The 72089-nt window shown below is 35.3% G+C and overlaps 1 long non-coding RNA gene across 1 annotated transcript; it reads right to left on the bottom strand.

Moving 5' to 3' along the window:
• Nucleotides 1-43349: 43349 nt before the first annotated feature.
• LOC116559803 lies at nt 43350-67081 on the bottom strand. Its single transcript, XR_004272643.1, has 3 exons — nt 67034-67081; nt 54549-54556; nt 43350-43403 (listed from the first exon to the last, which is right to left on the bottom strand). It is a non-coding gene; the product is annotated as an uncharacterized LOC116559803 (long non-coding RNA).
• Nucleotides 67082-72089: the final 5008 nt, after the last annotated feature.

The following is a 72089-nucleotide window of genomic DNA, read 5'->3' as shown; positions in this document are numbered from 1 at the left end:
CTGGGTGGATACGTGGACACATGCCAACACAGATGGCACAACACTGTCTGACGTTTGTTTGAAGTAGCCCATGCCATGCTGGTGAACTTGATGCCTGTCTACTCCTACTTCTTGCCTTGCTTTCCTCTAGATTTCACAGCTTTAATTTCCCTTGGGCTAACTTCTGACTCCTCTTGGTCAAATCTCACTTCTGACATCTCTGTGATTTTCCTGTATCCATGCCTCTTTGATTACGGATAAAAATTGTCCTGTTAGAATACAAGCCACACTCTGCTGGACATTGTCTTTGTTCACCTCTGTGTAATGAACAGAAGATCTCAGTTGACCATGGAAAAGTCACTTTATTTTCTAAGACTTGGTTTCCTTATCAGAATGCCAGCTTTGTGATACAGACAGGGGACAGGGAAATACTGGGTAAAGGAGGGCAGTTTCCTGGCATGTCCCTCAAGCCTGGAGACTTGCAGCCCTAAGAGGAAACAGACATTTTTGTGTGTGTGTGTGCCCAAAATATTGCCTTTTGGCCCCCTTACCCCCTATCCTATACCCATATAAACTCCAAACTCCAGGCTCCAGAGGCAGACAAACAGTTGAGGAGAGGAGGAGACGAGATGAAGAGACAAGCAGACTTCAGAGCCACCCCCACCATTCAATAAAACCCCATATCTGTAACCCCAGTCAGGGGCTTATAGATAAAACTCCCATCTCCCTGGGACAGAGCACCTGGGGGAAGGAGCAGCTGTGGGTGCAGCTTCAGCAGGTTTAAATATTCCTGCCTGCTGGCTCTGAAGACAGCAGCAGATCTCACAGCACAGCACTGGAGCTCTGCTAAGGGACAGACTGCCCCCTCAAGTGGGTCCCTGACCCCCATGTATCCTGACTGGGTGAAACCTCCCAGCAAGGGTTGACAGACTCCTCATAATGAAGAGCTCCAGCAGGCATCTGGCAGGTGCCCCTCTGTGACAAAGCTTCCAAAGGAAGAAGCAGGCAGCAACCTTTACTGTTCTGCTGCCTCCACTGGTGACACCCTGGCAAACAAGGTCTGCAGTAGACCTCCAGCAAACTCCAGCAGACCTTCAGAAGAGAAGGCTGTTAGAAGGAAAACTAAAAAGCAGAAAGCAATAGCATCAACATTAACAAAAAGAACACCCACACAAAAACCCCATCCAAAGGTCTCCAACATCAAAGACCAAAGGTAGATAAACCCATGAAGATGAGGAAACACCAGTGCAAAAAGGCTGAAAATTCCCCAAACCAGAATGCCTCTTCTCCTCCAAAGGATCACAATTCCTTGCCAGCAAGGGAACAAAGCTACATGGAGAATAAGTTTGACAAATTGACAGAAGCAGGCTTTAGAAGGTGAGTAATAACAAGCTTCTCTGAGCTAAAGGAGCATGTTCTAACCAAATGCACGGAAGCTAAGAACCTTGATAAAAGGATACAGGACCTGCTAACTAGAATAGCCAGTCTAGACAAGGACATAAATGACCTGATGGAGCTGAAAAACAAAGCACAAGAACTTTGTGAAGCATACACAAGTATCAATAGCTGAATCAATCAAGCAGAAAAAAGGATATCAGAGAATAAAGATCAACTTAATAAAATAAAGTGTGAAGACAAGATTTGAGAAAAAAGAACGAAAAGGAACCAACAAAGCCTTCAGGAAATATGGGACTATATAAAAAGACCAAACCTATGTTTGATTGAACCTGAACATGACAGGGAGAATGGAACCAAGTTGGAAAACACTTTTCAGGATATTATCCCGGAGAACTTCCGCAGCCTAGCAAGACAGGCCAACATTCAAATTCAGGAAATACAGAGAACACCACAAAGATACTTCTCAAGAAGAGCAACCCCAAGGCACATAATCATCAGATTCACCAAGATTGAAATGAAGGAAAAAATGTTAAGGTCAGCCAGAGAGAAAGGTTGGGTTACCCACAAAGGGAAGCCTATCAGACTAACATTAGATCTTTCTGCAGAAACCCTACAGGCCAGAAGAGAGCAAAGGCCGACATTCAACATTCTTAAAGAAAACAATTTTCATCCCAGAATTTCATATTCAACCAAACTAAGTTTCATAAGCAAAGGAGAAATAAAATCCTTTATAGACAAGCAAATGCTGAGGGAATGTATCACCACCAGACCTGCCTTACAAGAGCTACTGAGGAAGAACTAAATATGGAAAGGAAATACCAGTGCCAGCTGCTGCAAAAACATACCAAAATGTAAAGACCATCAAAACGATGAAGAAAGTATATCAACTAATGGGTAAAATAACCAGCTGGCATCATAATGACAGGATCAAATTCACACATAACAGTATTAAACTTAAATGTAAAGGGGTTAAATGCCCCACTTAAAAGACACAGACTGGCAAATTGGATACAGAATCAAGACCCATCAGTGTGCTATATTCAGGAGACCTATCTCATGTGCAAAGACACACATAGGCTCAAAATAAAGGAATGGAGGAAGATTTACCAAGAAAATAGAAAGAAAGAAAAAAAAAACCTCAGGGGTTGCAATTCTAGTCTCAGATAAAACAGACCTTAAACCAATAAAGATCAAAAAACACAAATAATGGCATTACATAATGGAAAAGGAATCGATACAACAAAAAGACCTAACCTAAATATATATGCACCAAATACAGGAGCACCCAGATTCCTAAAGCAAGTTCTCAGAGACCTACAAAAGACTTAGAGTCCCCACAATAATAGTAGGAGACTCTAACACCCCACTGTCAATATTAGACAGATCAATGAGACATAAAATTAACAAGGATATGCAAGACTTGAACTCACCTCTGGACCAAGTGGACTTAATAGATATTTACAGAACTCTCCACCCCAAATCAATAGGATATACCTTTCTCTCAGCACCACATCACACTTATTCTAAAATTGACCACATAATTGAAAGTAAAAAACTCCTCAGCTACTGCAAAATAATGGAAATCATAACAGTCTCTGAGACCACAGTGCAATCAAATTAGAACTCAGGATTGAGAGACACACTCAAAACCACAAAACAACATGGAAACTGAACTACCTACTCCTGAATGACTACTGGGTAAATAACAAAATTAAGACAGAAATAAATAACTTCTTTGAAATCAATGAGAACAAAGGCACAATGTACCAGAATTTCTGAGACACATTTAAAGCAGTGTGTAGAGGAAAACTTATAGCACTAAATGCCCCCAGGAGAAAGCAGGAAAGATCTAAAATAGACAGCCTAACATCACAATTAAAAGAACTAGAGGAGCAAGATCAAACAAATTCAAAAGCTAGCAGAAGACAAGAAATAACTAAGATCAGAGAACTGAAGGAGATAGAAACACAAAAAACCCTTCAAATAATCAACAAATCCAGGATCTGGTTTTTGGAAAAGATTAAAAAAATAGATAGACTGCTACCCAGACTACTACAGAAGAAAAGAAAAATCAAATGGACACAGTAAAAAAAGATAAAGGGGATATCACCATGGATCCCACAGAAATACAAACTACCATCAGAGAAGGCTATAAACACCTCTACACAAATCAACAAGAAAATCTAGAAAAAATGAATGAATTCCTGGACACATACACCCTCCCAAGACTAAACAAGAAAGATGTCAAATCCCTGAATAGACCAATTAAAAGTTCTGAAATTGAGGCAGTAATAGCCTACCAACCAAAACGAAAAAAGCCCAGGACCAGGCAGATTCACAGCCAAATTCTACCAGACACACGAAGAAGATATGGTACCACTCCTTCTGAAGCTATTCCATCCAATAGAAAAAGAGAGGATTCTCCCTAACTCATTTTATGAGTCCGACATCATCCTGATACCAAAACCCGGCAAAGACACAACAAAGAAAGAAAATGTCAGGCTAATATTCCTGAAAAACACTGATTCAAAAATTCTCAATAAACTAATGGCAAACCAAATCCGGCAGTAAATCAAAAAGCTTATCTGCCAGGATCAAGTTGGCTTCATTTTGGGGATGCAAGGCTGGTTTAATACATGCAGGTCAAGGTAATCCATCACATAAATAGAACCAATGACGAAAACCACATGATTATAGATGCAGAAAATGCCTTTGATAAAATTCAACACCGCTTCATGCTAAAAACACCCAATAAACTAGGTATTATTAGAACATATCTCAAAGTAATAAGAGCTATTTATGACAAACCCGCAGCCAGGATCACACTCAATGGGCAAAATCTGGAAGCATTCCCTTTGAAAACCAGCACAAGCAAGGGTGCCCTCTCTCACCACTCCTATTCAACATAGTATTGGAAGTTCTGGCCAGGTCAATCAGGCAAGAGAAAGAAATAAAGAGTATTCAAATAGGAAGAGAGGAAGTCAAATTGTCCCTGTTTGCAGATGACATGATTGTGTATTTAGAAAAGCCCATCATCTCAGCCCAAAATCTCCTTAAGCTGATAAGCAACTTCATCAAAGTCTCAGGATACAAAATCAATGTGCAAAAATCACAAGCATTCCTATACAACAATAACAGACAAAGAGCCAAAGCATGAGTGAACTCCCATTCACAGTTGCTACAAAGAGAGTGAAATACCCAGGAATACAACTTACAAGGGATGTGAAGGACCTCTTCAAGGAGAAATACAAATCACTGCTCAGAGAAGTAAGAGAGGACACAAACAAATGAACAAATGGAAAAACATTCCATGCTCATAGACAGAAAGAGTCAATATTATAAAAATGGCCATACTGCCCAAAGTAATATGTAGATTCAATGCTATCTCCATCAAGCCGACTTTCTTCACAGAATTATAGAAAACTACTTTAAATTTCATAAGAAATCAAAAAAGAGCCCATATAGCTAAAACAATCTTAAGCAAAAACACAAAAAACAAACAAAAGAGAAAACCAACTAAAGCTGGAGGCATCATGCTACCTGACTTCAAACTATACTACAAGGCTACAGTAACCAAAACAGCTTGGTACTGGTACCAAAACAGAGATATAGACCAATGGGACAGAAAAAAAGGCCTCAGAAATGACACAACACTTCTACAATCATCTAATCTTTGACAAAACTGACAAAAACAAGCAATGGGGAAAGGATTCCCTATTTAATAAATGGTGCTGGGAAAACTGACTAGCCATATGCAGAAAACAAAAACAGGACCCCTTCCTTACGCCTTATACAAAAATTAACTTAAGATGGATTAAAGACTTAAACATAAGACCTAAAGCCATAAAAATCCTTGAAGGAAACCTACACAATACCATTCAGGACATAGGCATGGGCAAAGAAAGACTTCATGACTAAAACACCAAAAGCAATAGCAACAGAAGCCAAAATTGACACATGGGATCTAATTAAACTAAAGAGCTTCAGCATAGCAAAAGAAACTATCATCAGAGTAAACAGGTTACCTACAAAATGAAAAAAAAAAAAATGTCTGCAGTCTATCCATCTGACGAGGGGCTAATATACAGAATCTACAAGGAGCTTAAACACATTTACAAGAAAAAAACAACCCCATTGAAAAGTGGGCAAAGGATATGAATATTTTTCAAAAGAAGACATTTATACAGCCAACAAACACATGAAAAAAAGCTCATCATCACTGGTCATTAGAGAAATGCCAATCAAAACCACAATGAGATACTGTCTTACACCAGTTAGAATGGTGATCATTAAAAAGTCAGGAAACAACAGATGTTGGTGAGGATGTGGAGAAATAGGAACACTGTTAGACAGTTGGTGGGAGTGTAAATTAGTTCAATCATTGTGGAAGACAGTGTGGTGATTCCTCAAGGATCTAGAACCAAAAATACCATTTGACCCAGCAATGTCATTACTGCATATACACGCAAAAGATTGTAAATCATTCTACTATAAAGACACATGCACACATGTTTATTGTGGTGCTATTCAGAATAGCAAAGACTTGGAACCAACCCAAATGCCCATCAATGATAGACTAAGAAAATGTGGCAAATATATACCATGGAATACTATGCAGCTATAAAAAAGAAAAATGAGTTCATGTCCATTGCTGGGACCTGGATGAATCTGGAAACCATCATTCTCAGAAAACTAACATAGTAACGGAAAATGAAACACCACATATTTGCACTCATAAGTGGGAGTTAAACAATGAGAACATATGAGCACAGGGAGAGGAACATCACACACCAGGGCCTGTTGGTGGGTGGAGGGCAACAGAAGGGATAGCATTAGAAGAAATACCTCATGCAGATGAAGGGTTGATGGGTGTAGCAAACCATGGCACGTGTATACCTATGTAACAAACCTGCACACTCTGCACACGTATTCCAGAACTAAAAGTATAATTTTTTAAAATTAAAAAAAAATCTCCACATTCATCCATCAAAGCTGTGTGTGACCCAGTTCTTCCAGGATGTTGGGAAAGAGCTCAAGATACAGAAAGCTGTCACACTGACCCTCTGCCCTTGTGAAAAGGCAGAAGGTCAATTGAGCTGGTTAACACTTAAGCCATCTGTGGACATCAAGGCTAAAAGAGTATTGTTACACTGGGGCTGCAGGCACCCACCCCTAGACACTACTGCAGGCCCAAAGCCCAAAGCACTCACCCCAGCCTATCAGGGTTTTGAGCACTGGCAGCACACAACAGGACAGCCACACCCCTGTCACAATTCCTGCAAGGGGTCCAGTGAACTCTCCCATTTTCTTTTCAATGAGCCTTATCCTAAATACCATATTCAATGAGGCTAACTGCCCTTTCCCCCATCTCCATACACACATTCCCAATTCCCTCTACCTTGTTTTATATATGTGTGTGTGTGTGTGTGTGTGTGTGTGTGTGTGTGTATGCGTATCTATCTATATATGTATATAGTCTCTAACACTTACAATACTCAATTTATTTAGATATTATCACGTAGTAAATAATTTTACTTTGTCCAAAGAAAGCTCTGGCCATTGCCTTCAGCCACTGGCAGGTTATCTCTAAACCCTTTGGAGTATTCTGCCTAATAAAAATGTCTTTGTTTACTTGGGAGATTGGGACATCCCCTAAATCTAACAGTGTGATTTATGGTGGGAGCTTTGAATTGCACAAAGTCAGTCCAACCTCCATAGGAACTGGAGACTGAGGTGGGTAGCTGACCATGTATATGGGTTAGGGCCTCAGTAAAGATTTAACACTAAGTCTCAAGTGCTTGTTATTATACATTGCTGTCTGGAGGAGACATCTCTGTCCATGACTCTACCAGGAGAAGATAAATGGAAGCTCCACATTTACAGTGCTCCTGGACTCTGCCTCGTGCATATTTTCTTGGCTTATTTTAGCTGTATATTTTCACTCTAATAAACTATACATGAGTATAAGAGCTTCTAGTGAGTTCTGTGAATCCTAGTGAATTATCAACAAATGTAACCAAACAAATGTAACTACTCAGAAAGGCCATCTAAGATTTGGCTGCAAAAAGGCAGATGTTTTGGACTTTTACTGGTTCTAAATTGTCTTTCTTTGTGTGGGGATTGAGCTAAGCAGCTCTATGGAATTTCAAAAGAGGAAACCATCATTCTCAGAAAACTAACACAGGAACAGAAAATGAAACACCACATATCTACACGTATAAGTGGGAGTTGAAATAGAAATCAGATTTTTTAAGGCTTCTAATCTCATTCATATTACATCAATAGTGTAAAGGCTGAGAGAGCACCAAGAATGTATAGAGTCTCATTCTACTACATATAGGTTACTCTACCTAATAAAATGTCATAATGTATGTGCTTATATGTGACTCCTGACCTCACCACTGCTAAGTCAGTTAATCTGTTTTCAGCTACATTAAAACAATTTCCAGACATCTACACTCTCATTTATAATTCGAATCAGTTATTTCAATACTATATGGAGATAGAAGTAGTCTAATTTGGTTACCATTGCTATTTATATATGATTTGGTTCAGAACTAAGCACACTGCATTTCTTTGGCCTAAGTCATGCCTATTCTGCCTCATGCTTTCCACTTACTTGTCAATAAATAATATTAATTTAAATCTGTCACTGGGGCTAAAATAATAAATAGATACACATTTTTTGAAAGTCAACCTTTCATCTCATTCCTGTCAAAATTCGTTTGATTTTACTTTCTAATATTCTTTCTGTGGGTCTGCTCGATATTCAATTCACACTGCCACTGTTTTGTGAAGATCATTTGGTTCACATCTGCCTGGATTATTACCATGGAATTACATAATTATGATACTGATGTTCTGAGTCAGGCCACTGGATGCAGCTAATTTGGCATCTGAGAAGCTTTGATGTTACCACTCAGATATGGAAGTTTGGATATAAAACATTTTGGGTCTTCTCAGTACGCACAGTTTGCCAACAAGAAGAAATCTAGAGAGGCAATGGCTAGGAACACAGACGGTGTGCAGCATTCTGGGAGAAGCATAGCATTTACAGTCACAGCAGACCAGTGAAATAAATAGTTGTCTCCATACTCCTGAGCCCAGCTGAAAGGCAACAAAGTGGAGAGTGGCAATGAACCAGAAAATGAAGAAGGAACACGTTAACATAGCAGAGAGGGAAGTCATCCATTTTTTCCACGTGCTAAGATCTGCAACCCATATTACCTGACAATAAACTCAGTGAGGCTTTGGAGATGGGCTCGGACATGAATTGCCAGATAATTCTCTGTTAAGTATAGATTTAGTAATAAAAATATATATTTGCATTATATACATATATATATGACAATGTCATATATATGACAGTGACAAAACTCCATATATATTACATATAGAATGCAAATATATAAGTTTTCACTCCCAAAAGAGTTCTGGTTGGAAGTAAAAAATTTCCAGAAGATAGAATGAAAAATATACATGGAAAGATTATGAATTCATACAACCTTGGGTGTCAAACGATGGAGCCTTGCAAAAAGCCCAGGGCTAAATATATTAGAGTAAAAATTCCAACTTTGTTTAAAGCCTGTTCTCTAGTTTTCCCATCAAAAAGGAACTATTGGACAAGAGTGAAAAGTAAAGACTACATAGAATTTGGTTGAGAAATTTAGATAAAATGAAAGTGACTTTTAGAAATAAGACTTGATGTCAATGATTGGGATTTATCCATATAAAGACATGAGAGTTATTTTCCCTACCCATAAAAGAGAGGGAGTGTCTCTGGGTAGCCCTGGGTAATCAGCAGCCAAGAAAACCTTAGTAGTCATGCTAAGACAGAATGGTGGCCACCTGAAGCAGTCTCTGAGGGTGTATAGGGAGTGAAGGAGAAAGTTTGCCAAGATCACAGTTCACATCATGATGGGATCTGGATGTTTCAGCTCTATCTTCCTCTGTCTGCCACGTGGCCACTTCTACTCTAGAACCTTTTTGCTTCCTTGATCAGTACCCAGAAAACAAAGCACATGTCCTCTCTGAACTCTAATCACCAAGTCTGTCTGGCATTTATGTTAATCTCAATGTTCAGATGGGGCCTAAGTAAACACGTGAGTGCAAGACTCCCTTCTCAAGAACATCTTTCACTTCTTCATTGTATATTCCACCCCTAACTCTCCAACTCCCCATAGTCCAGGGAATCTATTTTAGATAGAGGGGAAGGAAACCCTGCCCTGAGTTTTAACATGTTTTTATAGCTTTGAGTTCCTATGTGTCCTGTGATTTTAAAACCTAAAAGCCTTACCCCTCTTTTCAGTTATAAATATCTTTCCCTAAGACATGAATGTGGCAAGTTCTGGCTCCAGACCAAGTGGAAAATAGGTCAAGTTTACAGGAAATACAAAACAAAATGCCACTAGTTACCATTTCAAAGTGTTACCTCTTCACAATGTAATGGACTCTTTATGTCACATGGAAATTAAAGGGCCTCTCCTACTATGATAACACAAGAAAACTGGAGAAAACTCAGTTGCCAATGAGAACAAATCATATGCGCAGAATAGAGAAACAAAGGCCTATATGATCGCACACCAAATTATTTCATTCATTCATTTATTCATTCAACAGATACTTATCGAGCACCTGAACACCACTATGTATAAGGTTATAGATACTGGTAATAAAGCTATAGAAAAAAAAATAATAATCCCTGCCCTAATAGACTGAACATTTCAGTAGGAAGAAAGAGACAAAAATTAAGCTAGAACAGTGGTTTGTAGTTCTTTTTAAAGAGGTCCTTCACATCCCTTGTAAGTTGTATTCCTAGGTATTTTATTCTCTTTGTAGCAATTTTGATTGGGAGTTCACTCATAATTTAGCTCTCCACTTGACTATTAGTGGTGTATAGGAATGCTTGTGATTTTTGAACATTGATTTTGTATCCTGAGTCTTTGCTGAAGTTGCTTATCAGCTTAAAGAGTTTTTCGTCTGAGATGGTAGGGTTTTCTACATACAAAATCATGTCATCTGCAGAGACAATGTGACTTCCCCTCTTCCTATTTGAATACTCTTTATTTCTCTTGCCTGATTGACCTGGCCAGAACTTCCAATACTATGTTGAATTGGAGTGGTGAGAGAAGGCATCCTTGTCTTGTGCTGGTTTTCAAAGGGAATGCTTCCAGACTTTGCCCATTGAGTATGATACTGGCTGTGGGTTTGTCATAAATAGCTCTTATTGTTTTGAGATACGTTCCATCAATACCTAGTGTATTGAGTGTTTTTAGCATGAAGCAGTGTTGAATTTTATTCAGGCTTTTCTACACCTACAGAGACAATCATGTAGTTTTCATCATTGGTTCTGTTTATGTGATGGTTTATGTTTATTGACATGTGTATTTTGAACCAGCCTTGCATTCCAGGGATGAAACTGACTTGATCATGGTGGATAAACTTTTTGATGTATTGCTGGATTTGGTTTTCCCAGTATTTTATTGAGAATTTTTGAATCAATGTTTATCAGAGATACTGGCCTGAAATTTTCTTTCTTTGTTGTGTCTCTGCCAGGTTTTGATATCAGGATCATACTAATCTCATAAAATGAGTCATCGAGGATTCTCTCTTCTTCTATTGTTTGGAATAGTTTCAGAAAGAATGGTACCAGCTCCTCTTTGTACCTCTGATAGGATTCAGCTGTGCATCCAACTGGTCCTGAGCATTTTTTGGTTGGTTACCTATTAATTACTGCCTCAATAGGACACAAACAAATAGAAAAACATTCCATGCTCATGAATAGGAAGAATCAATGTCATGAAAATGGCCATACTTCCCAAAGTAACTTATAGATTCAATACTATTCCCATGAAGATACCATTTACTTTCTTCACAGAATTAGAAAAACTAATTTAAATTTAATATGGAACAAAAGAGGAGCCTGTATAGCCAAGCAATCCTAAGAAAAAAGAACAAAGCTGGAGGCATCACGCTACCTGACTTCAAACCATACTACAAGGCTACAGTAACCAAAACAGCATGGTACTGGTACCAAAAGAGACATGTAGACTAATGGAACAGAACAGAGGCCTCAGAAATAATTCCATATATCTACAACCATGTGATCTTTGACAAAACTGACAAAAACAAGCAGCAAGGAAAGGATTCCCTGTTTCATAAATGGTGTTGGGAAAACTGGCTAGCCATAGGCAGAAAACTGGAACTGGACCCCTTCCTTACACCTTATACAAAAATTAACTCAAGATGGATTAAAGACTTAAATGTAAGACCTAAAACCATAGAAACCCTAGATGAAATCCTAGGCCATACCATTCAGGACATAGGCATGGACAAAAACTTCATGACTAAAACACCAAAAGCAATTACAACAAAAGCCAAAATTGACAAATGGGACCTAATTAAACTAAAGAGTTTCTGCACAGCAAAATAAACTATCATCAAAGTGAACAGGCAACCTACAGAATGGGAGAAAAATTTTGCAATTTATCCATCTGATGAAGAGCTAATATCCAGGATCTACAAGAAACTTAAAGAAATTTACATGAAAAAAACAACCCCATTGAAAACTGGGCAAAGGATATGAACAGACAGTTCTGTAAAGAAGACATTTATGTGGCCAAAAAACATGAAAAAAAGCTCATCATCACTTGTCATTAGAGAAATGCAAATCAAAACCAAAATTGGTGTACCATCTCACACCAGTTAGAATGGTGATCATTAAAAAGTCAGAAAATAACAGTTGCTGGAGAGGATGTGGAGAAATAGGAATGCTTTTACACTGTTGGTGGAAGGGTAAACTAATTCAACCATTGTGGAAGATAGTGTGGCAATCCCTCATATAGAAATACCATTTGACTCATCAATCCCATTACTGGGTATATACCCCCCAAATTATAAATCATTCTATTATAAAGACACATGCACACATGTTTATCGCAGAACTATTCACAATAGCAAAGAGTTGGAACCAACCCAAATGCCCCTCAGTGATAGACTGGATAAAGAAAATGTGGCACATATACACTTTGGAATACTATGCAGACATAAAAAGGATGAGTTCATGTCCTTTGCAGAGTCATGGATGAAGCTGGAAGCCATCATTATCAGAAAACTAACACAGGAACAGAAAACCAAACACTGCATGTTCTCACTCATTAGTGGGAGTTGAACAATGAGAACACATGGACACAGGGAGAGAAACATCACACACTGGGGCCAGTCGGGGGCTTGGGGGCTAGGGGAAGGACAGCATTAGGAGAAATACCTAATGTAGATGATGGGTTGATGGGTGCAGCAAACCACCATGGCACATGGATACCTACATAACAAAGCTGCATGTTCTGTACATGTATCCCAGAACTTAAAGTATAAAAGAAAAATTAAGCTAGATAAGTAAGTGGAAAATAGTATGATAACGTTAAACGTGATGAAGAAAAGTAAAGCAAGGAAGGGAAGGAAAAAATGTATGAAGTATTACAGCTTTAAATAGCCAGAAAAAGACCTCACTTAAAATAGAGATGGTCAAATAAAGACATGAAAGAAGTAAGGGAGAATGTAACGTGTCTTATCTTTAAAATAGTGATGATATTTATGGGTCACAATTATTGATCATTTACTATTCAATTATTCATTGTGCTAAAATGTTTCCACTTTTTATCTCATTTACTATTGATAACATCTTCATGACCCAAATATCATTATTCATTCTATTTACAGATGAGAAAAAAAAATGAGAATGAATTTCTAACTTCACATAGCTTCTTAATTGCAGAGTTTAAATTTGAACACCATGCTATCTGATATACAGCCTCTGAACTTGACTGCCATACTCTGTATGTAAGCAGCAATTATGCCCCCAAAGAGTCTAGAAAGATGTTCAGTCAATTTTGACAGGCCCCTATATTATTCACTAACTTGCTTGAACTCATAGAGCTGTGTTAAATATGACTTCATTGCTCTCCCAGTTCACCTTTTAGTTTTAAAAAGCTTACCTAAGATCACTATCCCCACATTCTTTTAAGTTTGGCCTTCTTCTGTTCTTTCTATTCTTGTCACACCCTGGCCAGGGCCTTAATTTTAACCTGCTACCACCTATTGTTTAAGGGCCAGAGGACTTCATATCCCCCTTCATATTATTAAAATGAACAATAGGAAAATTTTATGCCCAATGTTCTCATTTGTTTTTAATGGAGCATTGTTTTTCTGCTTATAGTAATCCCTGTTTCAACACAACCTCAATGTATGATTAAATGAATACTCCTTCCCTTTAAGAGTTGAGTATAGAAAAGACCAAGAGAAGAAAGGGGTCAAAGAATCAATTTGTCTATATAGAGTAGGCAGATGGTAATGTGACACCAAACTGGAAGGAAGCAATGTTGCCTGTAAGAATCAATTCTTAAAGAGTACGTACTTTGACCATGTTACAGATACCTAACATATATATTTATAGCTCAACTGAATGGGCTCACAGTAGGAACAACCAGATTGTAGTACCCATCTCAGAATGCTGTTCTAACCAAGCCCACTCTTGTCTGAGACCACTACATATTTTATTTTCTTATGTATTATCTTTGATCCTCAGATTCAGTGAATATGATGTAACTAGTATGTTAAACAGCCAGAACTCAGCAGGGCACAAATTTGGGCCCATTTTATTTTTTCTCCATTCACTGGTTTTTAAGTTCTATTTCTTTTTATATACAAAAAGCCCAGAGATACCCCCGCAATTGTATTTCCTAAGGAGATATCTAGCCAAAGAATTATTTATCAGTTTTTCCTGTTTGTAGTCACCATGAATTGCTGAGTTATTTTCTTGAAATTTAAAATTTTCTTCTTTGATTTATGAGTTTTGCTACTTATATTAGGTCTTTAAAACATATGGAGACTATTTCACATATACTGTCCTAAATTTAGGGGCTTCAACCACAATTCTGAGACAATAGTAAAAATTTCATACAAAACTCCATAACAGAAATATTAAAAATTGTTTCAGTTTCAGTTAGTGACAGAGTAGTTTACATCAGAAAACCCTTATACTAATAATTATTTTAAGTGCTAGAGAAAATATTATAAAACTGCTATTTGAAAGTTCTGGAGACTAGATAGTAACTAGAGAGGTTACTACACTTGAAGAGAGAGAACTATACAGGATGAGGACCAAGGGGATTCTTTCCTCTTGACGGGGAAAGAATCTGGGGTTTCTCAGATTTGCTAAGGGTGAGGACACAGTAGTTTTATTAGGATAAGTAGTCAGAGATTGGAGTTGAATTATTTTGTAACATTAGAAAATAGAGACATAAATTCTGTAAAGAAGAAATAAATACACAAGGATAAAGACCCAAAATCTGGCTATAAACTCTGCTAAAATACTTAGTTGACTCTTCAACTACAGTGTCCTGAAAGAAATTCTGAGAAGTCCAGGGAAAACAATAGATGAAAGTTTATAAGAGCTGATTAATGATCTTATAAGATACCTGCCACTAGGTTGTAGAGTTGGAAACTCAACCAGTCAGAGTTGTAGAAGCTTGATAAACACCTTGAGTTATACACTGAAATCCTATGAAGACTACAACTTAGGAGTAAAGATTACGCCCCAGAACTAAGGGATATATGCCAATACTATGAGAAAAAACTGAAATTGATTCATCCACCAAAGCTTATAACCAAGCATCCCTTTGATCAGCGATCTACTAGTAATTTAACTGCCTCCCAAAACAAAATGCAACACTCCTCAGAAAAAGACAAAAGAAAAATAGCAGTTCTCTCTAATGTATAATATATTTTCTACAATGTCTATTAATCAAATATCATGAAACAGGCAAACAGTCAGGACAATAGTACCAACAGTTAAAATAAGAAATACCTACTAGAAACTGATGCAGAGATTACCCATATTTTGAAATTAATAGGCAAGAATGTTAAAATAACTATGACATATGCTAAAGAAAGCATGGGAAAATTTAGATATAGTGAGTAAAGAAGTTAGAAATTTTAGGAGTGATATTTAAAATATAAGAAAAAGAACATTCATTGGAAATCTTTGAAATTAAAAATATAACTTTTGAAATTTATTATATGAAATAACAAATTGGACACAAAAATTAAAAAGAACAAATGAGCGTAAAGACAGACTGTAGAAGTTATACAAACCAAATCCCAGAGAAGACAAAAGGATTGAAAAGAAATAAATAGGCTTCAAAGACTTGGGCATAGTATCTAGTTGTCTATCACATGTGTAACTGAAGTCTCAGATTGAAGGTAAATAGAGAATGAAGCAGAAAAATAAATTTGATTCTAATATGTTTTTCATATGTGATCAAAACAACAGCTTGCAAATTTAGGGGAGCTTAGTTAACCCCCCACTAAAGAAAACCACAAAGAAATTCACAATTAAGCTCTTCAAAGTCTAACAGCTGAAACCAAAGAAAAAGAGAAAAACATAAGAGCCCTGAAAAAGAGAAACATAATATTCAAGGAAAATAGAATGATGACTGACAGCCGTAGAAACAATAGTAGTCAGAGAACAGTGGAATACATTTTCAAAGTGCTGAAAAAAAAAATAAACTGTCAGCAAGAATTCTATGTCCAATGAAACTCTCTTTACAAAAGGAAAACAAAGTCACTTCTCAGATAACATAAACCTAAGATAACTCATAGGTAGACCTGTTATAAAAGATGCTAAAGACAGGTTTTATGATGAAGGGTAATAGCATCAGATGGAAATTTAACAAGAAGGAAGAAAAAGCGCAGGAAATGGCAAATATATGGGTAAATTTAAAAGACTACTTCTTTCTTATGTTTTTAAGGATAATTGACTGTTAAACAAAAATAATATATTGTAGCTTTCATACCATATGTATAAGTAAAGTGCATAAGTATACGACAATATCGAAGACAGGTAGAAGTAGAACTATTCTATTGTAATAGTCTTACATTTTATATGAAGTGGTAAAATATTAATTCAAATTAGACTGTAAAAAAAGATGAATTACAATCACTACAACAATCATAAAAGAGAATACAGAGGAATAGCTTTAAAAAGCTATTAGAAACAAGAGAATATAATAGTAAAATATGTGTGTGTGGGTAGATAGACGGATAGATATGCAAAAGGAAAAAGAACAAAAGAAACAATGAAACAAGGAATAAAGGCACAAATAGAAAACGAATAGTCAGATGAAGAATTAAGCCAATGATGTAAATTATGAATTTATTTATGTTTATTTCTGTGATTAGAATAAACATTTCAAATAAAAGGCAGAATTGTTTAAAAAATAATCAATATCCAACTAAATGCAGTTTCAATTGATGCATTTTAAATATAAACACATAAATAGATTGAAGGAAATGTGTGGAAAAAATATACCATGCCAACAATAAACATAAATAAGCTTGTGAGACTTTATTAATGTCACAAAAGGTTACTTGAGGGCAAAGTATTGCCACCAATGAAAAGTATTATTTTATAATATTAACTTGTAATTCATCCAGAAGATAACAAAAATACTAAACGATATTCACCTAATAACAGAACTTCAAAATACATTAAACTGACAGAATCTAAAGGAGAAACAGACAAACCCCCTAATCATTGTTTGAAATTTGTATACTCTTCCATCAATGATTGATAGAACAAGTGGGAAAAAATAGGATATCAAAAGATTTGAACAACTCAATCAATAAACGAACTAAATAACATTATGGAACACTGATACAAAAATTGTATAATTCACATTTTTTACAAGTACACACATAATATCCACCAAGATAGAATAAGTTTGACAGAATAGTTGTTATGCAGAGGATCTTCTCTTACCATAATGAAATTAAATTATAAATCAATAAGATATGACCACAGATCACGAGGTCAAGAGATTGAGACCATCCTGGTCAACATGGTGAAACCCTGTCTCTACTAAAAATACCAAAATTAGCTGGGCATGGTGGTGCGTGCCCGTAGTCCCAGCTACTTGGGAGGCTGAGGCAGGAGAACTGCTTGAACCCAGGAGGTGGAGGTTGCAGTGAGCCGAGATCGCGCCACTGCACTCCAGCCTGGTGACAGAGAGAAATTGTCTCAAAAAAAAATAAGCAAAAGATTTGAGCAGAGCAAAGTGCTGGAAGCCTCGACCTCCCAAAGTGCTGGGATTACTGGTGTGAGCCACCACACCCGCCACCCATTTTTAATTTTTTGGTCTCATTATTGAATCATACAAGTTTATTTTCTATTCTAGATACAATTTCTTTGTAAGAATATATGTATAGCTAATAATTTTTCCTTTACATATCTTGCCTTTTCATTTTTTAAGAGTTTTCTTCAAAGAACATAAGTTTTTTATTTTATTAAGGTGTAATTTATCTTTTTGATGTTGTTTTCTTGTAGCTAATGCTTGTTGGTTTATATGTAGAAAATCTATGTTTACTCCAACGTTGCAAAAAATTCTCTTACATTTTCTTCTTTATTACATTTAGGTCTTGATCCATTCAAGTTGTTTGTATTTGATGTGAGGTAAGTGTTAATGTTACCTATTTTTATTTGGGGTAGCATAAAAATATACAGCTGTTTTAGTACTATTTGTTATGAAGAATATCCTTTTTCTATTGAAATACCTTTATATCCTTGTCAAAAATTGATGGATCATATCTGTACCATTCTATTTCTGGATTCTCTGTTTTGTTTCACTGATATATATGGGTGTGCTTTCACCAGTACTGAACTACCTTGACTACTATAGCTTTATATAATAGTAATGTTGAAATCAGGTAGCATAAATCTTTCTACTTTGTTATTTAAAGCCCTTTGATTAACCTAAGTCATTTGCATTCCCATACAAATCTTACAATTAGCTTATGAAATTCTATCTAAAAATATTCTACTGAGATTTTGATTGGGGATTGCATTTAATCTATAGACTAATTTGGGGAGAATTGACATCTTAACAATATTGAGCTTTACAGTTCATTAAATTGTAAATCTCTCCATTTTTAACCCCTTCTTTAATTCTTCTCACTAATTTTCTATAGATTTTTTAATAAAAATCTCATATATCTTTTGTTAAATTGATTCGTAAATAGTTCATATAATTTCATTGTTATTGTGAATAGAGTTTAACAAATTTCTATTTCTTATGTCTTTGCTTACAGCATGTAAAAATGCAATGGATTTTTGTATCCTGGGACATTGCCCATTGTTTTTTGTATCCTGTGACATTGTTAATTTTACATGTTCATATAGTTGTTTCGTAGATAACAGGTACTTTACATAGCTGTCAATTCGCCTTTAAATAAAAATAGCTTTTTCTCCTTCCTTTCTCAATTTTAATGATTTTATTGCTTACCATGTTACAATGATTATGATCATTAGCACAATAGTGAATTGTAGTGGTAAGAATCAGCATCCCTGTCTTATTATTCCCCATCTTTGAAAGAAAGCATTCAACATTTCTCCATTAAGTGCAATGATAGCAATAGGTTTTAGTAGATGTCTTTCTACTTTGCATAGTTGGTTTTTTGTTTGTTTTTATCATATACGGATGTTGAATTCTGCCAAATAGTTTGTGCATTTTCCTCATACAGTATATAAAACTTTTCATATAAATGTTTTAACAACTTTTCAATTTCTATTAAAAATTCTGTTGAATTTTTGTGATTTCATTGAATGAATAGATCTGTTACCAAAACTCCAGGGGTTCTTTTTAGGTCCTGTTGCTCACCACAGTGAAAGCCAAACACTAAGACAATGAGCATTGCCAGAGAAGAAGTTGTATTTATCAAATCTTCAGGTGTATTTATTAAAATTGAATAAAATACACCTGAAAAAGGCTCTTTATTCAGGTGATGTCAGCTGGGTAGACAGGAGATCTCTCTCAACTGATTAAAACTGGAGGTTCATATAGTGGGGAAGGAATATAGCTACATGCAGGAAAACAGTATTTAGGGAGGAGTAAAGAAGCAATCATAAAATCATGATGGATGAGGGCTCTGACATCTCACTGTCTAGATTCAGTGATCTGACGAGTTTCAGTTCCTTGAATGAGAGTCTGTTTCCTGAGTAGGGAACTCACGTAAGACAAAACATGTGTTTCAAGAACAGAGAAGGTCAATTTCTATGTTTATTTAAAAAAAAAAAAACAAAACCCATAACCATTAGTTCTGTGGTACACTTGGGCTGTTTTTAGATCAATTAGTAGAGAACTGACATTTTAACAATATTGTTTTCCATTTTACAAAATGGAAGACATTTTATAAAATATATTACATCTTTCCATTATGCAGGGAGGGTCTTTCTTCATTCCTTTCTTCTATTTATGTATGTTTACATTTGTTAAACTTATCAAATCGTCTAATTAAAACTATTAAATTTATTATATGTAAATTTTATCTCTATTTATTTTTTTAAATCCCCCTTTTATTTCTGGTTAGGAAATAGAAGCTCAGAGAGAATGATTAACTCAATACCTAACTCAAAAGATTTTTGAAAGTATCTAAGACAAACTAAAATAGGAATTTCAATCATCTAGTTCCAATTAATAAGAGCATTTTTCTACTACTGTCTCTTAGTTATTCCTGAATGTGATATTTAATGATATAATTAGCAAACTGTCAGGTGAACATCAGATTTTCCAGAAATAAACACAAACACATGGGGATGATGATACCTCAGGAATTTGTACAAGATATTTAAAAATCACTTTCCAAATTTGTATTTTCTTTATGACAATTTTAAAAAATGCTTTTAGAAATACATTAGTCAACACAACGCAGTTGGTAACCTATTCATATATTTTTAAAGTATCATCTTAATTTTATAATACTAAGAGTACATGATAGAAATGATAGTAAAATAACCAATTTGACAACTAAACTCTGATCCATGTGTACCATCATATTTTGCAGAATATTATCTCTTAGATCTGTAAATATTTGTTGAATAAAATACATCTGATAGAAGTGGCAACTTAATTTTCTTTTATTATAAATTTTATGTAGCATCAGGAGTTATGAACTAAGTTGTAGGAATCAGAATGCTGCATCTAAAATATTGCATCTGACTGTGCTTTCTACAGTGTATGTAGACCAGATTCATTCATTATTGAAGCAAAGTTGATTGATAAAGCTTTCCACTTACCATATGTGACTGAAATATAACGTATTTGAAGAACAAAGATGTTCATACAAGATACTTTAAAAATTATTCAGAGCAATAGGATCTTATATCAGTCATTTCTACCTTATCGTCAAGGTGAATCAGTAAATTCATTCTAGGGTTACTTCTAATGAAACAAGAGGCTTTACACTTAACCTTTACCATTTCACAGTTTACTTTTCTAACCAATGTATTATGGAAAGGGTAAATAGATTACATGTTATCTTATATTCTGTTTGAAATTAGCTTTTTGAACACTTTATGAAAGTCGTTTGTCTACCCTCTCAGGCCATGGTTTCTGTCATCTTTTTCTGTGTTTGGCAGACCTCTTGACGCTGAGCTCAATTAGTTATCTGCATCGGATTGTTCAAGTTTTTTTTTTTTATTAAAAACCCACACAGAAAAGACAAGGCAAGTAACCATCAGTCATTTTGACAACAGAAACTCCAAATATGGCCTTCTGTTTTTTAATGTTAAACACTTTCTGTCAATAACAAAATTCATTTCATGAGAGTTACACAGGGAGTTTTTACCCAGAACATTTTCAGTAATTATTTTCAATTTTCTCAATGTAATTCCATTGCTCTGCAGATCAGCAAGGCTCACTTTAATTATACAGTTTTTAAGGTCATCAGATACAATTTTGGTTTTTGAGTCCTTGCAACTATTATCTTACTGATATTTTAAATGTTGAACATACTTTGTGCTTTACATTGTACCAATCTTAGAATATAAATTAATATTTTAGTCTCAGCTTCTCTTATGCTGACTTTTCATAAGTTGCTTCTCTTTCTCTACTGCCACAGTACTGATCAGAGACCCAAAGGGCAGCAAATGTATTTTAACCCAATTCCAGATATCCCAACCACCATAAAAACTGTATCCAAAGAAATAAAATGTATTTAAAGAAAACAACATTTAAAATCCTCTCTTGAAGTTGTGGCCTAGCACTTATGTTAAAACAGGATTCTTTTTTTCTTTTCCTAATCTCACTTTAAAATGTTATCCTTTTCAAATTTGATTTATGTTACTGCTGGATGAAGGAGCTCTTTTAAATAATTGCCAAGAGAACAAAATAGGAATCAAAGTGTCAAATTCCCTAACATTATTTTGTAGGTAGCCTTAAATACTTCTTTAATGCCTGCAAGAAATCAAATATTGGTAATCTGTCTCTGTTCATTTCTCTCTTCCTAGATAGCTAATGACATGCATTATACTTCCCTGACTGTGTTCCTTTCATTTTATGTAAAGCCTTTAATCCTTCTCTTTTTAGATAAAATGCCATAACCATAGTGTAGTAGGTTAAGATTGATTGACAAGTGCATATAATTATGGCTTCAATAGTGGAGTATGTTTTACAGTTGAAAAAAATGCTCAACCTTGAAAATAAAGAAGTTGTGCCCTTTCTCTGGGATAAAAGAATCATATCAAATTCGTTCATTTCTTTGGTGGAATGAAATAAAAAATTTCCTGTAACAAAGAACACCACCCAAAAGGCTGCTGGAGGATGTCTTTCTTGACCAGATAATGCTTTGCCAATAAGAAAATCTAAAGAGATAAAAGTGGAATTTTAGGAGCTTGTCCCCTTTTACTTCATTTCCCATTCATAGTTCACACATAGTTGGAAACAAAAAAAAAAGATAATAATAGAGAAATACAACATTCAAAGATACAAATGTACTAAATGTATAAAAATTAATGTTCATTAAGTAAAAGCAAGGATTATACTAGATTAAACTAGATACTTGTAGTTTACTTTCAGCCTTACAACAAAACCTAAATAAATTCATGTCATATTTCTGTAGTCTTAGTATTCTCTTTCAATCTTGGTACAAAAATATTTATAGATTTAGGATTTTGTGTTAAAATGAGACTGAATACACCAGTTGGGAACCTTAGATCTGGGCAGTCAGTGGTAAGAGAGAGCCTTCACCCATCCCATGATGGGTTTGCTAATAGTGTGTAGATTTGTGAGCATGGGTGGTATTTGTTCACCCATTTATTGAAGCATTATTTGAACACCCACTATGGGCCAGGTATCATTCCAGGTTCTGGGAATATACCAGTGAATCAAACTGTCCCTGTCCTGTAGAATTTACATTCTAGTGAAAAAGACATCTAAGTATAATTTATATTGTAGTGAAAAAGATATCTAAGACACTAATAAATGCATGATATGCCAATTGGTGATAAGAGCTTTGCTATGGAGAAAAATGAAAATAAGTATAAAGATGACTGGTATTGTGAAAAATGTGTGCTATACTATATGAAGTGGCCAGGGAAGAAGTCAATAAAAAGATGACATTTGAGCAGATACCTAAGGGCAGTAAGAGAGTATAATGTGGATATTCAAGAGATAAGCATTCAAATTGGAGAAAACGCAAAGGACCTGAAGCTGAGTATATTGGACGGGCAAAGAACGAAGACAGGGGCAATAAAGTAGAAGATAAATGCAAAGGAGTGATAAACATGATGTACTGTGGGGCTTGGTGAGTGAGCAGAGAAATGGTTAATATAAGGAAATGTGACCCTGAAAAAGTGATAAAGTTGATGAATTCTAGACCCAACACATTAAAAAATGTTCAGAATCAAGATCTGGAGGCACAGTAGCTTTAGAGTAGGCGCTGGGGGTCAGAAAGTCAAGCAAGTGAAATTATGGGTGGGATACAATTAATGGTAATGAAAAGGTCTAGGATATGACCATGGGTGACTGAGGCAGGTCAGATGACAAGATTTTAAGAAAAGAAGGTTATGGAATTAAAATGCTGAAATATTGAATGGATTCCCTGTAAACTATTTATTGATGATTATAATAGGATTAGTATTGAAAAGAATGATGGGATTAGTTACTTAAACATCAGGGAATGAGGAGTTGACCCCATAGACTTATAGATGACCAAGAAGGGTAGAGGGTAGTGTGATCTGATGGTGTATGTTTCAAAACTAGGGAGCTGTAGAAAGAAGGGAGAACGATACTCTGAATAGCACAGAGGAGGGAAGAGAGCACTGAGCCCAGCTGAAAGCATGTGAAGTTTCAGGTGTTCCTGAAAGAAAGAATACAACTTGGAAGAACTGCAGAGGAAGGGGTGTTGTCAGAGGAGAGCAAAGTTTTAAAAAGTTTCACTCAAATGAAGAAGGTGATTATAACACTCAATGTTTGTGCTTATGGAAGGTTTTTTTGGATGGCAGCTCGTGAGTTTAAGAAGGTATAGACACAGGTATTAGGAATTTGGGAATGAATGAAACAAGAGTTTGATTAAGTGATAGACAGATGATGGGACTACAAGTGAGGAATGACATCATAACGAGAGGTGGGCTTCTTACTGAGATTAACATTAGAGGGGATGTGGAGCAGGGTAGACAGTCCAAATAGTCATCTTGGCAAATTGAAGTAAAGAGGCTGGGCATGTGGGAGAAGGTTGGGTATCATTACGAAGAACATCACAGTTCTGGATGGCCTTTTAATTCCTCTTATGGCAAAGAAGATGCATGAGGATCCTTTGCTAGGTTAAAAATGCCCCAAAACAAGACGAAATATGTTTTATTTTATCCTCATATTAGCATGCAGTTTAGGATCTTACACATCATGTACACAATAGATGTCTGATGAATTGTAAAGTTTCAAATCACATATATGAATTACCAAAAATGAAATCGCAAGCTCTGACTTTGTTAAGGTAAAATCTCCAAATGCTAGGCTGTTTAGAAGACAGAATAGTCTTTTCCTGCTATACAGCGGATTCTAGGGGTAGAGAAAAGCTTGCGTAGGTCAAGAAACCTCTAATGTTGGCATTTCACAATGCTCCCAGGCAAAGGACTGAGAGAATTTGGGAGTAAACAAGTCTGGTGGTCTTGCAGAATATTTTCTGGCCTATTAATCTTTCATTGTTGTTTTTTAATTCAAAGGCATAAGCAAATTACATGCATATTAAAAGTAATACTCTGCTTAAAATGAGAGGCTACCAAACCCCACATTCTCAGTGCTTCTCCTTCTGGTTGATCTAGATCACACTTGTCCTACCCACAGCCTGCAGGCCACATGCAGCCTAGGATGGTTTTAAATGTGGCCCAACACATATTCATAAGCTTTCTTAAAACATTATGAGGTTTTTGTTTTTTTTACATTTTTTAATTTTTAGCTCATCAGCTATCCTTTGTGTCAGGGTATTTTACGCGTGGCCAAAGGCAATTCTTCTTCTTCCAATGTGGCCCACGGAAGCCAAAAGATTGGACACCCCTGCTCTAGATTATCTCCTCAAGACACAGTTTGAAACCACAGTTCTGCTCCATAGAGAGATTAATTTATGAAGTTATGTTTCTATTTTCTTATGTAGAAAAAAAAAAAGCAAAAAACCTTTTCTTGTACTCATATATTCAGTGGCTGAAGCCTGAAAATTAAACTGACAAAAGACAGATCAACAGAAGTAAAGGCATACAGCTTTTAGTGATGTTAATATTTTTACATGTGCAGGGGCTTCACAGAAAAGAAGTGAAAATGCAGAGAAGTGGTTAGACTCAGAAGCTTATTATACCGTTTAAACAAAGGCAGGAAAACGTGGAGAAATGACTAGACAAAAGAAAAGGCAGTTGGGCTTCTAGGAACAATAAATTTGGAAAGGTAAATACGTGAAAAACTAATAGAAGATACAGGTTATTTTAGTAAGGTTTGCTTGTGCAAACTCATCTTCACACCAACTTTGTCTTATTTATGGCCATAAAATTCTACTAGAGAGGAGATTTACAGTAGTCCACAATTTTTAGAAGCTTCTTTTAATCAGATAAGGAACTGTATCTGTTGATACTCAATTGCCTTCGACTCTAAATAATTCTTACGTTTAAAGCAGAATTTTGGGTGGTAGCATATTCTGATCCTCTTCACTTCTGAGAAAATGCCTTCATTTTGTAAAAGTCTTTTCCAATTAATAATAAAATCTTGATTTCCTGAACCACAGTGGTTCTGGGACTGTCCTAGAGCTTAGTGGATTAAATTAAATTTGCTTATCACAAGGACTCCTCTTTAACTCTTTGTATTCAGCTAATAGAACCTCACGTGTCTTCTTTTTGCTGGGCTAAGCACTTCTGTTTCCTGGATAATGTAATTTTAGGTAGTAAAGAAGAATATTTTAAGCACACAGCCACTGTTATCTGGGATACCATGTTTTTATCCATCATTTCTAAAAATCCATGAAAATATAATTCAGCCACATCCTGCCCTAAGAATTCTTTAAAGAATTGGAATGCCTTTTATTCAATAAAGAAAGAGGAGAGAATGGCCGTGGAGAGATGACCAATAAATATATTTTGTAGCCACTAATACTCTAAAGATAAACTTATCAAAATACTTAGCTGTCATTTCAGAAACTGGAAAACAATATCCAAAAGCAATTGGACACTGCTAGGTTATTTTGAGAGGAGCAGGAGTGCGATCCAAAATCCCAGACATTTGCCCAATGAGGTCAAGACTTGGCAAAGCATTTCCAGAAGAGACAGCAGGAAGCTGGTTGTAAAAGGCAAGTCAGAGTCAAGGAAGCTATGGCATAGAATATTTGTGTAGAGAAAAAACTTGGGTAGCAGGGAAGAGAGAGCAGAAATAGTTAAAGACAAGAGAAAATAAATGCTAAATCTGGCTGCAAGAAATGTATCAGCCATAACAGCAGTGGAAAGAAAGATAACTCAGCACTATTTTTTTGATTATTATTAGCTGCCAGTGGATAATGTTGATGAATCAAATGACTGCTAGAACAAAATTTGGCAACACCCCCTTGATTCAGGCTAATGAGTCAGCAGTTATACCCACAATTGCTTGTTTAACAATGTTACAAATGTCAATAGAGTGAATAAGACATACAATCACTTAGTATTATTATGAAAACAGTTTTGATCTTTCAGTTTCCTTGGAAGGGTATTGAAGACTCCAAATCATTTATAGACTTCACTTTAAGAAGTGCTACATATATTCTATTTTATGATTTTTGTGGTAATCACCTTTTCAATCTTCATTCAAAGATGAGATTTCTCCCACTTCCCCAACTATGGCCTGACACAGAGAAAATGGCAAGGCAAGAGGCTATGTTTTCTTCTGTCTAGTTCACTATCTATCCCACTGAATAATAAATGTTTCTGATGCCTCTGGGTTTGGGAAGCTGGTTTTGTGCTTGCGGAGCCTGTCACAGGTTTAAGGCTTTCCTAGGTGATTTCAAGGATTCTTCAGGGACATCACTTCTTATGTCCAGCCACTGTTTCCCTGAAGTTTCCTTAATGAGTTAGATGTGTCTCTGCTCTTGCAGGTCACTTCTTCCTTCTGTAATCTCTAAGATCCCAGTTAGCTCCATTTTTATCTCTGACCAGGATTATTTATCCCAGAAATTGGTTACATTCTATACTATTCCCTATCCTAAAAGATTTGTCCTCATTTCTGAAAATTTTCTCAAATATTGGCATCCAAATGAAAGAGTTCTGAGTTACATAGTATAATTGTTCATCAAAACAAATATCCATAATACCAACCAATCATAAACTAAGAACAACATTGTGCTGAGCAAGAGATATTATATGTAACTGCTGTAAACAAATGTATTCTCCTAGTAACTGTTTTTATATGCAACCTCCAACCTGACCTACAATATTGTCAATTATCTTGACCGTCTTTATAATCAATATGATTCATTATGATGAAACTAAACACAAAGTAATTAATACCTTTTGTTAAAGTGGCCAAAATAAAGTATTTCATCATCTATGTTTCACTATATTATAATAAAACCAGACTATTTACATTTACATATATATATAACACATATACACATATTATTTCATAAAATTCTATTTATATATATTATTTCACATAATTACATATTTTATGGTTGAAATACAAAAGGTTTAGCCTATTTTTCATAACATTTTCTCAGGAAAATAAAATTCTTTACATATTAAACTTGTACCAGAATCAGAAATATTTCAGCAAGATAAAGATAGTGATTATAACTTAAAATGTATCCACTAATAATGTATAGTCATTGAAATTTAGCAACAATGTAAAAAATCCTTATCTTTTATAATATTTCAATAAAACCTCCGTAAAGTTTTCTAAGTAATTTTACTTTAATTAGTATAAATAACCCTTCTAACACATTTAATTTAAATGCCTATTTAAGACTTAATTGAAAATGCTGCTCTCTAAACTGTGTAGTCTGACCATACAAATGCTCTTAATAGCAAAGATGCTTTGTACTTTGAAATCCTCAGGGAAAAAATAGATAAAAAGAAAAATGGATCAGCACATCCTTAGTAGCTAAACCATTATTTACTTACTAGGTTGAGTACACGAGAGGGATATTGTCAGACTGCTCACTTCTGCGATAAAATTAAATCACGTCATCATTTTTCACACCCAACAAAAGAAATGTGAAATATATAGAGAACTGTACTTCCTTTTAAAGAAAAAAAAAATCATCTTCTCAGCTCAATAGCCTACCTTAATCTGGTGATTAAATTCCAAGGATGAGTGATCCTGAGCTGTCATAAAAATACAAAGTGTATCTATATATTGGATTTTATTAATCTCCTGATTTTGACTGCCTTGGTTTTACTCTTCGAATAAGCTAGAAAAGTCCATTTATACTTACATTCTAAAGCATAATTATTATGATTAAAAAGTTGCAGTAACTTATGAGCTGTAAAACTAGTAAATTATATCCAGTCTGTAAGTAGAACTAATTATAAAGCTGTTGCTTGATTAGAGTGTTTATAATAAAGAGTATTAAAGGGATTAGTCCAAAGCTTTACATCCTGCAGCACAGAATTAATATGCAGGATTTAAACACTCAAATTAATTCAGGTGCAGCAAACAATTATACGAAATAGGAACACTCGACCCAGCTAATGACCACACTAGTCCACCAAGCTAATTTATAATCATGTACTTATTGACCTCTCTGCATGTTCACAAAGGACTGTTCTCATGCTAATTCCTGCCTGCAAGCCACTGTCATAGCCCTGTGTCTAGTCATCACAGTGATTAGTACCAGATGGGAAGAACAGACTCTGCTTCCCTAATATCATTGCTAGTTTTGTTGCAATGAGACGTCTCATCTTGCAAGAAGTTACATGTAAATGATAAACTATATCATCAGCACCATTAAGAAGAAACATTTAGCAAGAGATTACTATGCAATTTTCTAGTGTCTCCACCAAGCAGTCTAGTTATGCTCCAAACCTGACCTTTGTGTTTATCAACTAATTGAAATAAACATGGGGAAGGAGAGAGAGATTAGGTCAAAATAAATTAAACTGGACTAGTAAGTTAGTCCAGTTTAATATTTCTGTATCTGACAAGCTAGTCAGACCGCACTCCAGTCCATGCTTACCCTTCTGCAAGATTTGTTTTTAGATCAATGAACCCAATCTGGGTTCCCTGAAATTTATTCATTCAAATTTTTTATCAAACATTTCTTAAGCTCCTGCCTTGTACATGATGAAATACTTTTTTAAAAAAATTAAAATGCAACAATTTCTCCAATGAACCAAGAAGCATACACTTTATAGGAAAGAAAAGATAATTATACTATTAGCTATGCATAGATTTGAAAGAGTATGGGCATAGGAGAGGCACAAATAATTATATGAGTCCATATGCAGGAAGATGATACCACAAGTAGTGCAAGTGTGCTATGTAAAGTGTTAGATCTCAAGCCCAAAGTCATAGGCTGGAGTTAGTCTTGCTTGTCTTACTAGATATGTGACTTCAGACGATTGCTTTAATGTACTTGGGCATCACTGTTGAAAAATTTTATTTCATGCATATTTAACAAAATTGTCGAATTGGGATGGAATCTAATTTCTCATATGCATATAAAAGATCACTTTTTTATGTTACTAGCTATCTTACCAAAGATATGGCTGGTAAGGTAATCCACCAAGACCAAATACGACTTGTCTGATTTCTTAAATTTATTCATTCACTTATGGCTGCTTTGTCCTGAAATTCTTCTGTCCTGAGAGGGCAACACAGCAACAAGAATGATATATTTATCATCTCTTGATGGAGATTTTTCACTAGGCTGTCTTTATCTTCAAGGAAGTGTAAAAACCCAGAGGCTGTTTCTGATGAGCCATAATCAATCTGTATAATGGGCAGTATGAAACTAACAATGTGTAGGCTTTGAGGATGCAGCCCCATAGGGAAAGTTGGAGTATATCTGGAAATATACCAAGGGGAAGCAATATAAATAAGTGATTCTCAGTCCAAGAGTCAGATGCCTGCCTCTGAAAGTTGTCTTTTAACCAATTTGTGGCTACTGCAATACCAAGACCCCAGCAATTGTCCAGGAGTGCTAATGAAGCATGATGTTTCCCTGACCCCTTTGTGGGCGGGAACTGGAATGCATAAGAACTGGAACTAGCCAGCTGCTTTGATGACAACAGGACCGAGCCTTCTCAAACCTGCTGTGTTGCACCCCTCAGAGGAGGGGGAGTACAGATGAGCAGGTACAGGAGCCAAGGTGTGTGCTTTTGAGTGCAAGTAAGAGCAAACTGTATCGGCCCTACAGCAGCATCTAGGGGAGGGTGATTATGACCTCTGGAGCTCCAAAGGAAGTGTTACAGTACTCTTTTAGCTCTGTAGTCTGTGGATGACTTAAGTGTTAACAGCTCAGTGGAGGGTCAGTGTGACAGTCTTTTGCACCCACACTCATCGCACCCGAGTTCTTATCCAGTGTCCAGGAGGAATGTGAGTCCATATATAGGAAGATGAGACCACAAGTAGTGCAAGTATGCTATACAAAGCATTAGTCCAGCTGTACCAGCCAGGCTCCTTTCTGAAGCTACACTGTTAAGCCATTCCTCTAAAGTCAAGCCACTTCTCTCCAATGTCCAACCATAGTCTCTGATGGACGGCTGCTTCTCCTCTCTCTGTCAGCTGAGCCTGGGATTTTATGGGCATAGGATGGGGGATGGGGCAAGCCATGGGTAGTTTTGACAAGGGCAACACTTGAGTGGGAAAACAGCAATGTCAGTTCTCACCTTAAGCCACGGTATTAGGCTTTTTGGCTTGAAGTTGTGGCTCTCACTGGGGACCTGCCCTCTTCTGCCCAGAATTTCCCTGAGTCTCTCCCAGTCACTACTGCATCATAAAACTGACTCCAACTCCCCAAGAGACTACTCCCTATAACAAGAGTAAGACAGAAGCAAATTGAAAATGATATGAATGAGGCTTAGGCTTTTGGACTTCTTACCTGGCCAGGCTTCTCCAGGAAGATAAGGAGTCTGATCTTCCCACTCCCCTTTCCTCCACACTTTCTGTAGTGTGGGGCAGCCTTTGCAGTGACCTCTGAAAGTACTTGGAGTATGGCTAAGGATAAGCTAAATAGGAACACATCTAATTTATTCCCACCTAGAATTAAGAGCTCTAATAGAAATACCTAAAATCATACTTAATACATAATGTGTCTAATAATCACATTGCTGAATGAGTGAATGAATTTGCCTTGGGTCTTTTTTATCTCATCCTCACTTCGTCTGACTGCTCAGCAGACTGGAGGCAAAGTATATTTAGAAAGCAATAGATTTAGTAGATTTCTCTTTAATGTTTGAATATCTTACCTTGAAAACTATTTCAGAAGATGTTGAGAAATCCTACATACCTGATAAGGAAGTTTTGCTTCTATCTTTATTTTATTAGCAAATAAAGGGCTTATTATTTTAACTTTTTTGAGGCTATGGTTCTCCTCAGACCCACAGGAACTGGGTAATTTGGCATCTAGCCTAACGGCTAAAGGTTATCTGAGTCAATCGTACAAATAAGTCACACCAGAGTCACAAAAAAACTAAGCTGTATGGTGTATAACCTGCTGCTGTATAGATTACTCAATTTTAAAGTAATAGGGTAACAAACATTTTCATTGTTATATACAAGATATTTTGAGGAGCAAGAGACGAGGATGGTGGATTTGTACTGACAGGAAAAATGGGGAAGGGGGTTCTCCCATCATAAAACTCTATGCTTCTCAAAGTAGAAGGTTTTCTGATTCTCAGAAATCCTAAAACTTGGCATGAAGTCTTGGGCATAGTAAGCTACTAGATAATTACGTGTTTCTGACAAAACTGATAAAGATAATCAGTTGGAGAAGAGATAATACAATTTCAGGAGATGTTTGAATTGTACAAGAGCCTGAGGTCAGAGATATACTCTTGGAAGAAACCTACATAGGAGTGAAGCAGCAGAATAGGGCTGGGGGAAAGGAAGGCAAAGCTGTGGTTTCAAGGAAAGTCTAACATCACCTTACGTCTATGGGGAGCTTTGGTGTATAAATCTTAGCACTGAGATTGTTCCACTGGAAGCAATGGGGTGGGCTTTTATCCACCGTAACAATCAAGCATTATCTAGGGCCTACTCTTGGGGAAGGAGGCATGCATAACCCTTCAGTCATCTCCAGGTGGCTCTGTCAGTCGAGAATACTTGTAGAAGAGGTGTATGGTGTGAGCCATCATCAGCCAACACTCACAGCAGCTGAGATATGGGTGTCCCAGCCTAGTAAAGAGCCCCAACGGCAACTACTACAAAAGTACACCAGATATTCCAGGTGCTAGCTTGGAAGGCGTGTCAGAAAATGATAAAGTTGCTGGACCATGGGAGAAACATTTTACTTCATTAGCGTAATTTAAAAATATAGAAAAAAATGAAGATTTTCTTGAAAATAAAGGTTTCCTAACTACATTTGCTAACTCTGTGGCAGGCAGCAGGCTACAAAATGTGTGTGTGTGTGTGCGTGTGTGTGTATCTATATATATAGTTTTCTCTAACCCTAACAAAAATTCAATGGAGATATCATTATCTTCATTTTACAGATGAAGAAACAGATTCAGAAAAATCACATATCTATTAAGTGGTAGTTATGACAGTCAAATTTGGGACTATCTGACTCCATAATCCATTCCTTTGGAACATTAAGCCATTTTAAAAGACTGTTTTATAAATATTATGATGTCAGTAAAATTCTGGTATGTTCTCTGAGTTGATGTGAAATATTTTCTTTGTAAACATATTTCTTTTTCATGCTTAAAGAAAAAAGGAACCCACAAAGGACTCTAAGATTAAGTCTAATATAAAGTCCACTGAAATCATAAGTTTCTTTTAGGATGTAAAAGCCATAAAACAGAGTTGTTTCCTGGAAAAGAGAGAATTGTTAATGAGTGAATTAGACTCTATAAGAAGCTTTCCTCTCAATGTGCACTGTAGGGTCCTTATATATTCCTCAAAAAAAGTATTCTTGTATGAAATAATTTTGGGAAAACTACGTATTTGATCTGCATCCTGCAGAGCCACAAAATACGTTACCATATTAAAGGCTCCAAGTAATCCTGAATCAAGAATTCTGCTGAACTTTTTAACCTTTGTAAAGTGATTTAGCCACACAATTCCTTTTAGAAAAATTTATAAAACATTTATTAGCATTTCCCAAGATACTAGAAGTCTGTGGACTTTGTTTTAGGGAGCATTGGTGTACTGTGTATGAATGAATCTCAAGGTCCTCTTCCTTATGAAGAGGAAGATATAATAAAATATATGAGGAGACTAGAATCTGGAAGCATTAGCAGAAAGAACAAAGGGATTTGGCAGTAACCATTTTCCATTCTAATGGCGGCACAGGACAGAGGGAAAGACAATGACAGTTGATAAAAAGCTCAGCTCTAAAGTCAAGCCACTTCTCTCCAATGCTCAACCATAGTCCCTGATGCCCAGCTGCTTCTCCTCTCTCTGTCAGCTGAGCCTGGGATTTTATGGGCATAGGATGGGGGGTGGGGCAAGCCATGGGTAGTGATATGTCTATGGTGTAGGAAGAATCCGTACCATATACATATTGGGTATAAATCAAATACTTATTTCACAAATGATCCAATGGAGAAAATCAGGAGAAAGTATATTTGAATTATGCAGAAACAGAATCATGGTAGACAAATTTAATTATCATGACATTAAAAAATAGAACAGGGTCAAAATATAGAACATGGTCAAAATCTTTGAGTAAATTATAATTCCACCACTCATAAAACATCACCATCTCTCCATTCTGTTTCTTTCCATGCATGTGAAACAGGACTTATTCTACTGTTAGGGAATGTTTGCCAAACAAATAAAGGTTTTTTATAAATATTAAGTATCTTATGTAAAGAAGAAGGTTGTAAACAATTTTTGGGATTAGTAGAAAATGGTACTTTTTCTCCTTATGACTTTTCTTCTTTATGCTAATGAGCACAGATGAGAAATCGTCAATATATTATGAGATTAACTTTAGATAAGTATCATACCAGCTCAAACTAGATGGAATTTTTAAGGTAAAAATATAATCAATTTGTGTATTGATTTAACTGCTTCTCCTCTGTGGAGTGAATTCTCTGAACATTTGTGTCTCAATTATTGAATGTGTTTTGCATTGAATGCTCTTAGCTGAGCAGGATTCTGCCTGTAAACATCTCTGAGTCAGGCATACTCCAACAAAAGATTAAATCAGTAAATGGGATAAGCAAGGTCATATATCAAGTAGATATACATCTCAGTGAAAATTAATGAACTTGAAGGTGGAAGTGCAGGATAGAACATTTGGATGAAACAAGTAGCAAACTCCTTCCACATTCTTATGAAACTAGTCAAATGTGTACCTGCACTTTAAAAATACAAACAGTGACTCCAAATTAGCCAGACAAAGGAAAAAGATATGTCTTCCAGAATAGCCCCAGAGCCACAATTCAGTAATTACAAGAGATTTGTTTCCAAAGCTGAACTCAAACAAGGACTCTGTGCAACAATACCGATTTCTTTAGGTTGGGCTGATTTCTATTTGCTTGCTCCTATCAGAATTTTCGCCAGCCACGGATTGTAACTATGGCATCATCCTGACTGATATATGAGGGTGTATATATGGGCATGTTTGAGAGTTAGGCAGTAAAGACTTGAATTGACTTGCATAATCTTGAAGAGATTTATAAATTATTATGAAGGATTCATGGATTTATAAAAATTTGGTCAGTACAGGAATGCAGAACTTCTAATTAGGGAACTGAAGACCACAGTTCATCACATGTCACATTCTAAGCAAAGGAATTAATGAAGACCATGTTAGTTTTATTTATTTTGTGTGTTACCTCAACAATTTTTAGATTATGTTGGCCATTGCTTTTGATAATTTTATTCTGTATCTTTAAAATATTATACTATCAGAATATCTGTTATGTTTATTACATAATTGTTCATTTCTGGTTGCCTTAATATTTATGTAGAACAATATTATGGGAATACAAATGTTGTTTCATATTAATTTTATTCTATTTTTAGAATGTGTGTGTTTCTGTGTACATATGTATGTATGTGTATATATATGTAGAATAGATGTTACATAACATAATGCAGTTGACTTGCAGCCAAACTACCCAAAAGGAGATGTATAGATAAATATTTAAATGTTGATAAAATAAACTGAAGAAATAAAAGTATATGGATCACTTTAAGCAAATAAAATGTCACTTGAAAAGACTCCGGAAGAAAAGGAAGGCAGCAAACTTTTACTTCTGTAATGTTTCAATCAACCTTCAGCCGATGCTATGGCTTTTGTGTTGATAGCCCAGAACATCAAATCTCAATATTTTTCTTATATGCGGAACTTGCTGTTGGAAATAATGTGCTTCTGGGGGGCCTATCTTAAAGGGCTGTTAGGTAAAATCATAGCTATACATGATAGATTATGGCTGATAAAATGAATATTGCATAGTGTTTTATTTCAGACATCTGTTAACATTTTCCCATAAACTATAGAGTTTTTTTTTAAAATATCAAAACAAAAAAAAATTGAAGCCTTCCTATGGTAGTTTAGATTTCAAAAAATTTTATTTAACCAGTAACTACACAGAACAGATGCATTTATGAAGCTTAGCTAAAAATGATGCTGTTGTGTGAGTTAATCTATCAGTGAAATGACTAATGTATAAGCAAATTACTGAATTAAATTGTATTTGCACCATACAAATTCTGACTGTTTATATGCCTTGCTTTTATGTGTTAAAGCATGGCAAAACATATAGCATTGGTGATTAAAATTAAAGCAAGTACTGCTCTCTTTCACTTGTCACTGAATACAGACTTTTGAAATGAAAACTGTAATAGCATGAAATTTGTCTAGGAAAAGGAGAAAGAAGAATAATGAGAGATAAAGAAAATAATGACACAGAAGAAAGAAAATAAATAATAAAAAAAGAATTTAAAGAAAAGAGATAAAACAGGGCATAGATTTATTTTCATTCAGAAATTGTATCCAAGAATCACTCACTAATGTTTTTTAAACATTTACTCCAAGTTCCAGCAGAAAAGCATTCTGTGTAGAGATGAGCATCTTTGTGTAGGCTAAGTACACTGCTTCAGTGACCCATTGCCCAGCTTCAGGCTATTGGAGGTATCAGAAACAAGAAGCACTCACCTACGCAGTCAGACCAGTCAACCCCAAATCAATAGAGTAATAAGAGCCAAAGCCCTATTTCACCACGCACTGGGATATCAGTTTTGCTCAGCTTAGTTAAAAATAATGCTCTTGCATGAGTTAATACATCAGTGAAGCTTAGCTAGAAATGATGCTATTGCATGCATTAATATATCAATATTATAAATAAAGACTCCAGAAGAAAAGGCAGCAAACTTTTACTTCTACGTTATAGAAATAAATGTATACTTACTACTGTAAATTTCCTACATGAATTAGGAAAATTTGAATTCTTTAGTCACTTAATATGATCATCTTGATGAACTCTCATCCTCTGGATAGAAGAAGAGCATTTTCATCTAAATTTGTAATTTGAACATTATAATGTTAACCCTTACCTAATATAATTTATTCCTCATAATTTTATATATTAGAAATAATCTTTTGTGATTTTCGTCAACCTCACATTTCCTTTCTAAATACTGCATGGCTTCGCAGAAGTGGGTGTGTCTCACTGCACCTTCATGGCATTGGCAATGAGGAGATCCTTGTGCACACAGTATTCTTGTAGCGTGTTGAAGTTCCTATGATCTCAGTGAAAATGATCCTTGTCTACCTAGTTGCTGCTTGTCCTGCAGGCATTTAAACCTGGTGTAATTCCTAAAGGCCTTTCCTTTCCCTCACTTTCTCTAATCCCTAACTCCTCCCTTCTTTCTCTTTTCTCCGTTCCCCTCCTTCTCCTCCCCTTCCTCCTTCTCCTGTCTCCCTGTCTCTCGGGCCAAATGCTGCTCTTAGGTTGTCTTGGTATCACCTTGGCTCTTCCAGGCGCAATGTCTTTCACTAAACTCGTGGTTTTCGAATCCACTCCCAGCTTTGCTGTCACATCAGCTCTCCCTTCACCAATAGTCTCCAAAGTCAGGCCATTGACTTCCAGGTTAGTTACAACCCCTTACAGACTTAATAGGAACTCCTGAATCCTCCCTGTGATGCAGGGGATTCAAGGACTACTCAGAACATTAAACCTTGGCTCTCCTTCTGCCATACCATTTGATGCCACAGACAACATTTGATGGGGTCACTATCTTAATAGGCAAAGGTGAGAGATGGTTTGGGAGACAGTTCCCTCTATATTCCCAGACATGAATTAGACAAAAGCCTCATTTTCCAGGCATTCCTCCACCAACATTTATATCTCAGATGGGGGAGACTGGTACTCATGCACTTTTATCTTCTGCCTTTGTCTCCCAGTATTTCCCAAGTATCCCCACATCAAAACATGGGATCTATGTCATCTTCTTCCAGTCTGGTAGGGATGTATACAAATAAAATTTATGATTGGCCTGGCATGGTTACTTACATACTAACGGAGGAGACATAAAAGTCTAAATGGAACAAAAGCAATTCTCTGAAAAGTCTGGCTTACTAGACTATTACTATCTTGCTGTAAATTCTACTTTGAATGTCTGAAGCAAATTATTTTCTTTCTGCCCTTCACCTGTAACAATCCTAACCCAACAGTTGCAGCTGCCTCCTTACTGCAATACTGAATGATAATTCTGGTTGACAGGGAGAACATCATGTGCACAAGAACAAAATGCAAAGCAAATTTTATTCATGTCTTTGAAACCATTCTCCCTGTTGAGTCTTCTATTCCTCTGGTAGAGAAAGGAGAAAAAAATGGTGGAAAGAAACCCCCGTGGAGCTCTCCCCATCTGTTCTCTTTTCTGGTGCCCTCTCACTGTTTCTCCAAGCATCTCCTCACAGCATGTTAGAGTGAAAAGCAGCTACCCCGCTGTGAAGTGATCACTGGATACCAACCATAATACAATGGTGACAGAGGTGATCTTGGTGGAAATATCCCTGCACAGAAGCTCTGACCTTGGTTCATTTTGTGTGCTCTTAAATTTTTGGTCTGATCTCGATTTCAAGTGTGAGTTTAGAAAAAGGAGAATAAAGGCAAGAAAACCACAAGCTGAAACTCCCACACTCAGCTAACTACTGTGATCACAAAAATGCCCACTAGGAGGGAGACAGTGACCTCCAGTGCTATTGATCCTTGTTTCTTTTCTGAGGATACATTTGTGGACAAACAGCTTCCAAATAACTATTGTCAAAAGTTACTTATGACAATTTGGGCCACATACGCTTCTCTAACTTTCCATGCTTCACAGGTTTGCTTACTTCATTGCTATTAATTAACGAGAAAGTGGGAGTGTGATGGATGAGAGAGAGAAAAATGTTCTCTTTGTCATTGGATAATTCCAGAATGCTCACTTTTTAGAATTTCTGTCTTGAAATCACCCTGAATCTATGGAGAGGTCTCCTTTTGGCAGTTTGTGCTACCCAAATATCCAAGGGTCTATCAGGTGTGAATGGAACAGAGATGAACAAATCAAGGTCTTTTGCTTTAAGGATCATGTAACCTGCGGGATTACACTGTCAGGTATAGAATTATCTAAACACAAAGCAATGCCATCCATGGGAGAGGTACACAAAAACATCATGAAAGCAGAAAAGAAGGTGAGATTAATTTCAAATGGAGAAGTTGGTGTGTTTCATGAAGAAAATCACCTCCAGCTGAGCTTTGAAGGGGTGAATAATTTTAATAAGCAGCAAGAATGGAAAGGATATTAGATAGAAATATGTGAACAAATCTGTACTTGGATATTTTGAGGTCAGAATGTTTTAATGACATGAGGAGTAACTCAGTGCAGTGAGCTGTGGGAGGCAGAGGAGTCCAGGGAAATAGCTTGGGTCAGATCACCTTGAATATCTGACAGTTTGAATTTTATTCTGCAAGCCACTGGGAGTTTAGAAGGGTTTGGAGCAGGATGATGGCTTGATCTCAAAGCTGGGATATAAATACATATCAATGCAACTTTTAGGAAATTAGAAAAATAACATTTTATGACTAAGACTTAATAAAATATATTCTCTTTCTCTTTGCATGTGGATTACAATTAAAGTTTATATCTTTTCTGACTGAGTTGGAAGTGATTTCTTTAAAAATAAGTAAACAATTCTCAGAGGGTATCACAGATACTTTTTATAGGATAGTCTTCGAAATAAGTGTGTTTAATTTCTAATCTATTCTTGAAATGTTACCCAATTAAAAACAAAAACAAAAACTACACACAAGAGTGTTTTATGGTAAGAGTTTTCTGTGCTAAAAATTTGTTTGGCATTTTGGAAGAAGGCTAAGGGATCTCATTTATCAAGTATGTCTTTCCTGAATTTATCATTCTTATGGAAATTCCTAAGTGAAGGATGGGAATTGGGAATTGGTGGTTAGGGGAAACTGATAGACAAAAATTAAGACATTTTGCTAAATATTAGAACCAACAGAATGCGGATATTTCATTAAAATAAAATGATTCCATTGCCACATCTTACATAGAAAGTTGGCAAGAGCTGATTCATGATTCTTTTCTATGTAAAAAAACAGAACATGCACACCTGGGCAAACACCAAAGCTGGAAGTGGTGAAGGCAGCTCAGGATGGGATCTAGAGATGGTATAACTAAGGGCTTTGAGATATGCAACTCCCCCATTCAAAAGGAACTGAGTAGGATCAGTTCATGGCAGGAACTCACTGATGTCTCTGTGTGCTGAATTTCTCACACTAGAGTGGATATCTCTCAAACTTTATGTGAACTAATAGCCATTCTTTTCCCTGAGATTGGCTAATTTACTTCTTACTTGATATACAATTTCTTTTTAGAGCTGTACTGATTGCTAATGATGGAACAGGAAAGAGACTTACAAACTCATGCATATGGAAAACATTAAGTGCAGATGGGAAATATTAAGTTGGGAAATCCATTATCCTAGAATCTTTTTTTTTGCCTATCATTAGAATGTTTATTGAAGTAAACAACATGTTCTAAAGTAAATGTGGTATAAATTACTACCTCCAGGATTAAATTAGACAATATTTATTTGGGGTCAGACTTGGACTTGAATCTTGGGAAGTTTTAAATTTAATTCAAACAAGTTCATTTGACTGCTAAATTGGGATACAAACATTTTTAATGACCTTTTAAAATTATTTTGTACAGTTTGGTAGTAAATGCAGCTGAAGAATATTTAAAAATAAAAGATATTTTCCCCCTAAGACAAACTCTATGGCTTATAAGAACAATAACAACTGTGCTCATTAAATTGTGTGGCTTATGAACAAGAGACAGTTCAAAGTAAGAAAATAATTCTCCATATGCAGTACGATACAATAAACCTAGAAATGTAAGTCGCTCTTGAAATATATTATTTTAGACTACCAGTTTAAATAAGATGAGGAAAATAAAAGGAAAAGGAATCTAGCCTAAGTAAATATTCTCTCTGATGTCTTTCTATGCCTCCTCTTCAGATTTTCTTGTCTCCATTAATTTTCCATCTGCACTGGGTATTAAGGACACCTTTTATTGATATGGTTTTAAACAACTGTTAGGTCCTATATTTTTACTTGTTATACTTGCTTTGATAACTGTAATTCTGGTCAATACTCTCTAAAGTAGAAACACTTATTGGTCAGTGGCATTTTAACTACCATGATGATTTAAGCCCCATAGCCAGCACAGGTCTTGTGCCGCACTCACTATCAGGGGCTGTTTGGAACCTCCCTGCTGAGTAATATTAGACAAATCCTGACTTGCTGATCTAGATAAGCGTCCAAGAATGTTTTCTCTGTAGTCAGAAGTCATATTAAACTTGGAGAAGAGAGTGCTATTTTTTTTACGTCACTTATTTCACAATGACATTATTGTTTCATTTCCAATAGAATGCAACATCCACAACAGCTTATCTGTCTTGTCTGCCTTTCTATCCCCAGTATCTAAAAAAACTGCCCACCACAGCAGACACTTATTAATATTTGTTGAATGAAAGAATGGATGAATGAACAAGAAGCAGAACAAATAAGATATTTCTGGATATTCTCAATCAATATAGGAGAATGAAAATAGCAAAACACAATTATGTTTTAGGTGAATTACTCAAATGATCAATTCTCTGTGACCATATCTTTTTTATTTTGATGATTATAATTTTTAAGCACTTGTTTTTTTATTTCTGCCTCTTCTGAATTTTCTATTTTGCTTGATGTTTTTATTGCTTTTTGATATTGTTACTATTTCATTTTACCTTCAATTACTCTGAGTTAACATATGTTAGTTAACTCTTGGCCTAATTATTATCAATAGCTTTATCTGGAGTGAATGTATGCCCCAGTTGTATCTTCTTTCTTTTTTCTTAGCATTACATGATTTAATGGATGTTAGGATTTTGATTTACAGATTCATTTTGAGAGGGAAGTTTTGTTTTTATTTTATTTTATTTTATTTTTTTATTGTTGGGTCTTGGGTGAGTTTTTTTTTCAATCTTTTAAAATTTATTGAGGCTTGTTTTATGGCATAGTATATTGTCTAGAGAATGTTTTACATGCACTTGAGACAATACACATTGTGCTATTTTTGGAATGGTTCACTGTATGGACGTCAAATAGGTCAAGTTAGTTATAGTGTTATTCAAGCCTTCGATAGCTTTGCTGATTTTCTGTCTAGTAGCTCTTTCCATTGCTGAGAATGGGTACTGAAATCTCTATTAATGTTGAATAGTCTATTTCTTCTTTCTATTGTATCACTTTTTGCTTTACGTATTGTGGGCTCTGCTGCTAGGTGTGTATCATTTATAATTATTATATCTTCCTTATAAATTGACCCTTTTGTCATTATGAAATGACTTTCAAATGATGTTTCTCATCTCAAAACCCATTTTGTCTGATATTATATAATCAACCTAGCACCTTTATTGTTACTGTTTGCATGGTGTATTTTTTCATCCTTTTACTTTCAATCTATTTAAATGTAAAGTGATTATTAATGTGATTGGATTTATGTTTGGCATTTTGCCATTTGTTTTCTATCTGTCTCATCTTTTTATTTATTTGTTCCTCCTTTTGTGTTAAATAGATATTTTTTCAGTGTACCATTTTAATTCCTTTGTTGATCTTCTGGATATGTATTTATTTTCTTAGTATTTGCTCTAGGAATTACAATATACATTTTAACTTACCACAATCTACTTCAAACTAATAGTAACTTAATTACAGTAAGATAGAGAACTTAATTATTGTTTTATTTAATCATCATTTAAGTCAGTTAAGAGAAAAGACAGTATATAGACATACTGTCTTTTATATTTAAAGACAGTATATAGGCATACTGCGTTTTATATTTACCTCCATAATGACCTTCACATGTACTCTTTATTTCTTTAGGTAGATTTGAGTTACCATCTGGTGTCATTTTCTTTTATTTCTTGTAGGGTAGGCCTGTTAGCAACAAATTTTTTCATTCTTTATTTCACCCCTATCATTTAAACTTTTTTATTAAAGATAATTATAGGTTCACATACAGGATAATACAGAGATAACCACAATGAGAACATCTTTTACAATATCACAACCAGGCTATTGATAAGGATGCATCAAAATATAGCACATTCCCATCACCAAAAAGATGCCACATGGTCTACTTTTATAGCCACACACACTTCCCTCCCACTTCCTCCTCCTTTATCCCTGGTAACCCACTAGTCTGTACTCCATTACTATCATTTTGCTAATTCAAGAATATTAATAAGGACAGGCATGGTGGCTAATGCCTGTAATCCCAGCACTTTGGGAGGCTGAGATGGGTGGATTAACTGAGGTCAGGAGTTTGAGACCAGCCTGGTCAACATGGCAAAACCTCATCTCTACTAAAAATACAAAAATTAGCTGGATGTGGCAGCAGGCACCTGTAATCTCAGCTCCTTGGGAGCCTGAGGCAATAAAAGTGCATGAACCCAGGAGACAGAGGTTGCAGTGAGTTGAGATCATGCCACTAGCGTGAGTGACAGAACGAGACTCCATCTCAAAAAACAAAATATAAAAATAAAAAAAGGCCAGGAGTGGTGACTCATGCCTATAATAGCCAAACAATCCTAAGGAGAAAAAAAAAAAAAAAAAAAAAAAAAGCTGAAGGCATCACGCTACCTGACTTCAAACTGTACTATAAGGCTTCAGTAATCAAAACAGCATGGTACTGGTACCAAAACAGAGACATAGACCAATGGAACAGAACAGAGTCCTCAGAGGCAACACAACATATCTACAACCATCTGATGTTGACAAACCTGACAAAAACAAGCAATGGGGAAAGGATTTCCTATTTAATAAATGGTGTTGGGAAAACTGGATAGCCATATGCAGAAAGCTGAAATTGGAGCCCTCCCTTACACCTTATACAAAAATTAACTCCAGATGGATTAAAGATTTAAATATAAGACCTATCACCATAAAAACCCTAGAAGAAAACCTAGGCGATACCATGCAGGACATAGGCATGGGCAAGGACTTCATGACTGAAACACCAAAAGCACTGGCAACAAAAGCCAATATAGACAAATGGGATCTAATTAAAGTCAAGAGCTTCTGAACAGAAAAAAAAAAAAAAAACTATCAGTAGAGAGAATCAGCAACCAAGAGAATGGGAAAAAATTTTTGCAATCTACTCATCTGACAAAGGGCTAATATCCAGAATCTACAAAGAACTAAAACAAATTGACAAGAAAAAAAAAACATCAAAAAGTAGACGAAGGATATGAATAGATACTTTTCAAAAGAAGATATTTATGCAGCCAACAAGCATGAAAAAAAGCTCATCATCACTGGTCATTAGAACAATGCAAATCAAAACCACATTGAAATACTATCTCATGCCAGTTAGAATGGCGATCATTAAAAAATCTGGATACAACAGATGCTGGAGAGGATGTGGAGAAATAGGAACGCTTTTACTCTGTTGGTGGGAGTGTAAATTAGTTCAACCATTGTGGAAGACAGTGTGGCAATTCCTCAAGGATCTAGAAGTAGAAATACCATTTGACCCAGCAATCCCACTACTGGGTATATACCCAAAGGATTATAAATCATTCTATTGTAAAGACATATGCACATGTATGTTTATTGCAGCACTGTTCAGAATAGCAAAGACTTGGAACCAACCCAAATGCCCATCAACGATAGACTGGATAAAGAAAATGTGGCCCGTATACACCATGGAATACTATACTGCCATAAAAAAGGATGAGTTCATGTCCTTTGCAGGGACATGGATGAAGCTGGAAACCATCATTCTCAGCAAACTGACACAAGCACAGAACACCAAACACTGCATTTTCTCACTCATATGTGATGAACAATTAGAACACATGGACACAGGGAGGGGAACATCACACACTGGGGCCTATCGAGGAGAGGAGGGTGGGGGGATTGGGGAGGGATAGCATTAGGAGAAATAACCTAATGTAGGTGATGGGGTGATGGATGCAGCAAACCACCATGGCACTAATATACCTATGCAACAAACCTGCACATTCTGCACATGTACCTCAGAACTTAAAGTATAACAAATAATTTTTTTTAAAAAGCATGACTGCACAGATGCAAAAGAGGCCCCCTCCCACCAAAAAAAAAGAATGTAATAGTATAGTTTTGATATTGCTTTTTCATTTAGCATAATTCCCTGAAAATTCACCCAAGTAGTTGCATGTATCAGCAGCATGTCCCTTTTAATGGCTGAGTAGTATTCCAAGGTATGTATGTACCATAGTTTAAATATTCACCAAAAGAAGGACATTTAGGTTGTTTTCACTTTTTGACTATTATGAATGAAACTTCTATAAACATTTATATACAGGTTTTTGTATGAACATAAGTTTTCATTTCTCTTGTATAAATGTCCTGGAATACAATTGCCAGGTCTGACACTTGCATGTTTAGTTTTTTTGGGTTTTGTGTCTTTTGCTTTTAATTGTGTATAGTTTACTATTTCAAATGAAAGTAAAAAATAAATCTTTAACATAAATACATAGGATACTATATTTTAATGGGCTTTATTATTTTAATATTCTGCCAAAAGCACATTAATAATTAATGCCCTAATTTGGGTTAAATCACTATTCAGTTTTATCTTGTGTCTTTCAACCAAGATTTTACTCAATGATAAAAGCTTTATCTGCTCCTCTGTAGCAGTCGCTGTCTATATTTCTATATAGTGTGGTCTTAGCTATAGCGTATATAAGATTAATAACACTAACTATGTATTATACTGGAACTATTTCTAAATTACTACTCAGAATCTCTGCTGAATACTCAATAGTTCCCATTTCTTGGGTCCATAAAGGGCAGTAGATAAATCCAAAAAGTTACTTCAGTGAATATTTATAAACTTCTCATATTTTGTTAGAAGTATTGCTTCAGCTAACATAGGCATTCCTTAGCATCTGTCAACTAAAATGCAACTCCAGAAAAAGAAACTGTAATTGATTCATTTTTCATTTATTTGATTACCAAAAGTTGTGGCCTTAATTTTCTAGGGCAGCTACAACTTCCTAACACTAAAGAAATGAACAAATATGAATTGTTGTTATCCATTTTTTTTTCTACCACTTTCAGCTATTGCATTTATCTTTGGATCAACCCAGCTTCTACTGGTGCCATGATCATATATTGAAATTCACATTATATTGAAATCATCTGTTTATCTGTTTTGTTCTTCATACTATAAATTTCTTTAGTGCAGGGGCTGTGGCTTCTTCATAATTGTTCCTGAGTGAGGATCTTCAGGGACAAGCACAAGAACTGGCACATGGTAACTACTCAATAAATATTACAATACTCACATGTTTAGTTTTTTAGGTAATGACCAGCTGTTTTCCAAAACGTCTGTACTATTGTACATTGCCACCACCAATGTATGAGTCATCAGTTTCTCTACATGCTCAACATTATTTGATATTGCTACTATTCTTTAATTTAACCATTCTGATAAAAGCATAGATATATTTCATTGTGGTTTCAATTTGCTTGTTTCTAATGGCTAAGGGTGTTGGCCATTTTTTCATGTGCTTATTAGTCATTTATATATCCTCTTCGATGGCATATTTGTTAATATATTTTGCTCATTTTCTGATCACACTTTTGGCTTTTTACTATGGAATTTGGAATATTATTTATATATTCTAGATAATATGCATTTTTGAATCTGCAAATATGTTCTCCCAATTTATAGTTTCTTTTATCCCCTTAATAAAATAATTCATAGGGCAAAAGCTTCTAATGTTAATGAAGCACAACTTACCAATTTTTCTTCTTATGGATCATACTTTGTGTTAAGTGTAAGAATACTTTACCAATCTTTAGCTCCCAAAGACATTCTCCTATTTTTTCCAAAAATTTTGTAGTTTTAGATTTAATTTTTGTGTAAGATGTGAAGTTAGGTTGATGTTCTGTGTTTTGTTTTGTTTCCTTAGTTTTCTTTTAGGTCTGTGGATGTCCATTTGCTGCAGCACCATTTGTCGAAAGATTATCTTTCCTCTATTAAACTGTTTTTATAGCTTTATACCATGCTTCCTGTCAGAAATCAGTTGGACATATTTATTGGGTTCTCCATTCTCTTCCATTGATCTTGGTGTCTATCACTCTGTCAATACTACATAGTCTTGAGTATTGTCTTAATTACAGATTCTTTTCACTTTATTCTTTTTTTTTTTTTTATCAGAATTGCTTTAGCCATTCTGGTTGCTTTGCTTTTCCATATAAAACATAGAATGACCTTGTTTGTAATTACCAAAAATCTTTCTGAAATTATGGTACACATGTGTATCAATTTGGGAAGAAAGACATATTTACAATGTTTGGTCTTCCAATCCATGTAAACCATATATTCTCCATTCAGTTGGATCTTTGATTTCTCTCATCAGTGTTTTACAGTTTTCAGCATACAAATCCAGTGCATGTTTTATTAGATTTATTCTAAGTATCTCATTTTTGAGTGATTGTAAATTACACTTTTAATTTTGACATCCAAATGTTTTAAAGAGATATTTAAGCTTACTAAGACAGTATTTTTATTAGAAAACTCATCCTACGGTGACCCCGGAAATGTCATTTTTACCAGGAGAATTTTGACTCTAAGTGAATTTAACATGTTTTATTTCCTGAATGTTTTAAATCAGAACTGAGGCAGGAGACTTAGTATAAAGTGATCATTTCAATGAAGACTCAGGGGCTATGGGGAAGTTATGTACACATCAAAAGCATCAGAAGTGTGATAGACTGTCCATTAAGAGAAGATAGAGAAATAAAAATAGGAGGAGGAAGATGAGGAGGAGAAGGGGAAGGGAGAAAAGGAAGACATTAGAGTGAAATGCTCTGAATGACTGCTAGCTTTACAATTGCTAGTTCTAGTTATGTATTTAAGTTCTAGTCAATAGATGTTCCCAGTGTCCTTCTTGCAAATTTATTTTTCTCTTCTTTCTTCCTCCCTCCCTTCATTCACTGTTCCCTCCCTGTCTCTCTTTCTTTCTCATTTGTTTGCTTAAGCTAGCTTGAAGTGGTTCTTGAAATCTACACCACTATCAAAAATTAATAACAGGTGGCAAAACATAGGAATTCATGTATTCAACAAATATTCATTATGAGCTTTTTAAGTGTCAGATTTTAAGATGCCAAGATTAATAAATTATGGCTTTTCTCCTTGAAAAGTCCATGCTGTAATGGAGAGATCCTGTTACTGACTTCAGAATCCAAAAGTGGCATATTAATCATTGAGGACTGCCAAAACAAAGTACCACAGAATAAGTAATTTAAACAACAGAAATGTATCTTCTCACAGTTCTGAAGGCCACTAATTCAAGAACAAGATGTCAGCAGAATTGGTTTCTTCTAAGGGGTGCTCTCCTTGGCTGTCTTCTCCCTGTGTCTTCACATGGTTTTCCTTCTGTGTGTGTGTCTGTGTTCCAATTTTCTCTTCTTATAACATCACCAATATTGGACTAGTACATACCCTAATCACCTTATTTAACCTTAATTACCTCATTAAAGATTCTGTCTCCAAATTCAGTTGCATTCTGAGGTACTGGATGTTAGGACTTCAACATATAAATTTGTGGGGGACACAATTATATTAGGACACAACATATAAATTTATGGGGTACACAAGTGGTAATGTTCTTCTATGTCATTGACTGAAACCAGACACATGTACAATATAAATGTCCTCAAAAAGAATACATCAATTTCTCCTTTTAATACAGTTTTTAAATTATTTGTGGTCTTTTCCTCTTTATTATTAGATTATTTCTTGTATTATGAGAAAATATAGGCACGTCATCTTATAGTTATTTATAATCTTATCCTTTCAAACTATCAGTAATTTTGCAAATAATAGTAAATGATTTATAATCCTTTCTTATGAATAATAGTATTTTCACAGCAGTGATTGAAAATTTGATACAAATTTTTGCATTTAAAAAAATTAATGGAGTTTTTTTTGTTTGTTTGATTTTAGTCAGGGTCTTGCTTTGTTATCCAGGCTACAGTGCAGTGATGCAACCACAATCACTGTAGCCTTGACCTCCTGGCCTCAAGCAATCCTTCCACTTCAGCTACCCAGGTAGCTGGGACTACAGGCACATGCCACCATGCTATTTCTTTTGGTGGTGGGGGGGTGTTAGAGATAGGGTCTCACTCTCTTTCCAGGCTGGTCTCAAACGACTGAGCTGAAGCAATCTTCTCACCTCAACCTCCGAAAGTACTGGGATTACAGGGGTGAGCCACCATTTCCAGCCAATTGACTTAATTTTTTTAGTAGTTCCAGGTTCACAGAAAACTTAAGCAGAGAGTACACAGAGTTCCCATATAACCCCTCTCCACCCTCCCTTCTAGATTCCTCTATTATTAGTATCTTGAATTAGAGTAGCATATTTGTTAAAGTTGATAACCCAGCATTGACACACAGTTATTTACCTTATTCCATAGCTTACATTAGCATTTATACTGCCCACTCTATGGGTTTTGACAAATGTATAAAGACAGGTATCTACCTTACAGTGTCATACAGAATAAGTTTTTAAGGAAAATATTCTAACAGTTTATACAAAATATTTTGTTCTCCTTTTTTTCTGGTGTTATTCATATGAAGCTGCCATTAAACACTTGATCACTACATTTATTTGGGGATCTAAAGAAAAGAACTGTACTATCCATACTTATCATACTCTGATATATGATTGCCATGGTAATATATGTAAATAATTAATCTTTCATGTAAAATATCTCAAGATTATTTGAAATATTTCCTTATAATAAAATATTACTCACTGAACTCAGTTATAGTGTTCATGAAAATAAAGCATTAAATGTAGTCAGAAATGAGAATTGAAAACATATTTACAGTTAAATTAATAATATATTCAATTATGTAGAAGAGTTACATAATAAAGCATATAACTTAAGTGTTATTTATTGGAAGAGTCTATGAACTCAGAACAATTATTATTTTGGTGAATATTTTAAATGCATGGAACAAAGACTACTCAGCAGATTTTGTTTTTATGTAGTTGATCAACTGATCAAGTCCTTAAAGAGAAACTATAATCAACCTCTCAGCAAATTTAGAATAAAGCATTTAATGAATTTTTAATTACTACCTTCAAGATATATCTGCAATCAACTGCAATATAAATTCTGTAATTTATATTTTAATTTATATTGTTTATATTGTTTTTAATAAAATTTGGAGTAGAGATTACATTGGTTTTGGATACCATGATATAGACCAAGAAAATATTCTTCTTAAAAAATATAAAGAATATTTACTAAGTGCCTACTATGTGCAGGACCCTGTATATGCCACTGGATATATACTGGTGCATTCAAAGAGCTTTTTGTTTATTTTAGGCTACAGGTAAACTATGGTGTAGTAAGTATAGTGATGGGAACATGCGTAAAGAGAAACGGTCAGTGTTGGGGGTCTACGAAGGCCTCCAGGATGAGTTGTAATATGGGTGTTTCGTGGTAAATGAGAGTTCTTCAGGTGAAGAGAAGGCGACAGAAAAGATAACCCAGGCTTAGGTAACTGTATGTGTAAGAAATTTTAAGCAGAAGATTGATTGTGACTGGATATATCTTCTACAAGTATTAATTTACTTTATCATGAAGTAGCAAACTGGAAGTCTTGAGACAGGTAATAAGAATCTTACAATAAATCAAGGTAAGAAGTAAGATGACTTGTTCTTAAGTAATATGAACGGACATGGAGAGAAACAGATGGACTACAGAGCTGTAAGGAAGAGGAAATGACCTGACACATTTATTGGTTGGGTGTGAAGGCAGCAGAGGGAAGTGAGGAGGATGATTCCCACAGAAGTGACTTCAGTAAATATATAAATGGAGGGCCAATTACTGGGATTAAAAGGCTGATAAGAAGAATCATGTGTATTCAGTGGGGAGGAAGTGGTGGGCTGATTTGTCAGGGTAGACACATGGAGATAAGGTGATAAATTTGGTTTTGACATCTTAGATGAAGTGTAGATATCTAGTAGATATCCGGTAGTTAGATAAATTTATTCTGACTCTTAGAAGAGAGATCTTTGGTAATACAACTTTTTAAATCATAGGATTATAGCCTAAAGCCATAGTATTATCCATGGGTGGCAGAAAAGAAAGTCAAAAATAGGTCTTGGGAAATTAATTGGTAGTCTTAAGATGAGGAGTCAATGATAAGACAGAATGGAAAAAAAAAAATACTTTTAAGTGTTTAAAGTGAGGAAGAGTACATAAGCCAAAAAGGAATTAGTTGCCAATCTGGAAAAAGAAAGCATGTGCTTTTTGTCTGTAGATATATGTGTCATAGTAATAAAAACAGAAGTCATAGCAATGTTCAGGCTACCTACATTTTGCAAGGAACTGAGAATTCAGTATGCCATACAGAACTAGTGCAGAAATTTCCCCCTTTTTTGAAATAAATAACACAAAATAATTGAATAACAAATTTTAAAATATAGCCAAATTTTCTAAATCTTTATATGGCAAGATTGAAGCAGAAATTCAAAATTAGACAGAAGAATGTATACTAAATACAAGTGGCCCACAGGGATATTGGAAATCAAGATTTAAAGTAGAGGCTGGTGCTTTAATGCCTGCTGGAGAACGTGAGATAAGGCTCATGCATAATGAGGTTATTATTATGAACAGAGCTTTCTGCATGAATCCAGTACAACCAATAATAAAAACAGAACAAGTAAAAACTTACTGGACAGCAAGTTTTTAAAAAGTGACTCATAATTATAATCCCAAACCTGCAATGTATGCAAAGGAGAGCTCCACATACAAACTATCGTATAATTCCAGACACCCAAATGAGACATTACTATGAAAATACTTTTTGCTTCTCAAAAGTGTATAAATTCCCAGGACAAAGGCAAATCTACCCTCTGAAGATACGTCCATAACTTAGTGACTCATAATGAAAACATTCTTCACTGAAGAAGAGTATCCTCTAAAAATTATAAAACACGGAAGAACATGAACCATTGTAGTAAACAGTCAGGAGATAATATATAATAAAACTATTTTAAGAGTAAGCCTGAAGTAATGTCTTAATCTGTTTCAGGAATCTGGGCAGGGAAAAGAAGAACTGTAGGGAAATATGGATACATAAATGAGAAATATTTGATTATGTTGATGTGCTAATAAGAAAGGACTTTTAGAAAGGTGAACTTAAAACAATTTCAAAAGTGAGGAACAGACAGTGTTAAACTGTCTCTGATTACATAAGGTGTAAGTGGAGAAATTTGCTTTAAACAATAGGAAAAAAATTGTTTTGCAAATAATAAAATAAAATGTAGGCAAATAACTATAAATTTGTAGAAAAGAGTAACATGAATTAGAAAATTTTCAATTTCCTAACATTATCTCGAGTCATACAACAATAGTAAGATTTAGATATCGTTGGTAATCTGAGCAAGAGTAAAATATTACCAGGCATGCAAAGAAGCATGAAAATGCAACCTATAATAAGAAAATCAATCAATAGAAACAGATCCAGAAATGACAGACATATAGAATTAGAAACATAATATTTTAAATAACTATTATAAGTATATTCTTTTTTTAAGACTGTAGAGAAAAGCATGTGCATGTCAAGAAGAAACATGGAAGACACATTAATATGTGAGATGGATACTGCACAGCATTCATAGTAGATTAATCATTACAAAAGAAAAGATTACCAATCTTAAAAATATAGTAATGGAAGCCATTCAAAATAAAATACAGAGAAAGGAAACTGGAAAAAAATGAGCATATTATAAGAAATTTTGAGATAATATCAAAGGAACTGATATATGTGCAACTGGAAAGATGATGACTGAAATATTTTCAAATTTGGTGAAATAATAAGCTGCTGTGTCTAAAAAGCCAAACAAATACCAAGCACAAGAGCATGAAAAAAATATATATATACCAAAGTATATTACAATCAAATTGCTTAAAAGCAGGAGTAAAGAGTAAATTTGTAATGCACCTGTGGGAAGGAAAGGAAAAAGAGGGTAGACCTATGATATATATATATAGAACAAAGATAGAAATGACAACATACTTCTATGTAGAAAAATGCAAGCAGGAAGACAGTGGATTTTCCTAAATTATTTAACAGGAAAATACAATCAACCTGGAGTACTATACCAAATGAAAATATTATTCAAAGTCATGCAAAAGAAATAATGTTTCAGGCATTTGAAAGATAAAGAAAATTGTTATCAGCATATCTATAAAATAAGGAAAATTAGCTGGGCATGGTGGCGCGTGCCTGTAATCCCAGCTACTCAGGAGGCTGAGGCAGGAGAATTGCCTGAACCCAGGAGGCGGAGGTTGCGGTGAGCCGAGATCGCGCCATTGCACTCCAGCCTGGGTAACAAGAGTGAAACTCCATCTCAAAAAAAATAAAAAATAAAAATAATAAGGAATATTAAAGAAAGTTTGTGAGGCAGAAGAAAAATACTACCAGAAAAAAATCTGAATCTGCACAAAAGTATGAAGAGCACCAGAAATGTAACTATGTGGGTAATTACAAAATGCTTGTTTTCTTATTATGTAAACCTCTTTAAAATTGTTTGACCATTTAAAGCAAAAATAAAGCAAGGTATTATATTGTTGAATTTACAGCATATGTGGAAGTAAAATGTATGACAACAGTTGCACACAGGACAGGAGAAATGAAATGGAAACATGCTAGGTTTCTACATTATTCATGAATTGGTATAATATTCCTTGAGTTTACACTGTGATTAAAGATATATAAACCCTACAGCAATCACATAGTACAAATGTATATAGCTAATAAGCCAAGAGAAAAATGAAATAAAAAAAAATTGTTCAAAGGAGACAAAAATAAGGGAGAAGAAATGAGCAAAGAGCAGACAAATAAGAAAACAAACAATAAGATAGATTTAAAGCCAGACAGCTCAATAATCACACTAAGTGTAAATGGTCTAAACCCCTCAATTAAAAAGCAGAAGTCATCAGATTTCATAAAAAAAACAGTATCTATCCTTATACTACCTATACAAAAGCCACATTAAATACAAAGATACAAACAGGCAAAAAGTAAAATAATACAAATGAATAACATGAACAATGGTGGATATCAGCCAGAAACAGATGAATTTCAAAATTTTACATATCACTGTACAGAGCCATACAGCTAAGAATGTTCAAGATAGGAGTTCTAATGTGGGCCTACAAAACAATCCATCAAAATTAGAAGCAGCAATCAGGGAGCTCTGAGAAGACTTTACATTTTAAAGAATGAGATAACTATGCCATATATAGAACCAAAAATATGCTAGAAGCAACAGCATTAGTTATCTGAGGGTAAAAACATGTTGATTCTCTCAGTAAGAGAAAATTTAAATAGTCAGTAGAAACTAAAACACATTCAAAAAAATGACTATTTATATTTAAAAAACTAAAACATATCACAAATTTGAGCAATTATGTGTAAGAAAGCAGAACCCAATTAATTGGATATCAAGAATTGCTTTTTCCAGTGGGTGGCCAAAATGTTAGAATTGTAGACGACATAATATAATACTAGCACATTTCTAATTTCATCAGTGGTGAACACTTTCATGGTAATAAAATGTTCCACAAACTTGTTTTCAAGCTTTAGCTTGCTTATGGTAATCAATAGGAGAGGGATTTAAATTTAATCTGTGAAAATTGTTCGTATGAATGGGGTCATTCTTATCATACCCAACTAATATGAAGTCAAGAAGCCAGGGGGAAAATCACTCAGACCACATAGCATTGTTCCAGGAATGTAATTCTCTGCCAGCTTGGCTGCTGAAACCACATGCATAACATGAAACCAGTTTAATCTAAGGCTCCTGAAACAACCTGTTCCAACTCTTAGGCTAGTTTTGCTCACTGCTGTCACTTATCAATCAAAGCTTGCCAACTCTCAAAATTTTACTTATGCCAATGAACTTCCTCAAAGAGCAGTGCATTTGAAATGTACATAACATTTCTCCTTTTTATAAAACCTCCACTCTTCTCTTTGTTCTTTGAACATAGTGAAGACTATCCAGTCTGTGCATATGCCCAAAATTGCAATTCTTTCTTCCCAAATAAACATGAAATATAGAGCTTTGTATCTACATATTTTACTTGACCTTACAATGTGACCTCTTCCTCACATTGAAGAGCAACATCTATTTTTAGCCTTGATAATACTGGAAGGATTAAAGTGGAGAGAGAAAATTGAGAGAGAAAAAAATGAGCGCTAATAGAAGGAGGTAAAGCAATAGGATTTTAGACATAAATTTATTATGATAGATAACAAACAATAGAAAAAATATCTATATACAAAAATAAATGAAAGAACAGGAAAGTAAAATACTCATTTTAAATAACAAGAAGTCAATAAACACTATCATTGATCAATCAATAATATATCTATAAACATAGATATATGTTTATATATCCAAAAAGAAATAAAAACTGAAACAGCAAACAAAAGTGTCTTATGAGGAGTGGGGGTGAAGGAAGAGGGTGGGAGGCATGGACACTATTCATTTATCAATGAAAGCCTTTCTGTGTTATTTGCTTGCTCAAAAATGACTAAATATTACCTTTATTTACTTTGGCTAACAAAGTAAGCAATATATATCCCGACATATCCACTTTATACCATTGCCACAGTTGTCTTTCATGGTTTCCATATTTTCATGTAAAGCAATCATACCTTTTAAAGACAACTATATATAATAATTTTATGAAAAACTCCCACATATAATCAGTTATAAAATGATAATTGTTATTATCAGTACTGCATTTTAAATAAATTCCTACAGTATAGGGAGGAAGAAGTTTTTTCTAGACTGTAAGGTCATCTCCATTGTGACTTCGCTGATTTTTCAACTTTGTTTTCCATTGCACTCCTACATGAACCAATAGGCATCTGTCCATCATCCATGCTTACATTCAAATTGATATTTAGTACATGTGATATACTATTCACTGCAACTGAAAAGTTAAAAGACTGTGTAAAACAGCCCAGGAACAGTGGCTCACACCTGTAATCCTAGCACTTTGGAGACAGAAGCGGGAGAAGTTCAAGACCAGACTAGGCAACATACCAAGACCCCATTTCTACAAATAAAATAGAATAATTTAGCCAGGTGTGATGGTGTACACTTGTGGTCCTGGCTACTCTGGAAACTGAGGCAGCAGGATCACTTGAGTCCAGAAATTCAAGGCTGCAGTGATCTATGATCATGCCACTACACTCCAGCCTGGGCAACAGTGCAAGACTCTGTCCCTTAAAAAAAAAAAAAGTGTAAAATGCAGTCAGAGACACAGAAAAAAGAAGACTTGATATTCAAGAAGACCAAGACATCCAAGGTCTTCTTGAATCCCAAACTGACCAATGTCATAGGAAATCAGAAAGCTAAGTTAAAACAAAAATGGATGCTAAGAGCATTACAGTTTGTCATACTCCCTACAATAACTTCATGTGCTACACAATACAGAACCTTTCATCAGCAAAAGTATAAAGCCACTTAACATGGGCCTTTAGGGAGTCTTCTGAAAATAATAAAAACTGAAAATGTTAAAACCATGAATTTCAAGTATGTACTAAGTACTAAATAGCAGAGCTCTTATCTGAAATTTATTTCTCCAGAAAACCCAGCCCAGTTATAATCTCCTATCACTTCATAATATTTACTTATACTGCTTATTAACTTATGCTACTACTAATTTAGTCATATTGTCCTATGGGAGTACATGTTATTTAGCCTTTCACCTGTACGTACATGTATCTGGATTCAGTATGTGAACAGGATTGTGTATTTCATTTCTTTGTGCCCATAAAGCCTCCACAGGTTTCTGACTAGACTTAAAGATGAGTAGCTATTGAAGGAGGGATACAATTAATGTTAATGACAAAAAATTGTTGAAAGTGAAAAATTCAATAATCGATTAATGACTTAAGTAAAACCACAGTGCAAGTTACTTTTAATTGAGGTTAAGTTTAATTGAGGCTATTAAACTTACTGATCAGTTGATGCCATATGCACATTGTCATCAAAGAACTTATATAAAGCCACCCTTTCTGTGAATTCATTCTAACAAATAATAAAATTGTAAAACAGAACCTAATAGATGTTTCTGCCAATTATGGAAGATCTGTTTATCATTTGGACAAGTTATTGTGTCTATAATTAAGATTTGAAAATTATAAAGCCTAAGAGCAGTTATAATTTTCAACAGTATGATGTAATTTGTGTTATCAGACCATTATTCTCCTTACTTTATGAGCCTGATATTTAAAAGATAAATGGTAACACTTTATACACGAGGCAGATGTTAATATTATCCTTCATCCCTGGCCAATCGTTTTAGGAAAGTAAGCACCGTGAGCCTCAGGGCATGTGTTACATCTAATTACAATATAGGAACCTCTGCATCAGAGATTTGAACATTAAATACCCACATTTATTATATGTGTTGTTTGCATTGCTAAACTAAGAAAATTATGACTAAATAATCTCTACCCTTAGGAGCTGTGAATGTAAACTGGGCAGTATTTGGGCTGGCAAATATAGAGAACACACAACACTATGATCAGTACAAAAGACTGAGAAAATGCGCACTTCCTTAAGCACAGAGCTGGAGGTACATCTCCGAGAGATAATTACTGCTTGTTATAGAGGCAAAGATGTCTGAAGATAACACCACTCTGATTCTCAAATCACCCTAAAAGAATAATATGAGTTTCATTCAGTTTTAGCAGTAATTTAATCAAAGAGCAAAATGGCAAATAAAAGAATTATATTAACACACATCCTAATTATAAGAAAAATGGGAAAAGATATTCTAGTTGAAATATGTCCAGAACAGCCAAGTCTTTAAGAAGGGGGCTTACAATCTGCTTTAAAAATTAGTTTAAATTCAGCTCTCAGTTACTATACATCTTGAACTTCACTGAATCTGCAGGGAACATAAAAGTAGAAAAAAGTATTATGTCCTTAAAGAACTTGGAATCTTATTGAGAAAATACAAGTAATAAGAAATAACCAGAATACAACCTAAAGGAAATTAAATGTGATATATAGTATTGCTGTAAGTCTATAGGAAACTCACAATAAGAGAAAGTCAATGAACAGTGAATTAGCAAAGGCAAGTCTCAGGGATCAGGTAAATTTTCATCCAGGTTTTGAGACATATGTTAATCATATGTCCTCTGCATGGCATAGTGTGTGGCTTTACTTGGATTTTGTGGACATCCAAGCAGAGGAGAAAAGCAAAGACAGGAAAAGAATTTCCCTGCAAATAGAAAACAGGCAACAAAAATTTGCATAATTTTAGTTCTCTGTGAGAAGGCCAGAAAAGACAGAAAAGCATGCATATGGTCTTTGAAGGGTGGAGAGGCCAAGTAAAACTTGGGTGGCAGAATGAAATGATGAAACTGAATTCTAAGAAGAGTAATCCAACAAGAATGCATGGGATAAAATGAAATCTACAGAACTTTTGGGAAGTATGAGGTCATTTCAATAATCTTGGCATCTGGGGATAAGAAAGTAGATCAGTGTTCTGGCAAATGGAAAAGAAAAGAAACAGCAAGTTGTGGGGAATTCTACTGCACAACAATCTTCCCATCTTGGTGGTCATTCAGTTTCTACCTGCAGAAAACAGAGCCTTGAAGATATTAAACCCAAGGTCCAATAACTATGTGGCATTCAGAAAATTCTCCATCCACAGGTTACATTAGGGAGCTGAGCTTATTGGCCTCTGGTACAGACACTCTTTCCCACAGCAGAAAAAAATTAAGGACACCCATTGTGCCAATTCAGAGGAGAGAGTCTGACAGCAGCAAGAAGCAGGATGCAGCAGAATATAAATATTCTGTTACCATGATAAAGAGCTGTGAGTTGAAATGAAAGCAGTAGCCCTGCTGGGTTTTGTTTAGTCACCCAAGAAAGGCTTATTTATATTTCTTCATACTGTTCATCCAGGTTAACCAAATTGACAGGCTTTTCAAAACTTCAGGCTACTATTACTTTCACCATCATTTCTCCTTTGTTAATATGATTAGTTTTATTATTGGAATTGGATGGGAATAACAAAAATAACCTAACTGTTAAAATCCCCAAGCCATATTTGACTATACTTATAAAGTTGGTTCTCACTCAGTAACTTAGGAAATTAAAAACACTAAATCTAGGATTTTCTCCACTGGGACCTAATCCAGTCCAATTTAGAAGTTGAGGATTTATAAAGGCTTTTCGGAAAGAAATGGGAAAACGTCAGCTACAATTTCTTGCTAGACTTGAACTGAATCTATTAACCTTGCCCAGAGAATATAATGTTACAGTTATCTCATTTACAGTGTTATTGTATATGATTTATGGCCACAGTATCAAGCCTCAAACTAGGTTTTGTAGTTTTAAGTTAAATTTACATGTCTGTAATACAAATGATTTTTTTCTTGTTCAGATAAAAAGATATTAAAAAGTGATTTATAATATTTCAGTTGGATAGGAATATACAGCATGATTTAGTCTACTGAAGGGAAAAAAACATTAGACAGCTCTTATGAATATGTACATTCACACTACTTCATGCTTCCTATCTTTTAATGTATGCCTGGTTATCAACTGCTAGACATCTTTTGAATTATATTTAGAGTAAAATAGGACACAAATCTATATAAAACTGAGATTCAAAAGAACAACCAAAAGGACAAGGAAAAAATGGATCTTCTCTGTAGTTCACCTAAGATCAATCCTCATAGCTAAAACTCACTGAAGTGCCACCATTTTTGCATGCGTCCTTTAACACTATATAATGGTCTTTAAAAATGTCACACAAAAGCCTCTCTGACATTGTCACCATTATTGAAACCCAAGAGAATTTGCATCACCATAAACTGTAAGAGTTTGAAATTTGATTTGCAGGGTGTGTGTTTTGTTGGAAACAGTAATTATAATGCAACTTGAAAGATATGATCCGCAACTGAAAAGTCAGTACCAGATATAGACCAAGGATTTAGCAACACCCTTAAGTAACAACACCCAGTATCCCGCAAATAAGTAAAATAAGATATCCCATTTGGAGAACTCTGAATAGGTCATATTGAGGAAAGAGACCGTTAATCTTCTTCAGCCTTCTACATTGCACCTCAAAAGGAGAAGTTAAAAGTCAGCCAGAGGAGGGACCAATTAGCACCTCCAGCCAGGTTAAGTATAGGACCCCTACTGCTAACCACAGTCCCATCTATAGATCATAGATATGGTATGGAGGAATCTTTCTGAAAGGCATTGTTTTTACTTAAACATGATCAAACCCCCACCTAAGTCAGGTACCCCACATCTACTTCATGGATCAAGACCCTTTCACATGTAATTTCTAGAGTTATAAGCCCAGGACCCTTTCACATGTAATTTCTAGATTTGTAAGTCTTTAAAACGGCAAGATTTTGTTTATTGGGGAGCTTGGTTGTTAGGCATCTATGCTGCCGCAGCTCCCAACCAAATAAAACATCATTTCCTTCCCAGTTTGGTGTTCAAGAGGCTTGTTTGCAACTGTTCCTGCTTCAAAATGATATATACAAATATTTTTAAATTATGCAATATCAAATAAATTTCATAATTTGAATTCAACTGTAAATAAAAGCCCTACTTCCCAAGCTCTGTTTATTGAAAATATATACACATTTATTGCTGCAGAGTGAAATGTATGTACGTCAACTCAAATTAGTTTTATTCAGAATCACTAACTAATATTGTGTGTTTGAACTACACGTGTTCACATTTGGGAAATATTTTAAAAATCTATTATAATTGTGCTTTTTAAAGAGTTTTTCTTGTGTATCAGTTAAAATTATATTGAATTTCTAATAATAGCTAAAATAAGCACCTTGAACAAGAAACAAATTTATTTTTTTCATAAACCTGCTGTCTGAGATAGGTACAGCAGTTCTACACATATCATCAGGAAATCTGCTACCTTTTACCTTTCTGTTCCACAATCCTTAGCATGTGGCTTTCATCCCCAGAGTCATTTTGTCACCGTCACCTTGTCATTCTCAGAGTCACTTGAGGGTCAACTCATTTTCATAAGATAGCTGCTGGAGTCTAGCCATCACACCCACATTTCAGTTACGAAGAAGGATTAAGTAAGTAGGTTCAGAGGTACCTACCATCTGAATGGGCCCATTTCAAATAATTTTCGTTACAGCTCCCCCTGAATATTTCTGCTTATATCTAATTAATGCTTTCAAATAAAACTCAAAAATAGTTTGTTCACTAGAAACAATGTTCACTAGACATTGTTCACTAGAAACAATGCTAGAGGTAATACTCCTGGGGAGTTAAAACATTACATGTTTAATTGCTTTGTTTGGTGTTACACACAGATTTGTGAATATCATGTTTCTCACAGACTGTTATTTATCTTATTTAATGCTTTTAATTTTAAAGTACATATTATCTAATATTAATATTATATTAGTCAGTCTCCCTTGCTTTTGTATGCATAGTTCTTGTGTCTCTTTACACAATCCCGTATTTTTAGCCTTTGTTAAGTAACTGGTTCAAGTGTTTCATGTAAACACATGAAACTAGGTTTTAATTCTTAACTCAATCTAACATTAACTGCTTTTCAATGAAGTAATGCAGTGTGCTTACATTTACTGTAAGGACTGCAATACATTGTTTCATTTTTTTCATCTTATATTTATTTTTATTATATTTTTTTCTTTTCTGTTTTTCTAATTTTGCTGGTATAGTCATGATGTTATTTATTATATTTTTGTCTTATTAATTTGGATACTCAAGTGTGCTTTTTCATTGAATTTACAAGTACTTTCTCTTTCCTCGCTCTCCTAATAAAATGTATTTTACAGATTTAACTACTTTTTTTCACTACTTTAATTGCTATCTTCTATGGCAGACTGCTAGCTACAGTTACCTGCCTACTCTATACAGATTCACTTTTCTTCCTTAACTGAAAGGTCTGATTTTACTTCAAAACTCCCAGCCTCCCTCATAGGTAGGGATAGGGAATGAGATGCATGGGGAGATTCTTGAGGGATTCTTGGGAGTGCTTTTCAAAGACGGACGGTTCAGCTGGGAGTAATGTTCTCTGACTTTCTTCATTTTCACTTCCTCCTCCTTAAAATACAGATGAGATAGCTGAGCTCTGGAAACTGTCCTGGACCCTGAGATGACCTTGTAAATGTTCAAATGCTAAGAATGGCAGAACAGAAGGTGATCTTATGAATGTTCACATGCTAAGGATGGCAGAACAAACTTATGAAGGAGGCATGCATCCTGAGGATGTTGTGTGGTTTGCACCAGGGCCTGGGACTGCTCTGCATTTCTATGTCACAAAGAAAGAAAAAAACTGGTTTATTTAATTAAGAGGGGGTACTTTTTGCTTGTGTAAGGGGTGCTTTTTAACAAGCTAGTACAACTACTTATTAAACATCTTTTTATTTTTCTGCCCCTAGTCAGATTCATATAACTCAATTAGTACCCTAACTAGAATAGTGATTATTTTTTCACAGGATGCTTTCTTTCTTCACTTGGTCCTCTCCCACTCAAATAATATCATACTATTCCATTTATCCCCTCTGTTTCCATCCTTCTCCACCTCACTATATGTGACTTTGGGAATACATTCATTTGCACTAACCTCCACTCCAGGGTATGTTGGATAATTTAGAAATCATTAGAAGTTGTCCTATAAAAACATTCTTTCTCTTTCAAGATTATTTCCTTAGCTTATATATCATTTAATTATGAGCAGCTCATGCTTCTTATCCATTTAAATTGTTTAACTGTTTTCCTCTTTTTCCTCTTCTTAATAGTTGGTCTCACTTCTAATTTTTTGTTTAGTTAAAATCTTTTATTTATTGCTATTTTTCAGATGGGATGAGAGGTTAATGTGTCTTGAAATCTTGCATCTCCACCAACAATCCCCTTTTGTCCTGATGAGTTTATAAGATGTTGTTAATACCTAAAATTCTTGGATCTCAGTCCTTTTGTCTCTATTGTCTGTAGATCCTCTCCACTGCCTCTAGCTTTAAAGGTTGTAAATAACACAATGTAATTTTATAATAATTTCCAAAATTTCTGTTCTTACAGTGTTACTTTTATTTGTGGTTGCCACATCTAATCTTTAAAATGAATTTAGATTCAAAGTTTATATCTGTGTCCAGGAATATATTATAAGAGAATTTTAAGTATTTTTTTCTCTGCAGTATCTCCTTCTATCAAAGTCATTTCATCTGCTTATTTTAATAACTCTTTTTATGATGAACTTTATTGAAGTGCCTTATAACCCTTGACTGTCCATTCATATTTAAGTTTAGGAGATATATAGCACACTCTAACAGACCTGCAGCAGAGAGGTCTGACTACTAGAAGGAAAATTACTAAACAGAAAGATAGTTTCAACAGCAACAGAAAGGATGTCCACTCAGGGACCCCATCTAAAGGTCACCAATTTCAAAGACCAAAGGTAGATAAATCCATGAAGTTGGGAAGAAAGCAGTACAAAAAGTTTGAAAATTCCAAAAACCAGAATGCCTCTTCTCCTCCAAGGGATCACAACTCCTCACCAGCAAGATAACAAAACTGGATGGAAATTAGTTTGACGAATTGACAGAAACAAGCTTCAGAAGGTGGGTAATAACAAACCTCTCTACCTAAAGGAGCATGATTTAACTCAAAGCAAGGAAGGTAAGAACCTTGAAAAAAGGTTAGACAAAATGCTAACGAGAATAACCAGTGTAAAAAACATAAATGACCAGATGGAGCTGAAAAACACAGCATGAGAACTTTATCAAGCATACCCAAATTTCAGTAGCCAAATCAATCAAGCAGAAGAAAGAATATCAGAGATCAACTCAATGAAATAAATGAGAAAGCAAGAAAGAGAAAAAAGAGTGAAAAGAAATGAACAAAGCCTCCAAAAGATGTGGGATTATGTGAAAACCAAATCTACATTTGATGGGTGTACCTGAAAGTGATGGGGATAATGAAAACAAGTCAGAAAACACTCGGCAGGATGTTATCCAGGAGAACTTCCCCAATGTAGCAGGGCAGGGCAATTTTCAAATTCAGGAAATACAGAGAATACCACAAAGATACTCTTTCAGAAGAGCAACCCCAACACACATAATCATCAGATTTACCAGAGTTGAAATGAAGAAAAAAATGCTAAGGACAGCCAGAGAGAAAGGTTGGATTACCCATAAAGGGAAGACCATCGGACTCACAGCAGATCTCTTGGCAGAAACTCTACAAGCCAGAAGAGAGTGGGGCCAATATTCAACATGTTTAAAGAAAAGAATTTTCAACCCAGAATTTCATATCCAGCCAAACTAAGCTTCATAAACAAAGGAGAAATAAAATCCTTTATAGACAAGCAACTGCAAAGAGATTTTGTCAGCACCAGACATGCCTTATAAGAGCTGCTGAAGGAAGCAATAAACATGGAAAGGAACAACCAGTACCAGCCACTGCAAAAGCATACCGAATTGTAAAGACCATCAACACTATGAAGAAACTGCAGCAACTAATGGGCAAAACAACCAGCTAGCATCAAAATAGCAGGATCAAATTCACACATAACAATATTAAAGTTAAATGAAAATGGACTAAATGCCCCAAGTAAAAGACACAGACTGGCAAATTGAATACAGTCAAGACCCATCAGTGTGCTGTATTCAGGAGACCCATCTCATGTGCAAACACACTTATAGGCTCAAAATAAAGGGATGGAGGGAGATTTACCAAGCAAATGGAAAATAAATAAATGAATAAATAAATAAAAAACAGGGGCTGCAAACTAGTCTCTGATAAAATATATTTTAAACCAACAAAGATCAAGAGAGACAAAAAAGGGCATTACATAATGATAAAGGGATCAATGCAACAAGTAGAGCTAACTATCCTAAATATATATGCACCCAATACAGAAGCACCCAGATTCATAAAGCAAGTTCTCGGACACCTACAATGAGACTTAGACTCCTACACGATAATAATGGGAGACTTAACACCCCACTGTCAATATTAGATCAATGAGACAGAAAATTAGAAAGGATATCCAGGACTTGAACTCAGCTCTGCACCAAGTGGACCTAATAGACATCTACAGAACTCTCCACCCCAAATCCACAGAATATACATTCTTCTCAGCACAATATCACACTTCTTATTATAAAATTGACCACATAATTGAAAGTAAAACACTCCTCAGCAAATGCAGAAGAATGGAAATCATAAGAAACAGAGTCTTAGACCACAGTGCAATCAAATTAGAACTCAGGATTAAGTAACTCACTGAAAACCACACAACTATTTGGAAACTGAACAACCTGCTCCTGAATGACTACTGGGTAAATAATAAAATGATGGCAGAAATAAAGATGTTCTTTGAAACCTATGAGAATGAAGACACAATGTACCAGAATCTCTGGGACACATTAGAGCACTGTCTAGAGGGAAATTTATAGCACTAAATGCCCACATGAGAAGCAAGAAAGATCTAAACTCGACACCCCATCATCAAAATTAAAAGAGCTAGAGGACCAAGTTCAAACAAATTCAAAAGCTAGCAGCAGACAGGAAATAACTAAGATCAGAGCAGAACTAAAGAAGATAGAGACAAGGAAAACCCTTTAAAAAAAAATCAGAATCCAGAAGCTGGTTTTTTTTTTTTTTTTAAAGATCAACAAAATAGATAGATCACTAGCCAGACTAATAAAGAGAGAAGAATCAAATAGATGCAATAAAAAATGATAAAGAGGACATCACCACTGATCCCACAAAATACAAACTACCATCAGAGAATACTATAAACACCTCTATACAAACAAATTAGAAAATCTAGAAGAAATAGATAAATTCCTGGACACTTAGACCCTCCCAAGACTAAACCAGGAAGAAGTCGAATCCCTGAATAGACAAATAAAAAGATCTGAAAATGAGGCAGCAGTTAATAGCCTACCAACCAAAAGAAAGTCCAGAACTAGACAGGTTCACAGCCAAGTTCTACCAGAGGTACAAAGAGGAGCTGGTACCATTCCTTCTGAAACAATTCCAAACAATAGAAAAAGAGGGAATCCTCCCTAACTCATTTTATGAGACCAACATCAACCTGATACCAAAACCCAGCAGAGAAAATTTCAGGCCAATATCCATGATGAACATCAATATGAAAATCCTCAATAAAATACTGACCACTGAATCCAATAGCACATAAAAAAAAAAAAAAAAAAAAAAAAACCAGCTAGCATCAAAATGGCAGGATCCATCATGATCAAGTTGGCTTCATCCCGGGGATGCAAGGCTTATTTAACATATGCAAACCTATAAATGCAACCCATCACATAAACAAAACCAAAGACAAAAACCATATGATCATCTCAATAGAGGCAGAGAAGGCCTTCAACAAAATTCAAAATCCCTTTATGCTAAAAATTCTCAATAAACTAGGAATTGATGGAATGTATCTCAAAATAATAAAAGCTATTTATGACAAACCCAGAGCCAATATCATACTGAAGGGGCAAAAACTGGAAGCATTCCCTTTAAAAACCAGCATAAGACAAGGATGCCCTCTCTCATCCCTCCTATTCAACATAGTACTGGAAGTTTTGGCCAGGGCAATGAGGAAAGAGAAAGAAATAAAGGGTATTCAATTAGAAAAAGAGAAAGTCAAATTGTCTCTATGTGCAGATGACACGATTGTATATTTAGAAGACCCCATTGTTTCAGCCCAAAATCTCCTTAAGCTGATAAGCAGCTTCAGCAAATTCTCAGGATACAATGTACAAAAATCACAAGCATTCCTATACAACAATAACAGACAAACAGAGAGCCAAATCGTGAGTGAACTCTCATTCGCAATTGCCACAAAGAGAATAAAATACCTAGGAATACAACTAACAAGGGATGTGAAGGATCTCTTCAAGGAGAACTACAAACCACTGCTTAAAGAAATAAGAGAGGACAAAAACAGACAGAAAAACATTCCACACTCATGGTTTGGAAGAATCAGTATCAGGAAACTGGACATACTGCCCAAAGTAATTTATAGATTCAATGCTATCCCCATCAAGCTACCACTGACTTCCTTCACAGAACTGGAAAAACCACCTTAAACTTCATATGAAACCAAAAAAGAGCCTGCATGACCAAGACAAACCTGAGCAAAAATAAATAAATAAATAAAATAATCCGGATGCACAATACCTGACTTTACACTATACTACAAGACTACAGGAATCAAAACAGCATGGTACTGGCAACAAAACAGAGATACAAACCAATGGAACAGAATAGAGGCCTTGGAAGTAACACCACACATCTACAACTATCTGATCTTTGACAAACCTGACAAAACAATGGGAAAAGCATTTCCTGTTTAATAAATGGTGTTTGGAAAACTGGCTAGCCATATGGAGAAAGCTGAAACTGGATCCCTTCCTTACACTTTATACAAAAATTAACTCCAGATGAATTAGAGATTTAAACTAAGACCTAACACCATAAAAACTCTAGAAGAAAACCTAGGCAATATATTCAGGAAAGAGGCATAGATAGGCAAGAACTTCATGACTAAAACACCAGAAGCATTGGCCACAAAAGGCAAAATTGATCAATGGGATCTAATTAAACCAAACAGTTTCTGCACAGCAAAGGAAACTACCATTAGAGTGAACTGGCAACCAACAGAATGGGAAAACATTTTACAATCTACCCATCTGACAAAGGGCTAATATCCAGAATCTACAAAGAGCTTGATAAGAAAAAAACAACCCCATCAAAAAGTGGGCAAGGGATATGAACAGACACTTTTCAAAAGAAGACATTCATGTGGCCAAAAAACATATGAAAAACAGCTCATCATCACTGATCATTAAAAAATGCAAATCAAAACCACATTGAGATACCATCTCATGCCAGTTAGAATGGCCATCATTAAATCAGGACACAACAGATGCTGGCAAGGATGTGGAGAAATAGGAACATTTTTACAGTGTTGGTGTTAGTGTAAAGTAGTTCAACCATTGTGGAAGACAGTGTGGCGATTCCTCAAGGATCTAGAAGTAGAAATACCATTTGACCCAGCAATCCCATTACTGGGTATATATCCAAAGGATTATAAATCATTCTATTATGAAGACATGCACGCGTATCTTTATTGCAGCCCTGGTCACAATAACAAAGACTTGGAACCAACCCAAATGCTTATTAATGATAGACTGGATAAAGAAAATGTGGCCCACATACACCATGGAATACTATGCAGCCATAAAAAAGGATGAGTTCACATCCTTTGCAGGGACATGGATGAAGCTGGAAACTGTCATTCTCAGCAAACTGACACAAGAACAGACAACCAAACACTGCATTTTCTTACTCATAAGTGGAGAACAATTAGAACACATGGACACAGGGAGGGGAACATCACACACTGGGGCATGTCAGTGGGTGGGGGGCTAGGGGAAGGATAGCAGGGGATGGGGACTAGGCATAGGGTAGCAGGAGAAAGGGGGCTGGGGAGAGATAACATTATGAGAAATACCTAATGTAGATGATGGGTAATGGATGCAGCAAACCACCATGGCACATGTATACCTATGGAACAAACCTCCACATTCTGCACATGTACCCCAGAACTTAAAGTATAATAACAATAATAATAAATAAAGTTCATATTAAACTTTGTATACATGGAATTAGTTTCCTGAATAGCAGGTTTTACTTTAAGATGAATGGGGGACATTAGATGTTTTTATTTCTAGACCCTTAAATATTTTATTTCTGAGTTTTTTGTTTTCTTTAGACGAAATATGTCCAGTATCTTTTTAATAGATAAGGATGTTGCCGGCGTTATTTATGCATGGAGCAGAGATGAGGTGGCTGAGGTCTAATTACCATGTATAAGTATTTGCAGTTAATCTCCCTTTTCACTCCTGTGCCTGGCCCGTATTTCCTGCAATTCCTGAGCTCCAAATGTCTTCAAATTCTCCAGAAAGTAAAGCTCCAAATTTCCCACCAATAATCTTCATTTCCTTATTTATGTTAAGGCAACAAGCAGCTAATAGAGAACTTCTCTAGGAATAGGAAAGTAGTGAATTCAATTCAAAGTTAGATTATTTAAAATCATTTATGATTACTTGGCTGTTGTTCAGCATAATCTCTTCCTTACTATTTGGAACATATAATATACTTTATTTAAAGTATGCATGATTTGGACTATCATTAGCTTTGTAAAAATGGTTTCATTGGGCTACAAAGGGACAATGTATCACAAATATAGGTCAGAACTGGACTATTTGTATATTTTCCTTCCAATGATAATTTTCAGCATAACTGAAAAATCAAGTTAATCTAGTGAAAATCGAGTTTTCCCAAATTGCCTCTGATACTATTCAAGTGTTATATTACAGCTACTAGTGATACCACAAGGGAAACAGTTCCTTGACTTGATCTGAAAATATAAGATTTAAATGGCTCCTTAGTTCTAAAAATAAAAAGTATATGACAATGCTAATAGCTAAAAGAACCAACCACTTCAAATTTTATGGTAAAACAGACAAAGAGTAGGCAGGATTCATGTCATTTCAAGTTTTCAGATTGCTATCTACCTGAAATTGATTCATCATAATCAATTTCATCACTAGGGTTTATTCTACCCTTACTAGACAAGTATTCATTTAATCAAATGGTTGTTAAGCTTTAATAGATGAAAAAACAACAAATATGTTTGTGATTGTGTATTTATATTTTTTATTATCTTTCTGAAGCAGTGTTACTAATATTTGTATATCCTTTTTATTTATTTTTCCTTTCTAAATAATTCAAGCTAAAGCTTCAGCTACTAGGCAATGTTTCTAATTGCTAACATATTTGGCTACTAATGATCTCATTAGGCATGGTTAAAGATAAATTATAAATTTTTGCATTGGCTTTAAATGCCCCTAATTCTTTGTGTGCCTCCTAATTGAGAAAGAAGTTTAGAGCTTCATGGGAGAGCTTAGTGGAAAATATTCTCCTTCATTCTTCCTAATCAAAGCACTTAACATGGATATCATGTTTACTCTAAGGTAATTTATAAAAGAAATGAAAATGGGAAAAAGGAAACCAAATAAAGAGAACCAACTACTTTTAAAAATCTTTACTTTTAGCAAATGTAGAAGAGGAAAAATATGATGCCTTTCATCACCCATCATAAGGGTCATAGCTGATATTCCTTCAACAAAAGACAGGTTAACAAGGAAAAACACAACGAACTTATTTAGTCAACTTTGTACATAACATAGAAGCCTTCACAAATGAAGACTCAAAGACCTAGGAGAAACTGTCTACTTTCATGCTTAGGCTTGATGAAAAATGGGCAGCTGTGCCATTCAGGACATAGGCATAGGCAAGGACTTCATGACCAAAACACCAAAAGCATTGGCAACAAAAGCCAAAACAGACAAAGGGGACCTAATTAAACTCCACAGCTTCTGCACAGCAAAAGAAACAGTCATTAGAGTAAACTGGCAACCAAGAGATTGGGAAAAAATTTTTGCAGTCTACCCATCTGACAAAGGGCTGCTATCCAGAATTTACAAAGAACTAAAACAGATGTACAAGAAAAAAACAAACAAGCCCCTTCAAAAGTGGGCAAAGGATATGAACAAATACTTTACAAAAGAAGACATACATGAGGCCAACAAACATATGAAAAAATGCTCATCATCATTGGTCATTAGAGAAATGCAAATCAAAACTACATTGAGATACCATCTCACGCCAGTTAGAATGGCGATCATTAATAAATCTGGAGACAACAGATGCTGGAGAGGATGTGGAGAGATAGGAACACTTTTACACTGTTGGTGGGAGTGTACATTAGTTCAACCATTGTGGAAGACAGTGTGGTGATTCCTCAAGGACCTAGAAATAGAAATTCCATTTGACCCAGCAATCCCATTACTGGATATATATCCAAAGGATTATAAATCGTTCTACTATAAGGACACATGCACACGAATGTTCATTGCAGCACTGTTTACAATAGCAAAGACCTGGAACCAACCCAAATGCCCATCGATGATAGACTGGACAGGGAAAATGTGGCACATATACACCATGGAATATTATGCAGCCATCAAAAACGATGAGTTCATATCCTTTGTAGGGACATGGATGAACCTGGAAACCATCATTCTCAGCAAACTGACACAAGAACAGAAAATCAAACACCGCATATTCTCACTCATAGGCGGGTGTTGAACATGAGAACACATGGACACGGGGAGGAGAGTATCACACACTGGGGTCTGTTGAGGGGAAATAGGTGAGGGACAGCAGGGGGTGGGGAGTTGGGGAGAGATATCATGGGGAGAAATGCCAGCTATAGGTGAAGGAGAGGAAGGTAGCAAATCAGACTGCCACATGTGTACCTATGCAACAATCTTGCATGTTCTTCACATGTACCCCAAAACCTAAAATGCAATTAAAAAGAAAAGAAAAAAATGCTAAAAAAATAAAAAAATAGCATTCAAACTCACCTCTCTCCCAGTATCTCTCGAAGCATATGACAAAGCATGTAAGAACTAATGAATAAATTCTAATTTAATTTTAAAAAAAAGAAGGAAAAGAAAAATGGGCAGCTGTGTAGAAATGTGGTTCTACAAAAGAGCTGACAGTGATAGACTGAGGGGGGACACCCAGCAAGGCCTGCTGGTTCAGACTCTTCTTGCCCTCTCTGTGCAGCCTTCTTTTCCCCAGCTACAGAGCAGAAATCCTCTGGAATGAGGGTCTTACAACCTAACTGCCAGACAAATCAGCGAATTTCTTTATGGCCAGTCCTTACAGAGAAAAGCAGGGAAAAGTTAGGGTTATATTTCTAGGTTTTATTCTGGCTTTGGGGGAGAGGAGTTCAAGTTTCTAGGACTCTTCTTAAGGAAGAGGAATTCCAGTTTCTATGGCTTTCTATGAAAGAGAGGACAGGGGAATGTTCTCAGGCTGCTTTTGAGGCCTTCCAATTTCTTTTAATTGAAAGTACTCAGCATGCCAAAGTGCTACACTTTAGGTTACTATTTTTTGAGCCCCAACACCAAACAGTTTTGTTATCTAAACACTCATGTTACTGAAATAATTCTAAATAATATTTAGAAAAACCCCTTATAACCTTGTAAACCAGAAAAGACACAGGCCATCAAATACAATGGTGGTGCATCAAAACATTTTTTTGTAATTTTTCTACTTACAAGCATAAAACTTTTATAATTCCATTTGCTTCCAAATAAAAAGGTATTTTTATTATAAAGTTGAACTCTGGTTAATGAGGATTACTGAAACATAAAGACTAAGTAAAGCACAAACTAGTAATTGATGCTAGAAGACATTAAAGTATAGCTTGGCATAACGATTTACTTTGGATAATTCATTTCTTTGAATCATATATTTTAGGCCAGCAATGTTGATTGATTTCAACTAAGCCTAGAAATTCCAGCAATATTAAAATGTTTTCTGTGGCCAGTATATTGTGTTAAATGAAAATATTCTGTGCTTTTTAGGAGAAGAAATGTTTAGAATAAAAGAATTAGAGAAGTATAGGAGAAAGGAGGAAATATGTAGGGATCTACTTGAAGCCAAATCCTTTGAATATGTTATCTTACTCACCACTGATAAAACTC

This window comes from Sapajus apella, unplaced genomic scaffold (assembly GCF_009761245.1).
Source record: "Sapajus apella isolate SASKATOON/1434 unplaced genomic scaffold, GSC_monkey_1.0 scaffold1, whole genome shotgun sequence".
Classification (NCBI taxonomy): domain Eukaryota; kingdom Metazoa; phylum Chordata; class Mammalia; order Primates; family Cebidae; genus Sapajus; species Sapajus apella.
The sequence above is the reverse complement of the archived record's forward strand: the minus strand, read 5'-3'. Positions and strand labels throughout refer to the sequence as shown.